Source organism: Pan paniscus, chromosome 3, assembly GCF_029289425.2.
Source record: "Pan paniscus chromosome 3, NHGRI_mPanPan1-v2.0_pri, whole genome shotgun sequence".
In the NCBI taxonomy this organism is placed as follows: Eukaryota; Metazoa; Chordata; class Mammalia; order Primates; family Hominidae; genus Pan; species Pan paniscus.
This window is the reverse complement of record NC_073252.2, coordinates 94,048,823-94,120,911: the sequence shown is the minus strand read 5'-3', so window position 1 is coordinate 94,120,911 and position 72,089 is coordinate 94,048,823.

Genomic DNA, 72,089 nt, shown 5'->3' with positions numbered 1-72,089 from the left:
TTAAAACCGCAGCCCTAAATCCTCTGTTTTATACTTCATGTCTCATTGCTCCTTCTCAACTTTTCTATGGACTCAGCTTCATCTACTTAATCTCTATATATATGAATTCCCACAATTTTTGTTCTTGGCCTTATTTATTTCCTCAATCCCACCAACAACTTCAGCTACAATCTAGTCACAAATGACTTCAAATGTATTTCTTCTGTTCAAGAATCTTCTCTAAGTTCCAACTGCTGAGATTCTCACAGACATTTTAAACCACTTTACTGAGATATAATCACATAAATTCAATGGATTTTAGTATATTCAAGATATAGTTGTCCCTGGGTATCTGTGGGAAATAGATTCCAGGATCTTCCATAGATACCAAAATCTGTGGGTGCTCAAGTCTTTTATATAAAATGGTGTAACATTTGCATATAACCTATACACATCCTCTTCTATAGTTTAACTAATCTGTAGATGACCTACAATACCTATATGTTGCCTACACTTCACTTAATTTATTTGGATTCAACATAGTACTCAGCATGCAGCAAATTTAAATCTTGCTTTTTGGAACGTTGTGAATTTTATTTTTTTAATGTTTTTGATTCACAGTCGGTTGAATCCACAAGGTGCTGAACCCACATACGCCGAAGGCCAACTATATGTGCAACCATCACTACAAACTAATTTTAGAGTATTTTACATCTTCTCAGAAAATAATATATACCTTTTATCTATCATCTCTCAATTCTCCCAACCACCTTTCCAGGCTTACAAAACTACTAATCTACTTTCTGTCTATAGATTTCACTGTTCTGGACCTTCGTATGATATGGAATCATGCTTTGTTGTCTTCTGTGACTGTTTTTTTCCCAGTTATGTTATGCTGGAATAATTTTCATTGTATGAATATATCACATTTTATTTATCATTTGTTACTTAATAGACACTTAGGTTATTTCCATCATTTGGCTGCCATCACATTGAGCACAGGTTTTTATATGGCATATGCTTTCTTTTATTTTGGGTATATGCTTGGTAGTAGAATTGCTGGGTCATATGGTAACTCTACATGAAATCACTTGGGGAAGTGCCAGACCATTTCCTGAATTGGCTGCACCATTTTGCCTTCCCACTAGCTGTGTTTGAGGGTTCTGATTTCTCCATATTCTCACCATCACTTGTTATTATCTAATTTTTAAAATTCTAGCCATCCTAGTGGATGTGGAGAGATCCTTCAAATTTAACATGCCTCAGTCTTAACTCATTATCTTTTCCAATCATTTAAGTTTGGTCTTCCTTCAGGGCTTCAAATTTCAGACAATGGTACTTAAGCTAGGAAAAAATATTGCTTGTTCCATCCCTGTCATCCCCTATATTTTCATCAATCACAGAGTCCTGCCCAATGCACTCCTTAAATATCTATGGGATTTATTTTTCTTTTCTCAAGTGTGTCTACCCTTAGTTAAGCTACAACCGTGGCTCACCTAGACCAGTAAAGATCCTCTTAACAGTCTTCTCAGATCTCTTCTCTTTCAATCCATTTTCTGCTCCAAAGGCACACATTTTTCAAAGAAAATGTATGTTACTCTGATGCTTAAACGTCCTCATTAACTCTCCATTGTTACTTATGTAAGGAATAAGGGCCTTAAATTAACCTTCAAGTTGTCAGCATGATCTGGACTGCCTCATAGCCACTGACTGTCCTGCATTCATTTTTCTTCATCGCACCGTGTTCCTCTCTCAGGACTTTTTAATAATCACTTTCCTATGACTTGCAGATTTTTCATCCACTTCTCTCTGTGGATTTATTTCTTATTCTTCCTTAAAAGTTCAATTGGTTATTTCCTCAAGAATAGCTCCCTATGATAAACTTTAATAGCAATATTTTTATATCTGTACCATTCATCATAATTAAAATTACATGCTAATTGCATAATGAATGCTAGCTTATTTTGCCACTAGAATGTAAGTCCTGTGAAGGCAGGGGAAAATAGAATGTTTGACTTCTTATCTGCTCTAATTCTAGTCATTAACGATATAGAGAGATAGATAAAATATGTGTTGAATGATCAAGTTAATAACATTTTTATCTTAAGCAAACTGATATAATTTGAGGAGTTTGCAAAGTTTGCATATTTCATACTTAAAACTTTACCTTCAAAATATTATCAAATGGTTTATTGTGATGCTGAATTATAATGATGACTAATAATTATAAAGAGATACAATCTTGCCTCTTCCTAATTCTTTAAATCTTTGGACTCAAATGTGCTTTATAGGAACAAGAAGCAATGTTGGACCCTTAACAGAATACTCAGTAATATTCCAAGTAAGGAAAACAAAGATATCTAAGTAATTCAATATAATTGCCTATGTTAAATATCACTATGCATGTAGATAATATTTCTGTGACTTTTTTATTTCATTCATATAAAACTAAAAACGTATAAAACAATTCAGTATTTATTCAATACATATATACTTATCTCTGCACTGTACAATGAATTGTAATTACACACTCATAAATATTTTGTTACCAATGGTTTTAAGCCCAATTCATTCCAGAGGCAACCATACTGAATTATGAGAATGGCTGGAGAGATTATTTAATGTATTTAACCTGAACACATTTTCATTTTAGCTATTTTAATAGCAATTATTCATTTAAATTACAAAGATACCATTTTAATAAAAAAAAGTCCAATATGTTATCTCTTCCCTCAAGGGTCATTATATAAAATTTCCCAATTAATTTAGACTTGCATCTTGACTGAGCCTTTCAAACTACTCTGATTTTGAATGTCAAAGCTTTCTGGGTCAAACCAGTACATAGTTCATGATTTCAAGCTTTTTATTAGAAATCATGCTGTGAAGAGTGGAAAGACTATCTTAAGAAGATGAAAATATAGGGCAACATTGTGCAAAGATTTTAATAAGGAATCCTAGAAATAGATAATACACATTTACAGCGCAAAATAGATTCTATAGCTATTTATCTGAACATGAATATATATAAAGATTTTCCATCTACTCAAGTTTTGCCAATACAATGCTGATCCCATTCTCTCTCTTTCTCTCACTCATTAGATGCTATGGAAAATATTATAAAATAATAAACAAAATAATCATAATATTTCCCTTTTATATTCAAAACAGAGGCACAATATTCATTTTTTACATAGAGCATCAGATATTTAATAAAAATTTCTAAAATACAGTGTTTTTGACCAATAATTTGTATTGAATCAAGTGACTACTTAGTCAAATAACATTCCAGCCATTCAGGTATTTTCACACGAAGCAAAGTAATATTTTAGCACCAAAATTGTAAAGTAAAGAAGTTACTTTTCTTCTAGATAAATAATTTTCATTTGTATGATGTGTAGTTTTAGAGAATAAAACAATGATTAACTGAGATTGATATTTTAAGACACTTTTCATTAATTAGGCATTTTAGCTACTATATACATAATAGGTATAACAGTAGAAAAAAATTGCCAGGGAGAAAATACCATAACTTAAAAAATAATAACTAATAAATGTATAAGAAACAATAGTGAAATGTAAAAATATCTACAGTTGATTTACAGAATGTAAAAATACCTACAAAAATATCTACAGTTGTCTGCCTTTGTTACCTACAAAACCTTACTAAACAAACTTCTGAGGCATGTGCTTTAGAAAGAAGAAAATTATTCTATAAAGCAAATATGACATTCTTTTAAAAATAGAAGTATTAGTAACCAAAAAATTTACTCTTTCAAAATATCCTGTGTATTCTATTTTACAAAATGACTTTGTCTTTTCCCCTTATTTGCCATGACTTATAATGCTATGAAGACCTGGAGAAATTAACAGCACTAATTAAACAACATATGTGTGCTAAAATACAATTTGTCAGTGATATGGTTTGGCTGTGTGTCCCCACCCAAATCTCAACTTAAATTGTGATAATTCCCATGTATTGCAGGAGGGACCTGCTGGGAGGTAAATGAATCACGGGGGCAGGTTTTTGCCATGCCGTTCTTGTGATAGTGGATAAGTCTCATGAGATCTGAAGGTTTTATAAAGGGGAATTACCCTACACATGCTCTCTTGCCTGCTGCCATGTAAGGCATGTCTTGCTTCCCCTTCACCTTCCACCATGATTGTGAGGCCTCCCCAGCCATCTGGAACTGTGAGTCCATTAAACCTCTTTTCTTTATAAATTTCCCAATTAGCAGCATGAGAACAGACTATAAAGTAAATTGGTACTGGTAGAGTGGGGTGCTGCTGTAAAGATACCCGAAAATGTGGAATCAACTTTGGAACGAGGTAACAGCCAGAGGTTGCAACAGTTTGGAGGGCTCAGAAGAAGACAGGAAGATGTGGGAATGTTTGGGGCTTCCCAGAGGCTTGTTGAATGGCTTTAACCAAATTCTGCACATCTCAGATGGAGATGAGCAACTTGTTGGCAACTGAAATAAAGTTGACTATTACTATGTTTTAGCAAAGACACTGGCAATATTTGCCCCTGCCCTAGATGTCTGTGGGGCTTTGAACTTGAGAGAGATGATTTAGGGTATCTGACAGAAGAAATTTCTAAGGAGCAAGTCTTTTGAGAGGTGATTTGGGTGCTGTTAAAAGCAGTCAGCTTTACATATTCAAAAAGATAGGGTTTGGAATTGGAACTTATGTTTAAAAGGTAAGCAGAGCAAAAAAGTTCAGAAAATTTGCAGCCTGATGATGAAGTAGAAAAGAAAACCCCATTTTCTGAGGAAAATTCAAGCCAGCTGCAGAAATTGCATAAGTAATAAGGAGCCAAATGTTAATCCCCAAGAAAATGGGTAAAATGTCTTCAGGGCTTGTCAGAGACCTTTGCAGCAGCCCCTCCCATTACAGACCCAGAGGTCTAGGAGGAAAAATTGGTTTCTTGTGCTGGGTCCACGTCCCCTTTGCTGTGTGCAGCCTAGGGACTTGATGCCCTGCATCCCAGCTGCTGCAGCGTGGCTAAAAGGGACCAAGTTACTGCTTGGGCCATGGATTTGGAGGATGCAAGCCCCAATCCTTGGCAGCTTACAAATGGTATTAAGTCTGTTGGTGCACAAAAGTCAAGAATTGGGGTTTGGGAAACTCCACCAAGATTTCAGAGAATGTATGGAAAAACCTGGATGTCCGGGCAAAAGTTGGCAGCAGGGGCAGAGCCCTCATGGAGGACCTCTGCTAGGACCATGTGGAAGGGAAATGTGGGGTTGGATCCCCCACACAGAGTCCCCACTGGGGCACTGCCTAGTGGAATTGTGAGAAGAAGGCCACTGTCCTCCAGACCTCAGAATGGTAGATCCACCGACAGCTTGCTCCGTGCACCTAGAAAACCCACAGACACTCAATGGCAGGCCATGAAAGCAGCCAGTAGGGGAGGCTGTACCCTGCAAAGCCACAAGGGTGGACCTGCCCAAGACCATGGGAACCCACCTTTTGCATTAGTGTGACCTAGGTATGAGACACGGAGTCAAAAGAGGTCACTTTGGAGATTTAAGTTTTGACCACCTTCCTGGATTTTGGACTTGCATGGAGCCTGTAGCCCCTTCATTTTGGCCAATTTCTCCCATTTGGAATGTGTATATCTACGCAATGCCGGTACCCTCATTGTATCTAGAAAGTAACTAACTTTCTTTTGATTTTACAGGCTCATAGGCAGAAGTGACTTGCCCTGTCTCAGATGAGTCTTTGGACTGTGGACTTTTGAGTTAATGCTGGAATGAGTTAAGACTGAGTGACTGTTGGAAAGGCATTATTGGTTTTGAAATGTGATGACATGAGATTTTGGAGGGACCAGGGCAGAATTATATGGTTTGGCTCTGTGTCCCCACCCAAATCTCACCTTGAATTGTATAATCCCCATTTCTCATGGGAGGAGCTGATTGGGAGGTAATTCAAACATGGGAGCATGTTTTTCCCATGCTGTTCTCATAATAGTGAGTAAGTCTCATGAGATCTGATGGTTTTATAAAGGGGAGTTCCCCTGCACATGCTCTCTTGCCTGCTGCCATGTAAGACGTGTCTTGCTTCCCCTTCACCTTCCACTATGATTGTGAAGCCTCCCCAGCCATGTGGAACTAACTATGAGTCAGTTAAACCTCTTTTCTTTATAAATTACCCAGTCTCGGGTATGTATTTATTAGCTGCATGAGAACAGACTAATACAGTCAGCCTCACTCTACAACCTTCATCACTATTTGGCTTACTTACTATAGCAGCTAAGGTCTTATTAAATCCATACCCATTCCATTTTTATCCTTAGTTACCTCTTCCTTCATGTCAGTATCTTTCACTATGCATTTGTCCAATCTGCGTCATCACATTAAGGGAAAGCTTGTGTGCCTCTTGCATTCATTTTTTTCTTCTTCTAAGAGTGTCATACACCAAAGTTCACTTTCATTCCTAGTACTAAACATTTTTCACTTATGCTTTATTATGCAAGCCTTCTCTTCTCATTTTTTTCAAAACCCTTAAAACAATCTTTATTTTGTTCTTTGACTCTTTTTATTACCTTCTTCTATTCTTTTTGCAGTCAAATTTCTGACATGGTTTGTGCCCCTTACCCCAATGTTCTATGCACAAACATCTTCAACCCCTGTGCAATATCTTCTGCTCCTACCCACTAAAGTGGAACTGTTCAAGGTCATCACCCAAGTTGGTTCACAAAATCTAATAACACTTTAAATGGCGTATTTCTTTCCTTTTGTTCTGTATTTCATTCAGTTGGTGACCTTTCTCTGTCACAAGAAAAAGAAAACAAAACACCTTTATTACAATTTCCTCAATGGGTTCTCTTCCTAGTGTCCTATCCTGTATCTTTTCATCTTCTCAACAATCTGTTTATGACAAGGATTTCATAGTAGTGCCTTCAACTCAAGGAAAGTGGAACCAGCTGATTCTTTTACTTCTGTACAAATCTTCAAGTCCTGGATCCTCTATTTTTGTGTTCATCTGGATGTCCGTGAGATTAAGAAATACTTTCTAATAACATGTACTGCAGAGGCTTGTTGTCTGCATTCAGAGAGATAGTCTGCATACAAAATTCCTGACACATATTAAGCATTCAATAAATGCTAGATAAGATTGCTACTAGTCGCTGGGCACAGTGGCTCATGCCTGTAATCCCAGCACTTTGGGAGGCTGAGGCAGGTGGATCACGAGGTCAAAGATCAAGATCATCCTGTCCAACATGGTGAAACCTTATCTCTACTAAAAATACAAAAATTAGCTGGGCATGGTGGCATGCGCCTGTAGCCCCAGCTATTTGGGAGGCTGAGGAAGGGGAATTGCTTGAACCCAGGAGGCGGAGGTTGCAGTGAGCCAAGATCACACCAATGCACTCCAGCCTGGCAACAGAGTGAGACTTCATCTCAAAAAAAAGATTGCTACTGGTATTGCTTGTTAAATACACAAATATATAAAAACTAGTTTCTTCTTTTGTTGTCTATCACTTCTACCATGACAAAATATTATATCACCTCTTTTCAACACAGTAATTGTCTACATCCACTTATTGTTATCCAATAGGCTTAATGAATTTTTCTGTCTTCCAATTTTATAATGGAAAGACTTTTTGAAATAAAACATAGTACCAACGTAAAATATCCATATGTATTTATGTCAATGGTGGTATTTAGTATTGGTAGGGCAGGTGTTGTTTCCCATTTACTTTCTATTTTATTCACGCCATATTTATATTTTGGCATTAATTGCATATGATTCCATGTATTCTATAGCTCCAGACATATTGAGCTATTAATAGCAATATTCTGAGTGCCTCTGATTGACTAAATTGACCAGATGCTGATCCACTTAACAGCAATGAGGCCTTCAGCACACTTTTCCCCATTTCTTGATTAATACTTTGTACAAGACTGAATCAAATTCTTTCTGAAGTCAAGATAAATTATATCTAATGCTTCTCCCTGATTTACTATCCCATTATTCTGTCAATAGAAAGATATCTGCTACCACTGTGACAGAATTTATTCTTCATAAAGCCCCGTGTGTTTCCCAGTATATCATTTCAGCCTAGGTGTTTAAAAATAGGATTTTAGCTCTTTTTTTGAAGATTATTTTATAGCTGTAATTTTAAGGGTGGGACCTCTACTTTTTTTTTTAAAAAAAAAAGTCTTTATTTTAACCCCAAGAGCTCTCAAAGTAGCTAAAGACTAAAATTATACTAGACATTCCTTCAGATTTTAGCAGCTTAATTAAACAATCTTTATATATTCTTCCTTTACTTGCATTTTTCATTTTCATTCATAAATTCTGTATTGCTCCCCATAGTTTTCAGATAACAATTGACTGTTTCTGTAAATATTCAAAGAAAGCACTAATTTTTTATTTTTAAGTAAGCATAGTCATACTTTAAATAAAGACCAATGCTTTTTTTACTTTTTGTGCGTGACTAATATGTTTACAGAATGTCTGTCATACATTGCATCCCTTTCCTTATGTGAGTTTGCTGTATTTTATCTATGGAATGATATTGCTATTTTGTATATCTTGACTTATTTTATACTTTGTATGATAACTTCACTTTGGCCCTGATTTATTAAACAGGTTTTCATTTTTGCATGGCATTCATTTTTGGCAAATATTTGTTCACTATATTCAATTGAGTATTAGTAATAGAAGATGATGAAAGAAGAAAGATTTTAATGGGAAATACCAGTTAAGGTATTCAACTATCTGTTCAATCTATACAATGTTAATTCCTACTTACTATTAATTTTCTTCATTTTTATTTACATGTGATTTATATTTGATATTTATATCTTCTGCATTTTGCTGCAGATAAATTCAAGGTGATACACATAAATATATAGATTAGCAAGAAGAATGAAAAGCATTTAAAATTGGGACAAAGGGAAAATAAAGTTTGGAAAGAAACAGAACCAAAATGACCTTAGAATAAAATACCTGTTCAGACATGAGCCTCAGATTTAAGTATAAGCTTCTGGCAGCCAACACAGAGAAGGAGACCAATCAGTTACAAAATGTAAAAGCACATATTAATTCTTCAAGACAATGCTAATATTGCTAAACTGATATAGGAGAATCTCCATTGTGCAATGTCCACCCCAGGGCCTGGCTCCTAAAAATTCTTCAAAGATTAGAAATTTTAAAAATGAATGAATGGATAAATATGTTAATTATTATTATCACATTTTTATAATGCTTACAACAAGTGCAGCAATGAGCTTCAAAGAGCAATTTCTTGTGAGAGATTTCAACATGGGCTGATGCCATCACTCCAAACCATATTGTTTGAGAGCAAGTCCAGAATGAGGTGAGAAGGATTCATTCTTTGTAGTGGCTTTCTAAGGGATAGATGTTAGAATAGCTGAGGAAGCAAGGCACATCTTTCAGGCAGTGAGTTTAAGATCTCTGCTCACATTCAGGCCAGTATGGGCCTTGCATTAAACAGCCAGATAAGAGTGAGAAAACTGATCTCCTGAAAAATTTCAAAGAATCTGCCACAAACACAAATGGACAGAAAGATTGTTTGATTCAAAAGATAGTCTTAGTCTGCTCAGACGGCCATAACAGAACACCACAGACTGGATGGCTTAAACCACAGACGTTTATGTCTCAGAGTTCTGGAGGCCAGAAAATCCAAGATCAAGGTAAAGGCAGATTTGGTTTCTGGTGAGGGCTCTCTTCCTAGCTTACAGACAGCCCTGTTCTCACTGTGCCTTCATATGGTGGAAAGAGAGAGCAACCTCTGGCCTCTCTTCCCTTTTCTATAAATACTCCAGTTCACCCTCAAAACCTCATCTAAACCTAATTACCTCCCAAGTCCCTATCTCTAAATACCATCACATTGGTAGTTAGGGCTTCAACATAAGAATTTATGGGGAGGAAGGGAGCACATAAACATTCAGTCCATAACATACAGAAAGAGTATTCCTTTCTGCACAGTTTGACAAAAGTGATTAAATAATGTTTACTACATTGAAATATCATTGGTTGGATATTTTCTCTGCTTATTTCAGCCCCCAAGTTATCAATCTTATTCTTGGTATCATGATTATGACAAAGAGGGCAGGCATTTAATTGATATGTAGTATTAAAACACCTTTTTTTTTTTTTTTTTGAGATAGAGTCTCGCTCTGTCATCCAAGCTGAAGCCCAGTGGAGCTATCATAGCTCACTGCAGCCTGCAGCCTCGAACTCCTGGGCTCAAGCAATCCTCCTATCCTGGCCTCCCAAAGTGCAAGGATTACAGGCGTGAGCCACTGTGTCTGGCCCTATTGTTAAAAACAGTGAACCTGGAGCAGTGGCATGCTCCCGTAGTTTCGTCTACTCAAGAGGCTGAAGTGGGAGGAATGTTTGAGCCCAGGAGTTTGAGGCCAGCCTGGGCAACATATTGAGACCCCGTCTTTAAAAAATTGATGGAAATTTTATGATTCTTGCTCCCCTGACATTCCCTAAAGTTTTTCCACCCTTAGACTACCAGAAACCATTGTGTGACCATCAGGAACTAAATGGTAAGCACTTGACCAAACAGTTCGGTGGTCCAGAATTGTTTCATACAGTACTTCATAAATGATTGTTATTATCCTCAATTGTCAGGAAGGATTAAATTAAAAATACTTCCAAACAAAACAAGAATCAATAAATTGGGCCTTAGCTTACAGGTTAAATAATATTGATTCTTCTTCATAATGTCAGTCATCATCATCATCATCATCACTGTCATTATTGTTTAAGTCCTTATTTTGTATCAGATCTTTTTCTAGGATTTTCATATTTGATTATCTCATCTAATAGTTACAAAATATATCTGAAGTGGATATTATTATGCCAATTTTACAGATAGAAAAACTGAAACACAGATACTAATTATTTGCTAATATGTGACAGAGATTGGGTTAGAACTCACAGCTTCCAAAGAAGAAATGGTTATCTTGAGTAATCTCAAATGAGAATCAAATGAAAAAGAGACAATCTACCCCCTTTTCTGTATTTACACTTTAGTGAAAAACACCTACAAGTCTAATTAGGTTAGGGTTTGAGATTACAAGAAACTAGCCTGCTCTTCCTCTAATATTCTGAAAAGCTTAGCAAAATTTTTAAAAGTGGATTTTGTTCAGCATAACTGAACAAATGAAATGATCAACTGAATGATCTGACATTTTATCCCATGTAGACATATACATGAGAGTGATGGGTACAGACAGCCACTTGCTGGCAGATTTTAGAGATAATAGTAGTATAGTACAGGGCACTTTTGGAAAATAATTCCATGCTATCAACAAAGAGTGGGAGTTACTGTTAAACTTGTATTATTTCTGGGCATAACCAAGTGACTCAGGTACCAGAGCTATAAATCTGGCCTTTGTCAAGTACAATAAATTTATCTGCAAATATCATTTCAATGGGGAAAAATTTGAGCTTATGGTGCTGGATACTAAATGTAAAATCTTTATCTCAAAAGACGACAAATTGAGAATCAACACTGAAAATGCTTGTCCTGGAGACAGTCATAAATTTTAGAAAAATTCCATAAGTTAAAATGTAGACCCAGTAATAGTGTTTTGTGGCTCTCACATAGTTTCTGATAGCAGCTTTTAACCCAAATATCAAGCCTTTTATGATCATTACAAATCTCTGACTTTCTATTTTCCTGGCTAAGGCTTTAATCTTGTCAACTTCCTATCCTTCATCCACAGAGAAAAATTTTACTTTTGAGCATGTTTGAATTATAGATGTATTGAACCGGATGTTGACACAAAGAAGAATGTTCTAGTGGCCTCGTTCTGAGTTCAGAAAAACTCATTCATTCATTCATCATTCAGCAATATTAATTGAGCATCTAAAGATTCTACTATTCTTTGGAAGGGCTCCATAAATAAAAAGGGAAACACTTGAGTATATAACTTGCTTCTCCTTTGTATCTTTTTTGTTCGCATCCTCTTGTTTTGATTCTGTCCATGGGGATTCATAACTTGGAAATTAAGCAAATCTTAGCCTTCTATGACCCAACTTCTCGTTTCCCCCATTGTTACCAAAATTCTAACAAACAAGTAACAGTCTAATGATTTCCAAAGGAGAAAGATGCTATTGGTAAAATGGTTAATCAAATTTCCAGGACTCAGAGAGAGAAAAAGCAAATAGCTTAGCTTAAATATAAACTGAATAGGCATCGTATATTAAAATATGTTTTTAAATATCCTGAATATTCATGAAATTTTCTAGAATTATATTTTTAAAATAACCTATAAATTATAGTTCCCTCTGGGTAGAGCCATTGAGGGGCTAGGGTTCAAGAGTAGGAGAAAAACTTTTTTGTGCTATTTGAAATTTTACCCTGAACTTAATTTACTATTCTAAAAATACAAGAGACAATTAATGTATTATTTATTTTCTATGTAAATTTACCAAAATATTTTCCTCAAATCTCCCACAAACTAAACAGCTTTTTGCATAATCCAAATGCAAAATTATATAAATTCTAGTAGTATATAGTCAAAATAAGATAACTAATAACAACCCCAATACATACACAAGTAAATATTCCTTAAAATGCCACTTACAACAAGAGGCAATTATTCATTTCAATACTTCAAATTTTAATTTGATTTATAAAATTTGGTATTATTTTTTATTTCAAAAAAGTATGTGTTAATTTTATATTTATGGTAAAGACATTGGACATATTATAGACAACTTCCCTATTGCTTGAAAACAAAGTTGACATGTCTATATAAAGACTAAAAAAGTAATATATATTTCTCAGAATTATCTTAAATGCATACATTTTACAGGTCAGGTGAATAATTTAAAGATAAGGAAAAGGAAAAACTTTATTTTGCACAAGGTCAAAATAAGTAAAATGATTTACATGTTAAAATTGTTCAGTGGCTCACGCCTGTAATCCCAGCACTTTGGGAGACCAAGGAAGGAGGGTGGATCACTTGAGGTCAGGAGTTCAAGATAAACCTGGCCAACATGGGAAAACCCCATCTCTACAAAAAATACAAAAATTAGCCGGGTGTGGTGGCACATGCCTGTGGTCTCAGCTACTTGGGAGGCTGAGGCAGGAGAATTGCTTGAACCCGGGAGGCAGAGGTTGCACTGGGCCACGATTGTACTACTACACTCCAGCCTAGGCAACAGAGTGAGACTCTGTCTCAAAAAAAAATTTTTTTTTGTTAATATAGAAATAAATTAGAAATAACATATCTTCATATATGTAAACTGTTAATAAAGTTGCATTTGGATGTATTTCATATTATTTGATTAACTGTGGACCTCTAGTCTGAGGAATGTATCCAGTATTCAAATGACACACTAACAAGTATTTTCCAGTCTCTAAATTGCTCTATAAAGAAACAACTGATGGCCACAGTGCTTCAAATATCAAAAACAAGAGAATATCCAGTTTCACTATTTTTTCTTCAAATAACGTAAGAAGAGAGTTTGAGTGAATAATCAGTTTGCTTCATTTGCTGAGGTTGCATTCACTAGATTACACATGTCAAAATATGCAGAATGTGAGCACATGAATACTTCTTATGAAAAGAAAAATGAAAGCCCCTCTCTCATAAATGCTTTTCTCACCAGCAACAGATTTTATATGAAAGGGATAGTACTTTCTCTACCAACTTTTTCTATTGCTTTTCAGGTAGCAAATAGAGACTTACTAAAGTTAATAATAGATATTATACAGTATTTGCTTTACTCTAACTGAAATAATGTGATATGCTTCAGCCCCTTCCCCCGCCAGATTGTTTTTTTAAAATTCTGAGTAATGTCTGTTCAGTCACCATAAAGACGCTACTAATATGGGCTGTGGCCAAAGACCCTATGTGCCTATGGTGTTCAGGACAGTTTCATACTGTGAGGGCTACTATTTAGGTGGGTCACTTTGGTGCAGCTGTATTGGTTCTTAAAACATTGAAATGCTCTCTTACAGGTAGACATATAAAAGCTGTTCCGCTAGGTGCAGGCCTCTACCAGGTGACCGTGGCCTGCCAGCATGTAACCATCTGGCTACTTAATGCTATAGTCTGGCTATAATCAGATAATAGTCTGGCCTCACGGAAGTCTCTTGTATTCAGTTCCAGTAATAACAGTGCTCTCAATCCTGATTGGATAGAATGGTAAATATTTTGAATATCCACTCATTGAACAATGAAAACTATTTTCATGTCCTATAATGACTTTGAAGTGTCCAGACAGTCAGACACCAGAGCTTTTACTTGGGTTCTCTGTGATATATTTTACTGCAATCACATCATAACATAACACAATTTTAAATGATACTACACATACAAATACAGCCTGGCACATTTGCATGAATACAGTACCTCATTTTTTTCTTCACTTCAAGTAATGTATCTTGGAGTGTAAATTCTACTTCAATTGGTGTTATATTCTGCTTTCTTCTCCAAGAAGTATGTCATTACTCATTATAACACTAATTTTATTTCAATATTCTATGCCACTGCACTTTTTCTTTTTCTGTATTCTTTAATGTAAAAGGTTCTGACCTTTTTTAAATTTAAATTTACTCATTATAAGCAAACAAAAACATCAGACTACATTTTGTCTTCTAGTGTATTCATGCCTGATTATGTTTATATCAAAATTTATATTAATTTATCATAAATTATTTCTCTTTTATATTTATATTTTACATAGGCCACTATAACATTTTTCTATAATGATTTTAATGTAGATTATGTTATTTGTGTACTTTAAGTTAGTAGATGAGTCATTAAAATTGCCTTTTAAAAAGAAGACAATGAGTTTAATAGGGTTAATAACTATTAGGATAAGTTAATTTATTACAAATTAACTTTTCAAATTAGTATATGAAATGAAAGATTACACAAATAATCTGATTTCCTGTGCTCTGAAGTTGTCTTCAATTATAATAGCTAACACTTATTACCCCATCCCTTACTGTCACCAAGTACCACTGTAAGCATTTTACATATATTAACTCATCCAATCCTCACAATACTTTTATGAGACAGTATTCTGATTAGCCTTATTTAATGGATATGAAACTGAGGCATAGAGAAAGTCAAAGCACTTAGCTAAAATACCTATCTGAAGTTTTTTTAAAAATTCAATCTAGTGGGTTGGTTAGAATAGGTAGGCGAACACTCTGAGAACAACTAGAGGGAAAATATATGTATATATGGTACCTATTAGCCCCTATGCTCACTATCTGGGTGCAATATACCGATGTAGCAAACCTGCACATGTACTCCATAGACCGAAAATAAAAGTTGAAATAAGTTAATAAAGCAGTACCAGCTGTAGAAACAAAGAAGAGACAGAGTACAATTTCAGAGAGGTGAGTTGAGGGCTCAACTTTTTCCAGGGGACACATTTTAATTCTAAACCCAGCTAGAAACTGAGATTCAGGGGGCTAGGCAGACCAAAATGGACATGGAAAACAGCAGAGCTTTAGGTGGCCCCACTCGCTGGAGTGGACAAAATGGGGAAATTGAGGACATTCAGCTACATGGCTGGGTTCCCCCTCAAGATATTTGATAAATTATGCAAGTTCATAAAGCAGGAAATTAGGAAGCTAAGCCAAAACCTCAGAAAAGCAGAGTGGTATTTCCTAAAGTACTTGAAAAACAGTTCTGTCGGAAAGACCCAAGAATGCTGAGTAAAACAGCTGGGAAGGAAGTGGTGATTAGGGTCTGCAGTGGCTCTTCACCTGGGCATACTTGCCAATTGGCCAAGCTAGTAACTAAGAGTCCAGGCTTGACACCTGGTAGAGAGTCACTGCTTCAGGAAAGTAATACTTTGAAATAAAAACAGTATTACAACAAGAATCTATGCCTTTTTGGTCCCATTGAATTATTGTTTTTTCTGCTGAAGCTTTCTGTTCACTTTCTGCTGCTCTTTTTCCCTTTTCATCATCCATCCTTTGCTTCTCTCACATATGCCATATGCAGTCAAAACTAGTATTTAGTTATTTTTGGATAAGAAAAAATAGCTTAGATTTGTTTATTTTTCCCTATGCTATGGCAATATTCTACACACTTTAAATGTAGAAACTAAGCACAAAACAACACCATGAAGGAGTGCATTATTATTCTTTTTACGTAGAGGTAGACATTGAGGCACAGAAAGGTGAAACAGCTTGCCCAAAGTCAAAAGCTAATATGTAGCAAAATTGGGATTCAAGTCAGGAAATCGTGCTCCATAGTCCATGCTCATAACTAAGAGTCTCTACATTCCAACTCAACAAAAATCTGAAAAGAGATGTACGGAAAGGGAAAGTTTCAATAAGTACGGTAAATAAGGAAATACATAGTATTACAACCATATCAACGACAGAATCAGAGCACTCATCCTGTACTAAAATAAAGATTTTTCACTCCCAGGTTATAGTTGGTCTATTAACCAAAGTTCAGTTTATTAATGTGTCTTTTAAGATAGCGTTTGTGCTGGACATTCAGTCAACAGTTTTTTTTAGTGAAGTACAGAGTTGCTTTTGAAGGCATGTGAATCAGACATACTTCATTTGGAAACCTTACTATTGTATTTGTCCACGTGACAATGGGCTAAACTCAGCCTCTCTGAGCTTTGGTTTTCGTATTCAAGCAGGATATTTCCCGGACCACTTCATGGGACGCATGACAGGGGTGCTCCATTTACTCAGCCCCCAGCTCTCAACTCCTCCCATGAAGGAGCACAGGCGCTAACAAGGCGGGAACTGGAGTACATGAGCACTGGAGTCAGCCAGCCACTCTGGTACCAGCAGGAGCAAGCTCTGCTCACTCAGACCTGTGTGTTTTATCCCTCACGGGAGGGGGCACACAGATGAGTGGATGCAGGGGCTGGTACATGTGCCTTTGGGCGCCAACAGGAGCCAACTCCATGCCAGCCCTGCCACAGCATCTAGCGGGTTTCTCTTGACCCCTGAAGCCCCAAAGGGAGTGCTGCAGTGCTCTTTTAGCTCAGCCATCCATGGACGGCCTAAGTGTTAACAGCTCAGTGGACCCTTTGTCTTTTCACATGAGGCAGCTTTCTTCCACCAGCGAGGGGAAAGGGTCAGTGTGACAGCTTTTGCATCTGCACTCATGGCTTCTGAGCTCTTGTCTGGTGGCCAGGGGAGATTAGGTTGCATGAATGAATTGAACAATGGTAAATGTGGGGGATTTTATTGCTGATGAAGGTGACTCTCAGCAGGAAGGGGAGCTAAAAAGAGGACAGGGCAGGAAGGTAATCTTCCCCTGAAGTCCGACCACCTCCGTCTGGATTCTTCTCTGCAGTCAAGCTGCTTCTCTCCAATATCCAGCCATAGTCTCCAATGTTCAGCTGCTACTTCTCTCTGCCAGCTGAGTTCTGGAGTTTTTATAAGCATAGGATCGGGGGGTGGGCAGGGCCATGGGTGGTTTTGGAAAAGGCAACATTTGAGCAGGAAAACAGAAATGTAAGTTTTCACTTTGGGCCATGGTCTCAAGCCTTTCAACTTGAGGGTGGGCCTTCGCCAGGGACCTGCACTTTTCTACCTAGAATTTCTCCGCCTCCTGTCCCTATCATTAGTTATAAAATTAGAAAAAGAATAATTCTACCTAATAAATTTGTTTTGAGGATTTGACAAAATTATATAAAAGACCCTTTTAGTGCAGTGCCTATCAAACGTGCTTAATATGAAGCAGTTATTTTATTATATGTGTGTGTAGGTAGATACATGGCTAAGAAAACAATAATTTCTTAGAAGAAATGCCAATAAAACAATAAAACACCTCATAAATAAAATGCATTTTAGCATGCTTTTCCTCTGGAGAAATAAATAAAAATCTTTAGATCTACGATTCATAGCAATCCTCATATAGACAGCATAGTAATTGGAACTGTGATATTCTTGTATCATGAAAATCATACTTTCCAAGAATGTGTGAGAATCCTTTTATGTTGGCTAATAGAGCTTCAACTAACAAATTATGAACTTGGAAGAAGTAAAGCTGCAAGATAGAAATATGACTGTGAAAGCATAATTTCTTAAATAATAAATTTAGAACTCTCTCCTAAATAACTTTTGCTTCATTTTAACATAATTGCCTCTCTTTTTGCCTCTTTATTTTTCTGAAAAAGCTGAAAAATGCAATGCAAGAGGTTATATGAATATTTTGAGAGAATGCCAATGACTGAAAATAAAATTTATTCCATGCTTGTTGTATTTCAATATTGCTTTCACATTTTTATTGTATTTGTTTTTCAGATGGAGAGACTGAGGTGTAGAGGGGCTTGCTTTGTGTCAGATTTTGTGCTAGGAAACAAAGACGGAAATTTGAATTAGTCATGATCTCAGCCTTCAAGGAACTCTTACTCTAGCAATGAATATAGACACATACTTGAAATGATTATAAAACTGGGTGGGTGTATAATGGGAATGGAAGAGCCAAGCAGGATGGGTCTCAGGCATTCCAAAGAAAAGGCACCAAAGGCATCATGGAGAATCAGAAAAGGCAAGTTAGCAGACAGGGAGACCAGTTTTACTTTAAATCCTCTCCTGTTAAGAGATTTTCAGAAGCCATTAAACCTGAGTATCTATACATCCAGTATTGCTACCATGAGGACTCACTCTTTGTTATTTAATTCAGGCATTTTGGCTCAGAAGAGTGATGTGAAGGATCTTTTGAGCTATTCATTCCTTCTTGGTTCTCAAAGAGAAAAGGAAGAGATCTCAAAGAGATCTCAAGGAAGTTAGTAATGAACTTTGTTCACTTGTCTGGCGTATCCTTTTTACTGCCTTCTTTTTACTCAATACATATGTCTGGTTATAATTCTAGGATATTTGGTATATATAAAAGCATAGTTCCTGATTAAGCACATTTTGTAGAAAATAGTCAGTTCCCGCTCCTAATCTATTTATTTTCTAATTGGAGAACTTACATGAGTACAGTAAATAGGAAACAAAAACTATTTCATTTCTGTTGGAATGGCTTATTAAATTTGACTATTTGGTGTGCAGAAGGAAATTTTTACATAATAGATTTCATTATATAAAATACTATATCTTGGCCAGGCACAGTGGCTCACACCTGTAATCCCCGCACTTTGGGAGGCCGAGGTGGGCGGATCATGAGGTCAGGAGATCAAGACCATCCGGGCTAACACGCAGAAGCCAAAAATACAAAAAATTAGACGGGCGTAGTGGCGGGTGCCTGTAGTCCCAGCTACTACAGGCTGGGAGGCTGAGGCAGGAGAATGGCGTGAACCCTGGAGGCAGAGCTTGCAGTGAGCAGAGATCGCACCACCGCACTCCAGCCTGGGAGACAGAGTGAGACTCTGTCTCAAAAAAAAAAAAAAAAAAAAACCTAAATCTTTCATATTCCAACTAAAAGTATAAACAAAATAAACTAACAGTCTTTCATATTCCAACTAAAAGTATAAACAAAATAAACTAACAATGGCAGATACCCAGTTGACAGTCCTCTGCTCTACCAGCGGATCTATTAAAGGTAGTAAGGAAGAGAAGAGAAGGGATGAACAGAGGGAGTATAGGGGATTTTTCAGGCAGTGAAATTCTTCTGTATGGTACTAAAATGGTGGACAGGTAACATTACACATTTGATTAAACTCAAAGAACCTTAACATAAACTGTAGACTTGACTTAATAATGTTCCAATATTGGTCCATCAATTGTAACAAATGTACTACATTAATGCAAGATGGTAAAAATAAGGGAAGCTGTGGTGAGAGGAGAGGGAGTATAAGGGAATTCTCTATACTGTCTGCTCAGTTTTTCTATAAACTGAAAACTACTCTAAAAAATGAAGTCTATTTAAAAATTAAAATGACAAACTGAGGGAAGCTTTGTAATGAATTGATAAAGAATGAGTAATATTCTTGACAAATAGAGATCTAATAAATCGAAGATGATTTCAAACATACTAAGGACATAAGCAGATAAATCAATAATAAACATATGAAAAATATTGATATTATTAATGAAAATTAATGAAAAATTACACATTTTTCACTTATTAAACATTTTATAAAAATATGAATTATATAATTTAAAAATGTTTAAGTGAGTATAAAGGTGCAGGTAAATGGGCACTTTCAAATCTGCAAGAAAAGCATAAATTAAGTTTGTAAAAGTTTAGAAAGCAATTTGGTAATATATATCCAGAACATTTATTCACTCTTCTCTACATACTTTTTTTATTCATTTATCCAACAACTATTCTGAAATACCCAATGAGTCTATAGAACTAGAACCGCAGCAGTAAGCATGGCAAAAATTTTCCCCCAATGTCATGAAGCTTAAAATTTAGTGGAAAAGACACTAAAAAATTTCAAAAAATTAATTCTTCATTATGATTGCTGTGAAGAAGGTGTACAAAAGGGTTTAACTTTATCTGGATTGTTAAAGAGAAGGAAATCAAGTTCAAGGTGAGACTAGAAAGATAAGCAGGAGTTAACTAGATGAAGGGAGTGTGACTCACTATATGAAAAGGAAGAGCATAATTGAAACCCTATGTCATGGAAGAGCGTGGTAAGCTCAGGGGAACAAAAGGGCAGTACAACTGAAGGGAGGCAGCTGCAAGGAGGATTTGGCCACTGTGAAAGTCTCAGATATTAAGACCAAACAAGGCATGTGGAGACCTGAAGTCTCATGGCAAGTGTGCCCAAGAGCCTTGATAGAGGAAATTGGTACATGTGGTGAGGGTTGGGGCATGTGAGGAATGCTATAAGGGCACCATAGTGGAACACAGACACATAAAGAATAATTTCCAGCCTACACTCCACTATTCAGAGGCTCGCTGTGTCTTAATTGAAATTTTCTGGGCAAGCAAGTGCCTATGACTGAAGTAGGTGATCCTGTGACAAAAGAGGATAGGCCACAGCTCCATAGAGATTATATTTAAGACGCTGGGATGAGAGAATATGAGATGAAACTATGGAGTATGGTGTTTAGCAGGATTAAAACTGTGTGTGCAGTTTGTGGGTGGGGAAAGAAAATGAGACACTGAAGTTTATTTCAGAGAAATTTTAGAAAGTTAGGCTTTAAGTTGTAAATACCACTGACTAGGAACTTGGTATGTGTACATTGATGGGAAATATGCCAGTCACAGGCAGTTTGTAAAATATAATTAAAGGGGAGGGATTCTAGATGGGTGGAAACCAGAGTTCTCTAGAAAGTGGTATAACAGTTGGGAGTAAATGGTACTGTGTTCCCAGCACATCATGCTGGAGGATATTTTTTTTCTTATGCTGGAATCTGCATCTTGGTTCTTTAAATGATTTGGTGGGAAAATTTTACTGTAGGAAATGCTTGATGCCTGTATGGAACAGACTAAAATTTAACTGGGTCAAGGGCTCCTAAAATGGGAAATGGGAGAGGGTGGTGAAATGTTTATATGCTACAAACTGTTCTATTTTTGAGCTTGGATATTGTACTTTCTCCTAATATATTATTATTGAAAGTAAAATATTCTGAACACTTTACTTATTTTTGTCCATTGGCCCTTTATCTGATATTTATCAGCTACAAGCAATGCCTAAATCACAAGTGGTATCTTGTGATCATTTGTAGATTGTAGACATTTGTATATAAGCCCAGATCCACATTACCATTTTTACATTCCTTACTACTCTTTATCCCCGCCCAGGAGCATCCAATTTCTGGGTTCTAAAGAAACTTAGCTGTAAGTTAGGGACCACCCATAGCTGACTGCTTTACTCAGCTAGCAGAAAAAAGAAACGAAAAGAAAAGAAAAAGAAAGAAACAAATGAAAAGAAAGTGAAAGAAAGAAAGAAAGACAGAAAGGAAGGAAAGAAAGAAAGAGGGAAAAGTACAAAGAATAAGTCAAAGTAGTACAGAAAAACACGTTTTTAAGATCAGATATTAAGAAAATGTTTAAAAATAGAAAAATTAACACTGTACAGTCCATCATGATGTACTACCTGTTATTTCAAAAATGTAGCTGCATGCCTTTCACAAAAGTATAGCATTATTTCTTTAGGAGTTTGCTCTAAAATTATTCAGAGAAAGAGTGGTCCATAGACTTCTGAGTGCAGCTCAGTTTGCAATATGAGCAAATGATTTCTCTATTCAATGTCAGAAACGAAAGACTGGATATTTTCCATAAGATGGTTGTCTAGTACATTTGTTTTGAATTAAGGGTTTTTTTTTTTTCTTTTAGTATCTATGCATGTGTGTGTGTGTGTGTGTGTGTACTTTTTATACCTATTTTTGTCAATGTGTTTTCTTTGTAATTATACATAGAAATCTAGAACTGTGGGAGTTTAAGGGAAATCTTAAACTAAGGGAAATCTAGTATTTATGCGTTAGGCAAGTTCAATGCCAAATGTCACAGCGCAATTAACTCCCTCCTTCCATCTTTGACTGTTTCTGGTGTAATAGTGGGCCACCAGCATTCTCCACAGAAGAATGCCAAAATGGATTTAAGACAATTATTTCTTTCAAGCAAAGTCAACCCCCAGATCATCCTGAACTGAAATCACAAAATACATATTGGATTTCCAGACCCACTCCCCATTGTATTGCTTAAGGGACACAGCTGAGTTCTCTCAATCCATTGTATTCACAATTTCTCTTTGCATTCAGACTGAGAAAACTGGGGATATGAAGGTGTGACAATTCCTTCATTCAAATCGTAGCCCTGAAAGTAACATTTTCAACAAAGTATTCAGACATTGCCTTAGGAAATCATTGAAAAGGCAAAACATTAGAGGTTTTAAGGTTAACAGTACAATCTAAATAGAAGTTGGTACTGAATACAGGAGCTTTTACTTGAAAGGAGTCGATGGCTCAGAAATATGATCTGCATGCAGCCTAAGTGACAACTTAAACAAAGAAAGCTGCTAGGCTTAATTCGAATGGATTCCATGAATGTGTTGTGGTATTATGAACTTGTTTATAGTAATAACACTAATGCATCTGCTCCATCTTTGTGCAGTTACCTAGACTACATTGTTTGACACTACCATTTTGTATTAACCTCCATCTGCTGTGCTATGTCTGTCATTTCTTTCACTATAACATAATGTGACAGAAGCTTCATTTACCTAAACTTATCTTGGCAACTTGTACTTCATTAAAGAGAATCTTGCAAGCATCAGTTAAGGCTTTCTTATCTGGCCATGCATAGCCAGGCTTCATAAATCATTCTTTCACTTTCCATTTTGCAGCTTCTCAAAAGGTAACATTATTGAATTCAGATCACTGGAAAAGAGCAGTACTAAAATGTTTATTGAGCAGCTTTTAGACATTAAACTCAGCTTTAAACATAGATGGTAATATTAACCAAAGCTTTTGGATGTAAAACTCAAGTCACTAGTTTACACAGTGCTATAAATACTCTTGATAGCAGCCACTTTAGCAAGTTGGTATCAACCTAGTGAAGAAAAGAATATTGTTAGCCCTTGGTTGCCCATTTCTTACTGCCTGAACTTCTTTAATATATTTATGTTAATTTAAGAAGATAGTGTTATCATTTACCTACGACCATCCACTTTGACTACTCTATTGGTTGGATAGTAAAATCCACATATATTTTTTAGTTTCTCCATGTACGTGATATCATGCTGTATTTATTCTTCAGTGCTTGGCTTATTTCACTTAACATAGTGTCCTCTAGGTTCATCCATGTTGTGGCAAATGACAGGACTTTATTCATTTTATGACTTAATATTATTCCACTGTGTATATATCACATTTTGAAATTTATTCATCTGTTGATGAACACTTGGGTTGATTTCCTATCTTGGCTATTGTGAATAGTGCGACAATAAACATGAGAGTGGAAGATATCTATTTGACACACTGATTTTCCTTTGGATATATACCCAGTAATGGGATTGTTGGATCATATAATAGTTGTATTTTTAATTCTTTGAGGAATCTCCATATTGTTGTCCATAATGGTTGTACTAATTTACATTCCCACCAACAGCATGTAAGAGTTCTCCTTTCTCCACATCCTCCTCAGCATTTGTTATTTTTTGTCTCTTTGAAAATTGCCATTCTAACTGGGGTGAGATGATATATCATCATGGTTTGATTAGCATTTCCCTGCTGATTACTGATGTTGAGAATTTTTGCATATACTTTGACCAATTGCATATCTTATTTTGTGAACTGTCTATTCAGATCTTTTTCCCATTTTTTAATCTGAAATTTTTTTTTGGTTTTTTTTTGCTATTGGGTTGTTTGGGTTCCTTACATGTTCTAAATATTAACCCCTTGTCAAATGCATAGTTGGTGAATATTTTCTCCCATTCTGTAGGTTGTCTCTTTACTCTGTTTATTGTTTCCTTTGCTGTAATAAGCTTTTTAATTTGGATGTAACCTCGTTTGTCTATTTTGCTCTTGTTGCCTGTGTTTTTCAGGCCTTATCCAAAGAATTCTTGCCCAGACCAATGTCATGAAGCATTCCTCTATGTTTTATTCTAGTAGTTTCGTAGTTGTTTCAGGTCTTCCATGTAGGTCTTTAATCCATTTCGAGTTGATTTTTATAAGAGGTAAACTAAAATAATGATTATCAGAGACTGGGGAGAAAAGCGGGGAAATGGGAGAGGTTGGCCAATATACAAATTACAGTTAAATAGGAAGAACAAGTCCTGATGTTCTATTGCACAACAGGGAATACGGTTAACAATAATATATATTTCAAAATAGCTAGAAGAGAGGATTTTGAATATTCTTATCACAAAGAAATGACAAGCATTTCAGGTAATGGATAAGCTAATTACCCTGATTTGATCATTACCTAATTTATACATATATCAAAACATCTCACTGTACCTCATGAATATGCACGATTATGTGTCCACTAAAGGTAAAATAAAACTTGAAAAAAAAACACATATGAAGTCCCTTTTATGTCCATTTCCTGGTAAACTTTGCACTCTGCTTTACAAAAGTTTGTGTATCTGGTTTGTTCAACTGAGAATCAACATCTGAGACTTCTTCAGCAGCACATTCTGGCTGGCCTTTTACTAAAAGGCACCAAGGACAAATCTCATCCCATAGGCTTGTATACATACCTGTAGAAGCATTATCATGTTTATGCTTGAAAATGTATGGTCTTTGAGAGCATTGAAGATTTGTCATCATAGAAAAAGGAAAGAACCTTGAGAGCCAGAAATTGTATGAAGTTTGCTTTTATGGGGAAATAATTATTTTCATGTATTTAATATATTAGTCTGGTCAAACAAGAAGTACTATCTTGCTCCCTTCATCTTCATCCCTGTGTCTCTTGATATAAAGTACTTAAATGAGTACATGCCAAGTAATTAAGGTTTATTTACTTTGGGTCATGTAGGTGAAACTCTATTTTCTGCTGCATATATGTCTAGTCACCTGCAATAGACTTGTGTTTTTACTGACAAAATGAAAGGAATTGTGATTTTTACACTGTTCATTGTTTTAAAAGCAAACAATTATATTATGATTTTAAAGGAAATCCCTAAAATGGTAGATTACAATCACTAAAAAAATTTATCTAAATAATGTAACTTTGAAATCATAGGACTTTAGATCTGGAAGTAAACTTATGGAAGATCTGGCTCAGTTGAGTCATTTTAACTATGAGGAAAAGGCTTTTAGGTTTTTTGTTTGTTCGTTCATTTAGAAACAGGGTCCCATTCTGCCACCCAGGGTAGAGTGCAGTGGTGCTAGCATAGGTCACTGTATCCTCGAATTCCTGGGCTGAAATAATCCTCTCACTTCAGCTTCCTAAGTTGCTGGGACTACAGGCACACCCAGCAATACCCAGTTAATTGTTTTTTTGTAATGATGTGGTCTCACTATATTGTCCAGGCTGATCTGGAACTCCTGGCTTCAAGAGGTCCTCCTCAGCCTTGCAAAGTGCTGGGATTTCAGGTGTGAGCCACCACACCTGGCCTCAGGCTCTTAATTTTAAATGATTTGCCCAGTCTCATAGAGCAAGCAGAAGGCAAAGGTGGAACTTATAAGATTCTGACAACAATTACAGAGTTCTGATCCAGAATATTTTTAGGTGCTAAGTCATATCAAGATGATAATTTAATCTCTTAAAAATGAGCCTTTGATAAGGAATATCAACTACAAATATGTATATTTGTAACATAAAGGTTATTTCTATTGATGGATTTGCAATTATCATAGGCAAAAGAAAATCAGAACTGCATACAGAAAGTTACTTTTTTCCTTATGCTACATCTGTAGACATTTGATTTTTATCACGATAGAGAAGGTTTGAGTTCTTATATTGCTTAGCATAGTAGAAATAGCAAAAATAAATAAGTGTAGCAAAAGGTAATTTCTCAATGATTTCTATGTATGTTTTCTACTGACAGTAAAAACAGCACTTGGGTAAATCAGACAACAGTAGACTTAGAAATAATATTGGAAGCTATCTAGCCCAACACCCACCATTTACAGAAGAGAAAATAGAGGTCTGGTTAAATGACTCATGCAATGCTAGTGTTCTCGCCATTATAACACACTATCCCTTTAATCCGCATAAATGAGAGATATTTATCACCCATTTATTAACCCACTGACTGTGAGCAACAACTGTGAAGGGCACTGAGGAGTTCCTCAAGGAACTCAAAATCCAATTGGGAAAATGAACATTTAAATAATGAACAATAACATAACAAATTTCTAATAGATACAAACTGCAAAGAAAACACAATAGGAGCAATGAATTATTCAAAGGATTAAAAGAAAGAGTGCAGAAACGAAAAAGAAGAGTGGGAGTTTATCAGGCAGAGAAGGGGAGAAAGGCTTTCTAGATAAGAAAATACAAAGGCAAAGGTACTGCATGGGAAACCTTGATTGTGTTACCAAATAACCAATGACCCCAAGGGACACTTTAGACTACTAGATCATTATCTTTTAAAAAGTCTGATTTCCAACACTAAATAAATATAAAACCACTATTTGCTTAGTTTCAACTTCCTATGCTACCTCCAATATATTAAATGGATGGTAATATCTTCTTATATCTTCCTTTTTTTTTTTTAATGTGGCAGATTGGGAAAGGATTGTGGAGTGAGACAGACCTGGAGTTCCATCCCTGCTCTGTTTAATATTTGTATGGAGTTTGATGATTAAATTTTAGTTCCCCATTTCTCTGAGATTTAAAGTTGAACTAAATAGTACTTAATCCCTAGGGTTATTTGTGCCTAGTTTTTGCTACAGTGCCTACCTAAGAATGGGTTCTCAAAACATGGTAGCTTCAAACATTCACTTTAATGACATTTTAATCTACAATTAGAGGTAGGGTATTTTTAATATAGAGTATAGCCGGATACTAGAAAAACCATCTGCTCCTAAAATCAACATTGAAAGATAAAGCATAGAATGTCCAGATACATGAGAGAACCTCTGTATCTGTTCCCTGCAGAGTAATTATTATGCAATTAATATTAACAAATACTTTGAATATCTGAAATGAAATCTTTATGTAAGTTCTAAGTATAATTTTTATTTCCTCTAATTATACAATGAAAACATTATTGCTAGTATTTCTAATTATAGCAGTCTGGATTACTAAAATTTTAAAATGAACTGTTTCCCTTAACTAGTGTAGCCTTACACAGATATGTATAAAGTGAGTTTCTGTGCACAATATCTAAAATTAATATGGACCCTAGGTGCAGAGCAATTCACAAACACCCTCATATTTCCTCACAAGCATTCCTGAATTTTTAACAGTAACCTCAGGTATATTTTAGTACACTCAATGAAAATCAAAACCTTGTCCATTCTGTAGCAAAGTCTTTTACAACCAAAAGACAGCAAATACTAGGGAATATGTATTTTCTTTTCACATATTCTGCAAGAAGATGGTTCTCACGCTGCCTGTGAGACCAAAGTTTTTCATACAGCATTACTCAAATAACATTTATTGTATATAATGTTCCCATATTCTGATTCCCACTCAATAGAAAATTTAAAACAATATTTATTCCTGCTTTGCTGAGATTACAAAAGTCTAGAAAACTATTTAACAAAATGACCTTCCCTTTCATCTGGATCCTAACCCTCTGAAAAAAGGAAACATATATGAATTTGTCCCTTAAATTAGTATTCTCTTCCTGAGTCAAAGGGCCCTTTGTAGCAGACAATGAGATTTACTTATAATAAAAATGAAATTACTTCAATAAATAAAAGTTTATTCTTCACATACTCAGGTTATCAGGGAGCTATGGAGTTGAGAGAGAAGGAATGTTTCTCTACGTAGTCAAAAGCAATAAGCTAATAATTCACCATTTGATAAATCATTTTAACTTCTTAAACACAAAGTGTTAAGAGGTTTTGTTGACTTTTCTAGAGTTAATGACCAATGACCTCTCTGTCTCTATTAAGGGACTTACTTTCTATGAAGTCAGAAGGAAGTGTAGTGAGATATTTTGCTTAACGAATTAGAGTTCATTTAATCTGTGAATAATTACCAAAAGTCTGTTTACCGCTTTTTCCTAGGCACACGGTTAGTGAACCGTGTGCCTAGGAAATGTTTCTCAACCCCTCTTGCAGTCAGATGTGGCAGAATGACTGCATTTTTGTCAATGAAATATAAATGGAAGAGATGTCATCACTTTCAGACCTGGGCCATAGGATTTTCCTATGTGTAAACCTTATGCTTTCTCTCAATCCAGCAGCTGCATGAAGACTCTGGAGTGGGATAGAGTCAAAAAATACAAGAGAACTGGGTCTCCAAATGATGATGTGGAACAGATCACTGGAGAAACACAGCTGTGTGCATATATCTACACACACGTGGATGTGTACACATGTGCATGCATGTGCAGGCACACAGTGACAGGAGCAATGCATTTGTGTGTGTGAAGTCACTGAAATTTTTGGTTGTTTTGGAGAAGGCCTTACTGCTGCTCACAAATATTTCTTTTCTTATGTTTCTATGTTCATGAGAAAATATTCTCCCCGACTTTGAAGTTAATTGTGGTCATGCGAACTGTTTTGGCCAATGACATGGGTGTAGAAATGATGAGGGTCACTCATTTTAATGCATTTAATTGGTGAGATAATGGTCTCCAGAGAAATAAATCAGTGTTTCTTTAAGTCTCTGAATTGTGTAGGTTTCATATTTCTGTAGAATAAGCTAGTGTATCTGACATTTTTAAATTTTAATTTTAGATTCAAGGGGTACATGTACAGTTTTGTTACCAGTGTATATTGCATGATGCTGAGGTTTGGGCTTCTGTTGATCCCATCACCTAGTGCCCAGAGGAAGTTTTTCAGCCCTTTCTCTTCTTCCCTTTCTTCCTCCTTTTGGAGCCCCCAGTGTGTATTTTTCCTATCTTTATGTCCGACTGTAACCAATGTTTAGCCTCCACTTATAAGTGAGAACATACGTCATTTAGTTTTCTGTTTCTTCATTAATTTTCTGAAGATAATTTCCTCCAACTGCATCAATATTGCTTCAAATGACACATGATTTTGTTCTTTTTATGGTTGTATAGTATTCCATGGGGTATATATACCACATTTTCTTTATCTAATCCACCACTGATTAGCACTTAGTATGATTCTATATCTTTGCTACTGTAAATGGTGCTGTGACAAATACACAAGTTAATGTGTCTTTTTGGTAGAACAATTTCTTTTCCAGTAATGGGATTTCTGGATCAAATGATAGTACTGTTTTAAGTTCTTTGAGCAGGGGACATTATTCTTGTATCAGATAAGACAGACTTTAAACAAACAACAATAAAAACAGACAAAGAAGGTAACTACATAATGATACAGGGTTCAATTCAGTAAGAAGACTTACCTATCCTTAATACATATGACTTTCGAAGTTTGTTTCAGGAGTAGCCTGTCTTGACTATTTAAGGGCCCAAGGCTCACTTCTGAAACTTGATTTCCCATCTAATAAATTGCTGAATACACCTTGCAAAAGTGAATATCCTACTCTGAGAAAGGTAGTATTCTGATTCTGAAATTTAGAATCTCACTTTTAAGAGGACTCTTCTTTGGTTAGTAATTTTAAAATCTAAGACTAAAGTAAGAAAAAATTAAAATATGTGGAAAATTAAGCTATACATTTGTCACTTCTTTCTAAATTCCTCTCTCACTGTGTAGGTGCCTCAAATCTGTGGAAACATACAACATATCATGCATGTTACCTGCTAGGTAGTATCTAAGGAGCACCTTTAAAATATCCTTGCACATAGATTCTAATTCATGAATTCTCGTCATGCTAGTGCATTTCTTCTCTTAAAGCACCTTTCTCTTTACTTTGGAATTCCATTCTCAGTCCTAAGGCTTGTTGAAGAGGCCTTACCCCTTATTCCAATGATGTCAACCACATCCCAAAATAGAAGCCTCTCCAGCGTGCATCATCACACTGTTCTCTTCCCAACACTGCCCTGTTCTGCTTCTGTAGTGTCTCAAGGTCCCACTATTGCCTGAATCTGACTCTTTCTGGATGCAATATAGCAGAGTGGAGAACAGGCTCTGGAATCAGATACAACTTCAAATTTCAGTCATGCCATTGATCAATTGCACAAATGTGAATAAACTGCCTAAACACTGCAATCTCATTTGTAGAACGACAGGCTCCTTTTCCATATATACAACAACTGATTTGTCAATAACTTGATCATTTAGTTATAGCAAGAGCTACCAAATTTGCTACCCATTTCCCAGCTTAACACCATACTTTTATTCAATCCAATCTACAGACTATAACAAAATAAATTTCCTTCATGTTAAAATGTCTTATACTTCCCTACTTTAAATCCTTCATTTCAAATCTTTAGCATGCTATACCAAATATTCTTTTTTTTTTTTTAATTTCAGCTTGTTCTGTCTTGGCCTCTTGTCTTTCCAAATACTCTTCCTATAACATCCCTAAGCCAAACCTAGGTCGAATAACCTGCTTAAAATTTCCAAAAGGAACTACAACTTCCTATACCACCTTGGTTTTATAATCCACCCTATCTAGACTACAGACTTTTTGTTTTCTATCTTGCTCATTCCTATTTTAAGACTCAGCTCTGAGGTCCTGACTTCCCTGGTTCCCTAGCTGAGTTAGTCTGTTCCTCTTCTGTGCATCTAAAATGTCCTGGACATCCCTCTGCTCAGCATATGTCACAATGATGGCACTTGTTTATATTCTTGCTCTTTACTCTTTACTGGAAACTTCAGAGCATTATATGTTTTCTTATCTGTCTCTTGACCACCTAGAATATTATCTGTCACTTGATAGGTTTCTGTATTAGTTTTCTAGGACTGCCTTAACAAACTACCACAAACTGGTGGTTTAAACAACACAAATTTACTGTATTTCAGGTCAGCTGTCTAGAAGTTGGAAATTAAGGTGTTCTAGGGTTGGTTTCTTCTAAGGGCCGTGAAAAACAGATCTGTTCCAGGCTTCTCTTGCTTGCAGATGACTATTCATGTTCACATGGAATTCTCCCTCCAAGCATGTCTCATGTTCATATAACATTCTCCCTCTAAATGAGTCTGTCTTCAGATTTCCTGTTTTTATAAGTATACTAATGATATTGGATTAAGGCCCATCCTAATGACCTCATTTTACTTGATTACTCTATGTCCAAATATGATCACATTCTGAGATACTGGGCATTAGGACTTCAATACTGGACATTTTAGGAGACACGATTCCTCCCATAACAGTGACCAATACTTATTGAATTCATAGATGTATGGAAGTTAAGGGAAGGCATTAGTAAATTTGTTACAAACAACTTTACCTACTTAGATCATATACGTATTAGTTACATGGCTACATATGACAAAGGTAACATAAGAACTATCTTATACCACAATATAAGATCCTCAGATAGAGAAGGAAAAAAAACCTTTAACAGGTGTCTTTAGCCCTTGGATGTAACCTCTTTTGCTGCACTGATTCAAAGTTTATGAAGCCATTTATTTCTCCCTCAGCTGGGGCTTCTCTGCTCTGTTAATTTTCATCCTGTTCCTCCTTTATTCAATTTTTAAGTCTTTAGAACTACAGTGGATCCCAAGAATACCACAGAGAAGAAAATTCAATACTCTGTCCACTCAGCAAACCCATCATATGGAATAATGGCATTCATATAAGAAAATAACGCTTATACAAATTATAGTTTGTCATAGGTTTGCAAAACCTGTAAAGCCTCTGGGAATCAAGATATATTGAAAAATCGATTCTGCTAGCTGCATAAAAACAGTTAAAAGCACCAAGATTCTTTGTGCCAAGTGGAGAAATTGCAAGGAAAGGTGAAAGGATATTACTACATAGTAAGGCATTTGCCTTTAACAGGTTTTCCTTTATTTTTATTAAATGTCCATGGTTCTGGCATAGTGATTTCACTTTGTATAAAAGCCTAATGTGTCACAGCATAATATATATCTAAAAATCATTACTGGATTTTTAGATAGGATCCAATTTTGTTACACATTTCCCTTCTCATCTAATCATCACAAGTAACCTAAAATAGATCATGCATTAAAAATGTATATACGTAAGATTGGTACCTAGAGCTTCACGCTGTATGTAATGGTTCTTCAAGAGTTCAGAATAGATATTTGAGACACATAATAATCATGTGTTTCCTCTGATGTAGATTATGGGGAAAATAGCAACACTTGTGTACTATGTGTACATTACAGTGATCCTGTTTCATTGCCAAAAATGTAAGTGGCATGTTAGATCTAATTATTTAATGTGTGAGTACATCTATCACACATAAACATGTTTTATTTGATATGAATTCATAAGCACACACATATTTTTTAATATATTAGCCAATGATAAAATCATCTAGACTCCTTTTGAGAATGTTCCTTATGAGAGTAAATCACCCTAACTGTTCTAGATTGGAATCTCAAGGAGGCAAGGAGAACATTTACCCAAGGATGAAGAGGGGTGGGCACAGAACCAGCCCCTGAGCTCTTACTGCTGTCTCAATGCCACCATGACACTCAGCAGATGTATTTGTAAACAGAAAAAACTGTCTTATGAGAACCTAGGTGAAAGGCAGCCATACTCAGCCACCTTGAGCCATGGGAGAATTAGACTGTGCCACACACTGTGCAGCAGCAAGAAGCTATGACAGTGATAAGCTGATCCTGGATTTTCTCAGCATTTGATTTGGGAAGCTAAAATGAACCCCCTGTTAAACTGTGTAATTGCTTGAAGTACTGGGAGAGGGTTTCCTCAAGAAGATAATAATAGACTTCTTACTAATAAGAAGTAGGGGTGCTCAAGCATTTAAGAAGAAATGTAGAAGAGATGCAAGAGCATTTGCAGTTAGAAATTGCAGAGTTCAGGACAATTGTACATATCTTCAGGCATTGCATGCATGTACACATTCACACACATTTCCAGGATCTGGCATTTTCATCCCAGCTACTCAATCAACCAAACCTGAAGTAATAAAAATTTCAAGAATGAACAAGAATTACAAATAGCCATAATATAATTAGCATCAGATGGTTCTACCCAATGTAAAAGATTAGAGAAGATCTCCTGCATCAGCAGTATAGTCTCTGCTTGCACTTTAGTTGGAGAGACAGGTGGATATTTTGAGCTCTGTTAAGCAGTAAAGTTTTTATGTGTCTCTCTGGAAATGAATTTGGATTGACAACTAGTCTGTCATCAGCTGCTTGGAAATACTGAAGCATTTGGTAAATAATGCAGACAGATTCCCATCAACCTTCTCTATATTTCTGTCTTCGTTGCTTATCTAACACAAAGATTTGTTTGTAATTAAACTGGAGTTTTGAAAGAAGACAAGTTGAGGAGTGGATACAAATTAATTTGATCATGGAGTGGAAATACTAGATAAATAAAAAAGCTTCCAATGTCAGGAGACAAAGAACAGAGCATGAGAAATAACAGAAAGGATTGCCCTGTGTTGTGCCATAGTAATTCAGGAAACAGAAGATAAAGCTTTATTCTGGAGCTATTTCTAAAACAAAATGGAACATAGCCTAGTGTTTAAAAGAGGCTTCACTTTCTTCTACAAAGTCCTATTTGGCAAATCCAGATGGAATCATTTGAATCTGAGCTGACCGAATAGTTACAATTAATTCAAGAGTTGCTTTTAGCAAAATTTGAGCATTTTGCAAGCTAAGGGGTTGGACTGACTCACCAGAGTAATGTGCTGTCATTAATGCACTGACCTTGAAATAGAGGACACGTCTTGGTAAAGGGGGCTCTCTGAGGAAACGAAAATATATTGATACTAGTTGCAGTGTGATTTATTTTAGTGGACAGTAGCAAAATAGAGACTGGGAATATTATAAAATGCCACTTCCTCATTCTAACCAACAAACAGGATTTAATCTAAATATTAACAAAAGTGCCTATACTTATGTCTATATATTTATGTATAAATAATAAAGAGATTGACCATTTTTGCTTGTGAATTTAACAAATTCTGTCAATCTTCTAGCAAATTTTTGTCAAACTGAGAAAAGTAACGCTACTTGTTTAGTGCTGTTTATTATCATTATGCTAACTTTCTGACAATTCTGGAAGGTAATAAAGAGAGCACCAATTAAAAAAAATTTAATTCTAAAATCTCATTATTAATTCCAAAATGTGGTTTGGACAACCAGTGACAATGAAATTTTTCTATGTCCATGTAAAATCATTTAGGTGTGTATAGGTTTGATTTAAATTATTTCCTCCTATTTGTGTATCAGTATAAACAGATGTGGAGGATGAGATATAGGATATATTTTAAGTGGAAATATTGTATTGCTTTGGGAAAATTCAAGACATTTAGTGCCTGAAGACCTCCAGATCTTGAAATTTAAGAAAATGGGATCCCACAGCAGTAATGGCTGAGCCAGAATCCTCAGTATTCTTGTGGGTGTTCCTGCCCCTACATTGTCAACTTCAATTTCTGCCATGAGAAGCACCTAGGACAGAGTTTGGAGACAGCAAGAAATATGGCAATATTGGCCAGTCTGCTGACTTACTTTAGAAATTTGGCTACTTTTCATGTCTTTCTTTTGAAACGGAGGAAGAAATTTACCTAGAGTTTAAGATCTCTTATTTAGTACAGGAGCTTCCAATTTTTAATAGCATAAACTTAATGATGAAAAATTATAGGCCCCTTACGTTGTAGTAGTTGTTCTCTTAGAATCTACTGATTAAGACAATTCATAATGATATAAAACTCTCTATTAGATCACTATGCACTTAAAGAATATAGATTTTATTAAAATCCATGCATCCATATTCATTATTCATGCTGCATATTTTATTAGAGCTAAATTAAGACCAAACTGACAGTGCTATGTGTACATATGAATTGTTGGATGCTCTTCTTCGAGTACCTGGTACCCCACTGATTCTGAACTCTTCCTCTAGTCCATTCACTTTGCAGTAAGTTATTTTTCTCACTCAGAATTGCTCTGAATCACTTACCCTATTCTCTTCTCACCATAGTCTATACTTAAGCATAGTGATTCTCTTAAATTGTCAGTCTGATCCTGGCATTCCTCTTCTCATAACCTCCTATCTCAGAATAGAAACGATACCATTGCCATGGCCTATAAGATATACACGATGGTGTTTCACCCCTTGGCATCATCGCCAAGTGCTCTCTCACTCTGTCACCCAGGTCCAGACACATTCTCCTCATTGCTCTTTCCTGGATAACTGACCTTAACCACTCCCACCACAAAGCTTGAATGGGAAATGACCATTGTCTGAAATATTCTTTCACTTCCTTATGATATGAAACAATGTAAAGGTGATTCATCTATAGTTTATTGTCTGAGTTTAGCTATTTTATTGAATGTATTAGACAATGAGAAATATTTTATTGAAGGCTTTACAGGGCAGGGAGGCATACATGTATGTGTTTTTATTCACCACTCTATCTCTCCTGGTTAGAACAGTGTCTGGCACATAGTAAGTACTCAACAAATATTTGTGAATAAATGAATAAATAAATGAATCAGTGAAAAAATGTATAATATGTCTGTCAAAGGTTTTGGAGAGCCTGAAACACTTTGAGGATGTGAAAGGGCATTTTTCTAAAAACATTGATTTTTCTGCTAATTTAAAGTACAATTCTTGATTAAGAATATTTTTAAATCTTTTTTTTAAATCGGGTGGAGAGAAAAGTATTAAAAATACAAAATACAGTTCTTCATTTAAAAATAATAATAATACCTAACATGTATATAGGATTTATTATTTCCAGACACTCTTATAACTGCTTTACACCTGTTTACTCACTTGAACCATAAAAGTATCCTATAGGGTATGAATTGTTATGTAATCTAAATTTTACAAAAAAAGGAAACTGAGGTATAGAGAAGCTATATGACTTTCCTAAATTCAGTGAGTGTAAGGGCTAAAGATGAGACTAACATGTGGACAGTCTGGCTTCTGTGTTTTCACTCTTGTATTACTTGGGATTCTCCAGAGAATCAAAAGGAGATATAAATACGTATTAGAGAAGAGTTATTGTGGGAATTGGCTCACGTGATTATGAAGGCTGGAAATTCCCACAATATACCATGTGCAAGCTGGAGATCCAGGAAAGCCAGTGGTGTACTTTGTTCCTAGTCCAACAGCCTAAAAACTGGAGTGATCGGGTACGGGGGTGGAGGAGGAGCCACTGGTGTAAGTACTGGAGTCCAAAGGCCAGAGAACCAGGAGATCTGATGTCTGAGGGCAGGAGATGAAGGTTCCAGCTCAAGAAGAGAATTTGCCCTTCCTCCATGTTGGAGCCCTCTCATATTGGACGACACCCACCCACATTGGTGAGGAATGATTTTCTTTACTCAGTCTACTGATTTAACTACTAATCTCTTCCATAAACATCATAACTGTTAACCACCATATTGCAACACTGATTATTTAGCTTTTGTTCTCTGTCTCTCTTTCTCCCTCTTTCTTTCCTCTAAGCCCCACTGCATATATTAGGCAAAGGTAAAATGTATTTGAACTACATGTCTCTGTATACCTGGCTACCTAAAGTACAGTCTGGAAATTGTCATTTTAGTTCAGTTAATATTATATTACATTACAATCCTAAGTCACTCACAACTTTAATTCTAAAACCAAATCTGATGAGAAAGAGAAAAAAAACCTTATATATCACGCATGGTTCTTCTACAATCAGATTGTTACATTAAAAGTATCAATAATCATCCCTTTTAAATTTCCTATTATAATAGCTTATAACTTTTTAAATATAAGTGAATACGTGTGAATGCTCTCATTTGAATGACTATTACATTTAATTTGATATTTACCTATAGATAAGTGCTATGTTTCCTAATTACTTCTAAATAGGATAAATATTAAAATATATCTGCCATCTATTAAACCAGCCAAAAAGTCTATAAAAAATAAGAATTCAATATTCAATAAAATTAAAATGGAAAGCAAGACTGTTATCTCATTACAAGAGAACACAAAAAGTCAAATTAGCTGGAACTGAGATAAAATCTGAGACAGCACTTAAGATAGGAAGTCTTTATACAATGGTCAAGTTCATCTGAGTCAGAAACTCTTGAATGGTCCATTAACTATGGGCCTTTCTACCCTAATCACTATAGGAAGGTATCCTAGGATATAAGAAAGGAATTTACTTACCTTAACCAAGTCCACAATAAGCAGATGGGCTCCTTATTATACGCAACTCACAGAATGGTTACAACCCATAGGGGGCAGCATAATGTTTTAAACTGTACTGAGCCCTCAATAACTATTGTTCCTTATTCTATCCTAAGATGCTATCATTCTGCCATTCTTCATTTTTCAATACACTAACATTTACCTACTCCTATCATGTGAATCATATTTTCCTTTGTATTTTTTTATTTATTCCATCCATAAACCTTGTTTTATTGCAAAGAAAGAAATGTGATGTTCTTTCAGGAACTCATAGCTTAGTTGGGGAGGCTGATATGACTGTTTTTGTGTCTTGGTGATAAATGCAAAAATAAGCACATATACATTTTACAGAGGTAAGGTAGAGGATATATGGATTGGCCTGTGGAGGTATTATCTGCAAAGATTTTCTAAGCAATGCAATGCCTAAGTTGGAGTGTGAACGTACTTTAAAAAAAAAAAATCCTTAAGTAGGAAGAATAGAAAAACATTCCAGAAAGAAGTAACAAATAGTGTGAAAATTGTGAAAGTGTAAAAGGAATATAATGTATAGGAAACTTGAAAAAACTCAGATTTCCTGAAGTGCAAGTGAAATATAAAGCATTAGACCTGTGGAAAATGGTTGTTGGGAGATAGTAGTTAAATATAAAAACACTTCAGATGTCATGGTGGTAGGCGATGTCGTCTTCTCCAGCACTCAGAAGGTAAAGACTAGACTTGAGTTTTAGAGCGGTCTCTTTGGCAGCAGGATGAATTATGGATGATTTCTCAGTAAGAAAGTAGCAGTGGAAATAGTAAGTAACAGAAAGCATTTGAAGGTAAAAGAGATTTGCTAAATAGTTAGCTATTGGGTAGGAAGGATTTATATAAGATGGTTCTCAATTTTCTTGTATGTGAATTGGAATGAATCTACATTATTGTTTGCTGAGACAGTGAATATGAGATAAAATAGTTGGGAGAAAAAAGAGATTTTCTTATTTTAGACATTTTATTTTATTTTATTTTATTATTATTATACTTTAACTTTTAGGGTATATGTACACAACGTGCAGGTTTGTTACATATGTATACGTGTACCATGTTGGTGTGCTGCACCCATTAACTCGTCATTTAGCATTAGGTATATCTCCTAATGCTATCCCTCCCCCCTCCCCCCACCCTACAACAGTCCCTGGTGTATGATGTTCCCCTTCCTGTGTCCATGTGTTCTCATTGTTCAATTCCCACCTATGAGTGAGAATATGCGGTGTTTGGTTTTTTGTCCTTGCGATAGTTTGCTGAGAATGATGGTTTCCAGTTTCATCCATGTCCCTACAAAGGACATGAACTCATCATTTTTTATAGCTGCATAGTATTCCATGGTGTATATGTGCCACATTTTCTTAATCCTGTCTATCGTGGTTGGACATTTAGGTTGGTTCCAAGTCTTTGCTATTGTGAATAGTGCCGCTATAAACACACGTGTGCATGTGTCTTTATAGCAGCATGATTTATAATCCTTTGGGTATATACCTAGTAATGGGATGGCTGGGTCAAATGGTATTTCTAGTTCTAGATCCCTGAGGAATCGCCACACCGACTTCTACAATGGTTGAACTAGTTTACAGTCCCACCAACAGTGTGAAACTGTTCCTATTTCTCCACATCCTCTCCAGCACCTGTTGTTTCCTGACTTTTTAATGATCGACATTCTAACTGGTGTGAGAGGGTATCTCATTGTGGTTTTGATTTGCATTTCTCTGATGGCCAGTGATGATGAGCATTTTTTCATGTGTTTTTTGGCTACATAAATGTCTTCTTTTGAGAAGTGTCTGTTCATATCCTTCACCCACTTTTTGATGGGGTTGTTTGTTTTTTTCTTGTAAATTTGTTTGAGTTCATTGTAGATTCTGGATATTAGGCCTTTGTCAGATGAGTAGGTTGCAAAAATTTTCTCCCATTCTGTAGGTTGCCTGTTCACTCTGATGGTAGTTTCTTTTGCTGTGCAGAAGCTCTTTAGTTTAATTAGATCCCACTTGTCAATTTTGTCTTTTGTTGCCATTGCTTTTTGTGTTTTAGACATGAAGTCCTTGCCCATGCCTATGTCCTGAATGGTATTGCCTAGGTTTTCTTCTAGGGTTTTTATGGTTTTAGGTCTAACACGTAAGTCTTTAATCCATCTTGAATTACTGTTTGTATAAGGTGTAAGGAAGGGACCCAGTTTCAAGCTTTCTACATATGGCTAGCCAGTTTTCCCAGCACCATTTATTAAACACGGAATCCTTTCCCCATTTCTTGTTTTTCTCAGGTTTGTCAAAGATCAGATAGTTGTAGCTATGTGGCATTATTTCTGAGGGCTCTGTTCTGTTCCATTGGTCTATATCTCTGTTTTGGTACCAGTACCATGCTGTTTTGGTTACTGTAGCCTTGTAGTATAGTTTGAAGTCAGGTAGTGTGATGCCTCCAGCTTTGTTCTTTTGGCTTAGGATTGACTTGGCGATGTGGGCTCTTTTTTGGTTCCATATGAACTTTAAAGTAGTATTATCCAATTCTGTGAAGAAAGTCATTGGTAGCTTGATGGGGATGGCATTGAATCTATAAATTACCTTGGGCAGTATATTTTAAATGTGTAGGCCATCCGTATTAAAATCTATTTGGATATGAAGCTTATGTATTTTTGTTTTAAAAACCTTAATTTCCAGGATAAATGAATAATTAAAGCTAAAGAGTTTTAAGTCTTGAAAGTAACATTACATTTATGTAGGAATTTTAAATATAAAAAGTTCTTGTTTGCTTTTTCTCAGAATTGTTATTGCTTAATAATGATTATAATGCAGCCATAGAAAAGAATGAGTTCATGTCCTTCGCAGGGACATGGAGGAAGCTGGACACCATCATTCTCAGCAAACTAACACAGGAACAAAAAACCAAACACCGCATGTTCTAATTCATAAGTGGGAGTTGAACAATGGGGACGCATGGACACAGGGAGAGGAACATCCCAAACAGGGGCCTGTCGGGGGATGGGGGGCAAAGGAAGGGAGAGCATTAGGACAAATACCTAATGCAAGCAGGGCTTAAAACCTAGATGACAGCTTGATGGGTACAGCAAACCACCATGGCACATGTATACCTATGTAACAAACATGCACGTTCAGCACATGTATCCCAGAACTTAAAATAAAATTAATAATAGCAATAATGATTATAAGTATGTAGCTATGAAATAGAAACCCTGTGCAACCGGCTTTTAGAGACATTTAACTTTGCAAAATCTTTTTTTCCTGTCGCTCTAGGACCAGGATGAATAGCACAGTTTCTCTTAGGTTCTTCACCTTTGTTCATGATTATCATAAAAAACGAAGTCTCTCAAATAACTCAGCTGAATGTCAGCACAAATGCATTTTTATTTTTAGGAAAAGTGCTAGTTTCTAAACTTGTGACAACAATTTTAAAAAGTAAAGTAACCTGTAGGCTTTTCTAGATACCTAATTTATCCGTCTGAATAGCTATATAATAGCAATGCTTGAACGGAGCTGAAATCTGGAAGGGAAGTATGGATTTGGGATATGGATTAGGGTGGGATCAGATTCACAAAACGTTTTGCAAGTAGAAGGAGGGAATAATGAATATTGAATTAGGCAAAGGCAAGTCAGCAAGAAAAAAGCAGGAGCATGATGAGAAAAGCCCAGAATAATAACGTGATGGTATTATTACATGTTTCTTAAAGAAATAAGAAAATGACAAAAAGTACAAAAGCTAATTCAAAAGTCTTTGTACTTTGACAAAAAGTACAAAAGACACACTATGTGTGTCTCTGGGTTTTATGAATATCTACATTGTTTATGAATAAAATAAGAAAATTCTTTGCTTTCATTGAACCCTTTTGGTGTGACCTGCTGTTCTTTCATAAGTTTGGGTTCAGTTTTCTTTTGTATTTTAATATCCCTCTTTCCTATGGATGTATGATTCCGAATTTGATATGTGGAAGAAAGAATCACGCAGATGTCTAGAATTCTTATCTCTTCTCCCAGTAGGTTTGTTTTTAATTCACTCTCCCACACTTGTACTTGTAACCTCCTTAATAAAAATGAAATCCCTTTTTATTCATTAGCATTTTAATAGAAAAAGAAGACTACAATAATAGTATAGTCTATGTCCATATGCTATGTTAAATAGGACAGAGCATTCCATAATTCCCAGAAGAAAAGTTTCATGCAGACTAAATACAGCATTTTGATTGTATCAGCACTGGATATGATACTACTTTCTATCCACAAAGCAATTATGGTTAAGACACCTAAATTTCTAAAATTAACATTTGATTATTTTCCCTATGTTGTAAGACTATATGGCATTTCCAAAATTCTTTGAACTATTATGAGGCATAATTGAAATATAACTATTTTAGATCTAATGAAATCTTAAAGTAAAACAGCCATTGCAGTTCTCCCTCAGGCTATACAGGGCTGTGTCAGCCAACCCAACAACGCTCCAAATGTATTACCTTGGAAAAGCTAATATATTAACGTGCTTCAAAATCTGTCTTTCTCTTTGAAAAGCATATGTATGGAAAGCTTCTTGTCAAACACATTGTACTTTACAATGGCCATGATGAGTCAAATAAATTGTTCAACTATGATCCATTCAATGATCCTCTAAGTACAAGATTGTGACACATGTACTCTGTTGGCTTGGGGATGGAGGTATCATCAAGGAAAAAATATATAAAGGACTAATAAATAATTTGCCATAATGTATAGACTTTTTAAATATAAAATAGATAAGTAAATAGAAAAAGCAAAACCTAGGTCTACCGGACTATTTTTATTTGATATTTTAATTTATTCTTTTAAAGCGTGTTTGGGATTACAATAGTTTTCAGTTTCTTGTCAATTTGATAGCTGCCTTATGATTAATATTTGAAGCAGCCAGGCATGTATTCCCAATTTAGAAATAGTGCTACCTCTCCAGCTTTGAAATATCATCATCTTACATGTCCAGTGGGCCTCTATGAAAAGGCTTTACAAAAATGAAGGATTTAACACAGATCTGCATGAGAATAACAAGCATCTCATTACCTTAGACCTTTTTGCTTTCAAGATATCTTTATTTGGTTGCCTTATAGCTCCTATTTACCTATTAACAACAATACAAACAATCAAAAATAATAATTATCTTTGGAGTGATATGTTTTATACATAATAATGACACAAATAAATTTTCTTATTTTGATTTCTGACAAATAAATGGCACAGGTTGAATTATTACCATATTATAGATAATTAAACTCAGACTCGATTATCTATCCACAGTCACTCAGCAATTAATGGCAAAGATTAAACATGAATCCAAATCTTCAAATTCCTGATTCCAATCTCTTCTTTGTATATGTATCAAATATTTAATGTCAAAGAACTTAGAATGAACCAATTGAAAGCTTACTAGTTGAATAGAGTTGCTCTTCTGGCAACATAAAATTTCCACCTCATTCCTCTTTCTCTTTCTAGGTCACTTTTAGTCATAATTCTTCTCAAGACTGCCTTGCTTTTATATGGATCTCTCGTTCACATAATTAGTGTATTACTCAGGGTTCTCTAGAGGGACAGAACTAATAGGATATATATATATAGAGAGAGATAGATTTATATAGATACATATTTATCTCTTCATATACGTGTGTGTGTATATATATACATATATCTCCTATTTTTACAACGAGTTTTCTCTTTGTTTTTGTTTACCACATGATATCTGGTCTGGACTCCTAGATAACATGTGGTAAGGGAAAACTGCCCAGTCAGAGTCATTACTGTCTAATGGATGTTAGCCACAGACCAGTGAATGTAGATTGGGAAGAGAAGAAAGTGTTCCTTTCCTTGCAGTTCCCACCATCCAAACTTCTCTTTTTGGCCATAAAGAACCCTGACATTCAACCTCCCTCTTCTTCCCAGTTCTCTACTCACTTATTCCCACTCTTTATATCATATATATATATATATATATATATACACACACACATACACACACACACATATACACACTATATACATATACACACTACATGTATACATAGTTTGAAAATATAAAGATATATATATATATAGAGAGAGAGAGAGGGAAAGACTCATTCTGTCACCTGGACTGGAGTGCAGTGGCACAATCATGGCTCACTGCAGCCTCAATCTCCTTGGCTCAAGTGATACTCTCATCTCAGCCTCCTGAGTAGTTGGGACCACAGACACACAACATCATGACTAATTGATTTTTATACTTTGTAGAGATAGGGTCTCTCTATGTTGCCCAGGCTGATCTCAAACTTCTGGGCTTAAGTAATCCTCTCACCTCAGCTCCCCAAAATTCTAGAGTACAGGCATAGGCCACCACACTCAGCTGAGGCTCATTTATAAAAGCTTTGTGAAGTTTTTTTCTTTGAATCAGGCTTGAAAAGTGTTCTTTGAGGGAGACCAGATATCTTGCGGTAAACAACGAGAAACTGAAAGTGAAGACTGCCCAGCCAGAGTCCTTACTGTGTAATGGATGTTAGCCACAGATCAGCAAATGTAGATCGGGAAGAGAAGAAATTGTTGCAGATGGGACACTGAGATACCAGAAGAGTGGAGAAATGCCCAAAGATGTTGGCTAAGATTTGTGATGCTTTGGTTAAAGTCTTAAAGAGATCTGGAACACCAGGAATTAAAGAGTAAAGCCAAATGCTGATCTTTAATTCCTAGTCATCCTGGGCCAACTCTGGGCCTGGCATTGCAAAGCCCCATCAGGCCTCTAGGGCACACATATCCTCATTCCTCCCTGACCCCAAATCTTCCTCATCCAAAACCTAATAATCATTGATATGGTTTGGTTCTGTGTTCCCACCCAAATCTCATATTGAATTGTGATCCTGAATGTTGGATGTGGAGCCTGGTGGGAGGTGAATGGATCATGGGAATGGTTTCTAATGGTTTAGCACCATCCTCCTAATACTGTTTTGTGATAGAGTTCTCACAAGATCTGGTTGTTTGAAAGTGTGTGGTACTTCCCCTTTGCTCTCTCTGCCTCCTGCTCCAGCCATGTAGGACATGCCGGCTTCCCCTTTACCTTCGGTCATTATTGTAAATTTTCTAAGGCCTCCCCAGCCATGCTCCCTGTACAGCTTCTGGAACTGTGAGCAAATTGAACCTCTTTTCTTTATAAATTACCCAGTTTCAGGTAGTTCTTTATAGCAGTGTGAGAATAGACTAATACAGTCACCTTGCTGTGGAAACTGCCCCTGCATCCTCTGGAATAGCCAGCTTCTTGACCAAGGAGCCCTCAGCAACCTTGCAGTTCCCACCATCCAAACTTCTGTTTTTGACCATAAAGAACCCTGCCATTCAACCTCCCTGTTCTTCCCAGTTCTTCCCAGTTCTCTACTCACTTATTCCCACTCTTTATATCTCCAAACTCTATTTGTTTCTTCCCATCAGCACTAAAACATACTTAATCTTTTCACCTGAAGATAATACTTTTGGACTACAAATTTCCATTCAACCCCCATTCTTTTCCCATTCACAGCCAGACTTGTGAAATAATCGCCTTCACTCTGTCTTGCCTCCCACTCATCATGCAACTGGCAATGATTAATCTGCACTCAGTCACTATAGATTAGTTTGCCTTTTCCAAAATTTTACATAAATAGAATAATACAGTATGTTCTCATTTTCATCTGACTACCTGCAAACAACATAATTAACTTGACATTCATCCATATTGTTGCATGTATCAATAATTCATTCTTCTTTTAAGGACAATTTGTTTATCATTTTTACCTGTTGAATGGCATTTTTTTAATTTTTGAGCTATTGCAAATAAAGCTGTTAAGAATATTTGTGTATAAATCTTTGTATGAATGTATGTTTTATTTTATTGACACATGTGGATTATGGGGATTATGAGGATTATAATTCAAGATGAAATTTGGGTGGGGACACAAAGCCTAACCATATCAATCTTAATGTAGTTTTAGTTTGTATTTTCTTAATGACTGATAATGTTAAACCAACTTTTCACGTATTGACATCTATATATCATCTTGTGTAAATATCAAGATTTGAAATGGTTGTATCATATGTTTGTTGTAAGTTTAACTTTTCAAACTAGTTACTAAACTGTTTTCTCAAAGTTGTTAAATTTCCACCAGGTGTGTATCAGCATTCCTTTGCTTCACACCAACGCCAAAACTAGGTATGGTCAGACTTTTTAATTGTAGACATTATAGTTAGTATATATAGGAATATCTTTGTATTAGTCCATTTTCATACTGCTATAAAGAACTACCCAAGACTGGGTAGTTTATTAATACGAAGGAAAGAGGTTTAATTGACTCACAGTTCAGCATAGCTGGGTAGGCCTCACGAAACTTACACTCATGGAGGAAGGCAAAGGGGAAGTAAGTCACCTCTTCACAAGGCAGCAGAAAGAAGAAATGCTGAGTAAAGGGGGAAGAGCCCGGTATGAAACTGTCAGATCTCATGAGCACTCACTTCCTGTGATGAGAATAGCATGGGTGGAACCGCCCCCATGATTTAATTACCTCCACCTCATCTCTCCCTTGACACGTGAGGATTATGGGGATTATGAGGATTATAATTCAAGACGAAATTTGGGTGGGGACACAAAGCCTAACCATATCAATCTTAATGAAGTTGTAGTTTGTATTTTCTTAATGACTGATAATGTTAAACCAACTTTTCATGTATTGACACATATTTAGTCCATTTTATATTAGGTTCTAGGTACAGATTTTAACCCATTTTATGTTAGCTAGTATGTTTTGTAATTATTTATTTGTGAGAAATCTTTACATATTTAGAGTACAAGTCCTTTGTCAGATATTTGATTTGCAAATATTTTCTCTGTGCCAATGTTTTGTGTTTCTATTCTCCAGTGTCTTTTAAAGAGTAGCAGTTTTCAGTTTTGATGAAATCCAATTCAATTCATCAATCCTTTGTCTCGTGAATCATGGCTTTGGTGCTATATATAAGAAATCTTTGACCCTATGTCACAAAAAATTCTCCTGTGTTTTCTTCTACAAGTTATACCAGTATTATATTAGGTTTTACCATTAAGTTAATGATTCACCTTAAGTTATGTTTTCTATATGGTGTTAGGTGTAAATTAAATAATAATTTATTTTGTAGTGGTGGTATTGTCATTTTCTTTCCATGGTTTTACTGTTGTGCCAGCAACACTTATTGAATAAACAATCTGTCCATTTATTTGGGATTTTTTTTTTCTCTCAACAGTGTTTTATAGTTCCCAGTGTGCAGCTCTTGAACATTTTTTGTCAGATACATCCTTAAGTATTTCATACATTTTGATACTATTTTAAATGATATTCTTTTTAAAAATTATGTTCTCTAATTGTTCATTGCTACTATATAGAAATATAGTTGAGTTTTATATATTGATTTTGTATTATACAACCTTGTAAAACTCACCTATTGATTCTAGTAGCTATTTTTGCAGATTCATAAGATTTTTCACATAGATGATTGTGTCATCTGCAAGTAAAGCCAGTTTTATTTCTTTCTGCACAGGATATCTGTCTGTTTATCTGATCTGTCTATTTATCTGTGTATCTCACCTTATTGCACTGACTAGAACGTTAAATTCAGTATTGAATAAAAGTCATGAGATCAGAGATCTATTCTTTGTTTTTAATATATGGTAAAAGCATTTAGTCTTTCAATATTAACTAGAATGTTGTGTAGAATGCCCTATCAGGTTGAAGAAGTTTCACTATTCCTAATTCAATAATTTTTTTTTTTTTGGTCAGGAATTGATGTTGAATATTTTAAGTGCTTTTTCTAAATCTACTAAGATGATCATGTAGTTTTTCTTTTTTAATCTTTTAATATGGCTATAGCAGTCTGGGTCCAATCAGAAGACAGAAATCACAGAGTAGGTTAAATGTAGCAGAATTTTAAAAGAAATAATTATTAGCTATGATAAAAGAGTAACTAAAAAGTGCAAAGAAACTAGACATTGTAACCTAGGGCTATGGGAGAGTACTGAAGGAAGAAAAAATTTGGAAGCAATTTAGAACAGGGTGGAGGAGGTATAGTTTAGCACATCAAAAAGAAGAGAAGTTTGCTGCTTTGGCCAAGTTCCTGGAGATGACCTTTTGTAACAGGACAAACAACAGGAAAGTCTCCAGAATATAGGTGGAGAGCAGAAAATCAGTAACAGGGTATGAGCACTCAGTGGGCACACAGAGGGAATGAGATCCTTCCAAACACCAGTTGAGCTGTGCAGGGGCTTGCAGAAAGAGCAGTAGTTTGGCTAGTGTAAAACTTCTGAGCTGCAAACAGACTGCACTAGGACCATACAGGAACTAGAAGAGAGAGTGAATGTACAGGTGTAGGATGGACGTCTTTGGTTGTCAGTTTCCATGCTGAAAGTGTTATGGAAATATTATTTTCAGGTTGAGGCTGCACGGGTCCAGAGGGACCTGGTTCTAGGCTCATGGCTCAATAAGGTAAACCAGATATACTCACACCCACACTTGCAACTCCTGTGCTGCAGCCAGAAACTGCAGGAGAGCTTCTTCCTTCTGCAATGTCCCCCCAGTGCCTTTTACCAAGAAAAATTGATATTGCGTTCACTTTAATTGAGTAAATGCTAAATATAATTCCTTTGTTTATCACAGGGCAAATATTAGAAGTTGCACTGAGCTGAGGGGCAAATTGATAACTGAAGTACTCCACCCCTTTGGCTGTTTAGCTTGGATGTGCTCTTCCACACATATTTTAAGTCTCTTCCAACAGTAAAACAATATAACCAGTTATTCTCACTTAACAAGAAGGATATATCTCTTTTTTTTTTTTTAAGGTGAAGAAGTTCTCACTCTACTCTAAGTTGAAAACACACAAAATCCCAACAGGTTTGTTTTCCATTGAAGACAATATTGATTACTCCTTGAATTTAGTCATGGTCCTACAGAATATTCTGTTACCTAAAGACTAAATTGTAAATTTCATCTCTAATAATTCATGCAGAAAATAAATTTTGAAAAAGAAATGGGAAGGAGAGAGAAAATAACCCACATAGAAAAAATATGCAAAGCAAATACATTCCCTGTTGCAACTACATTGGCCACAAGGTTGTAGGTGATATCCAGGGCTTTCTTCTTTAACTGTCCATTCAATATTTTCTTTGACTTCAGCCAGAACATATGCTTCTCTTGTTTCTTTTACCTGGTGGAGCAACCCAAATATTTATTTCCAAATGTTGTGAATCGTCAGTCACCATGCTTTTACTTAGGTTGCTTTAGTTTTTCATTTACCTTTACTGTTAGATGTGGCAATGCTAAGAGGCACCCTAGATAATCTCATTGGTTCCAGACTTGGTTCTCTCGTGCAAGCAGCAACCACAATTTCCCCTTGGTAATTAGGATCAGTCATTTCATCTAGTAGATTATCTCCCTTTTTCTTTTTTAAAGAGATGGGAGTCTTATTCTGTCGCTCACACAAGAGTGCAGTAGTGGGATCCTAGCTTACTGTAACCTCAAACTCCTGGGCTCAAGCAATCCTCCTACCTCAGCCTCTCAAGTAGCTGGGATTACAGGAATATACCACCATGCCCAGCTAATTTTTTAAAATTTTTTGTAGAGACGGGCTCTTGCTCTGTTGCCCAGAGCTGGTCTAAAACTCCTGGCCTCAACAATCCTCCAACCTTGGCCTCCCAAAGTACTGGGATTACAGGCATGAGCCACTGCAAATGGCCTATCTCTCTTTTTGCCTTTTTGGTTCAATGACATAAGAAGCCCAAAATGGTCCGATGGAAATCTCAACTTCTGATTCAGTGAAACTTTTATTGTTTCTCTGTTGAAAGCATTTTCTTTTGGGGGACTAAAATCTTCAAGCCAGCAGAATGTATAGCTGCCAGGGTAAGAAAATCCTGCAAGTATAATTAGTTGTAATTGTGAGAGTCACCATTCCCACTTCTATCACTTAATTCCTGGACTCATGTATTCTGCCTGTGGCAAAAGTAGCACCATAAAAAAATCTCTGATTCAAAGCATAAACAATATTCTCTAAAAGATAACTCCATCCTTTCAGGGTGTTATTTCTCAAGTGGAGCCATAACTGTGTCTTCACTAAACCATTCTACCATTCAATAAGGGTAGCTACTTCTGGATGATGGCATACATGAGAAGTTAGTTGATTCCACAGATATGAGCTCATCACTTCACTTTCTTTGCAAGGAATGACTTTCTTGTTTGCCACAATGCTGTATGAAACATCATAATGGTATATAAGACATTCCATGACTCTACAGACAATGGTGCTTGTAGAAACATTATGAGATGTGAAGGAAAATCCACATCCAGAATATATGTCTTCTCCACTGAGGTAAAATCTTTGTATATTCTGTTCATCATGGATGAATTAAAATGTAATTAATCTGCCACCAGATGGTAGGCTTATCTTCTGATCACCCCATGAAATGGTGTTGTATGGGAGATTTAAGTTTTAGCCCAGTGTGGACAGATTAGTCACTTGGCAGTAGTGATAACCAGGTCAGAGTTTGTCTAAGAAAGTTCTGGATGTTTAGCCTATGCATAGCTTCTGTCCATACAATTGTGACCACTTTGTTCACGAACCCATTGAGTAAGAGCTAATATAGTGGGGCAAACAAGCTGACTGACATCCACACACTTGTCATTTTGTCTACCAATTTATTTATTTACTCATTCTTGTTGTTGTTTGTCAACTCTGACTATTAAGAGTTTACTCTGTGATGGATGCCCTTTGTGGTGGGCACTCACATAGGACACAAAATTTTTATAGTCTCTATCTATTCTGAGAGATATATCTACATACTTCTTTGTCACACTTTCTTTTCATCGATCTTCAAAGTTTTTTCCTTCAAATCCATGACGATCCATCCAAACTGTTACCAACTTCCCATAAAGGATTATAGTTTTGTCCATGTAACAATTTTCACTCAATACATAGCAGTAAACACCTGATTAAAGTTTTGATAGTTCAATCATTCATCTGATTTCTGCATAGGTCAAACTGGTGAATTAAGTGGGGATGTGATAGGCATTGCTACCCATGCCTCTTTTAAGTCTTCAGGGTGGCGCTAATTTCTGCATTCTCCCAGGTCTGTGGAATTGCTTCTAATTTCAAATTCTATATTGTCAGGGAGAGGAAGTTCAAAGGGCTTCTATGTAGCCCTTCCCACATCATGGCTCACCACATAAGTCAAGTAGCCAATGTGGGTATTCTAACAGTTGTCAAGTTAGTTTATTCTAGTTATATATTCAGGATCTGGGAAAATAACAAAAGGATTTGTATGCAGACCTACTGGGATAACTATGATTCATACATAAGACTCCATTTGGTGATTATAGGCCCCTTGTTGACATGTGGACCACAGTAGCATTGCAAGTCACCAGGATTAAGCTTCAATTCAGAGCCAGTGTCTAGTAATCCCTGAAAAGTCCTTTCCCCAGTGCACAGTCACTTTAGTAAATGGCTGCAGGTCCCTTTGGGAAGGCCTACAGAAAGATGTTAATATGTACTTGCAGCAATAGTGCAGTGTCCTTCTTCAAGGAGACTAGGACTCCCCTGCAGTCAAGAGGCTCTGGATCTGTGAACAGACTTAGATTTGGAAACTGGATGAGAAGCTACATTTTTCACTTTAGCAACCCAAGTCAGGTTTCTTGCTGCCAGACTTAAAGTTTTTCCTGTTATGCAAATCAAGCAATATGCTACCAAGCTGTCTATCTCATTCCTAGGGACACTGCGATCAATTAGCCATCACTAAAATTCTCTGCAGGTCAAAGCATGCTAATTACTGCCACGTCCCTGTTTCCGTTGTTGGATGATGTGTCCACCTTGACTTTGATGATTAAGTGTGGCTGTTTTCCCTCTGCTCTTCTGTAATCTTTTTTTGAAATCAAGTAGACTATCTCAATGGTGGCATTTCCTACAGCCATTCATGGCTTACAATGGAGTCAATCACAGAGCCTTTTAGAGCTGCTTCTGTCACTGATGTATTTATCAATACCTTAGTGAAAAGAGTGTTTTCTAGATCTCCTTATGGAATGTAGTTGTGAGATACCCATCTCCCATGTGGATCATACATGATAAATTCAGCCCAACATTTCTATCTCCCCAAGCCTTAGGATTCTCTTCTCATATAATGTCAGAAAAGCTCTGGCATCTCAATTTCACTAAATGGATGCTCCAGTGAGTTCACAGTCACTCAAACGTCTAAGTGTTTAAAAACACATCTAACTGCACAAGCCAATACATTAAACCTGGAGTCTCTATTAAATACATCCATATCAATGAATTTAGCCCAATCTAGTTTATATTCTGCCTTACTTGGTCTAACAACTTTAAAATCCATTACCACTCATGCTTCCTATATTTCCGCAAGTATATATTATTTAGGTTGGTGCAAAAGTAATTGCAGCCTTGAACCGTGAATTTTAAATCATTATAACTAGGCTCAAACACATCTTTATTAATCAACATAGGAACCATTACAACCAACACATTTTTGCCAACGAGAAATATTTGTTTATTCCTGTAGCATAAAATATGCGCTTCAGAATTCAATGAACATTTGGAAAGCATTTTCTGCATCCTGCTGACTGTGGAAGCATTTTCCCTGCAAAAAGTTGTCAAGATGCTTGAAGAAGTGGTAGTCAGTTGGCAAGAGATCAGATGAACATGGCAGATGAGGCAAAACTTTGTAGCCCAATTTGTTCAACTTTTAAAGTGTTCGTTGTGCAACGTGCGGTGGGCATTTTCATGGAGAAATGGGCCCTTTCTGTTGACCAATGCCAGCTGAAGGAGTTGCAGTTTTCAGTGCATCTCATCCATTTGCTGAGCATACTTCTCAGATGTAATGATTTCACCAGGATTCAGAAAGCTGTAGTGGATCAGACTGGCAGCAGACTACCAAATAGTGACCATGATCTTTTTTTGGTGCAAGTTTGGCTTTGACAAGTACTTTAGAGCTTCTCCTAGGTCCAACCACTCAGCTAGTCGTCACCTGTTGTATAAAACCACTTTCATTGCACATCACAATCTGATCGAGAAATGGTTCATTGTTGTTGCATAGAATAAGAGAAGATGACAGTTCCAAATGACAATTTTTTTTTAAATTTTCACTCAGCTCATGAGGCAGCCACTTATCAAGCTTTTTCACCTTTCTCATTTGTTTCAAATTCAATTTGCTTCCAATATCAAACAGTAAATTCCAACAATCCCGAAAATGCAAGTACTTTTGCACTCAACTAATAGCATGGTCTTGCAACCTTTTGACGTACAAGCTATTTCCATTTCTTCTTGAAATATGGAAGATACATGTCCTCCTGAAGCATAATGAGATTTGACCCTTAGTGTGGGTTTATAGCAATGACGTGGTTACAGTGGCTTGAGGAAAATGAGCAAGGCCTTTCATGGTTATCACAGCTTTCCACATGAGGAAGGCTGGTCTTTTTAGCCATTGGAGCGCTAGCTTCTTGTACTTCTAAGGGAGTATAAGAAAGACAAGAAGATTCAAGATTGTCAGTTTCATCTGAATCCAATAGGAGATCCCCATTTAGAGTTTTGGTATTTAATTCTTTCCTGATTCATGGCTTAACTCTCATATGAGAAACTAGGAGAGATTGAATTCAACTATTATTGTGATAAAGAAACTCACACGATTAAAAATCGAATTTGATTTTCAGCAATATCAGCCCCGTGGCTACTAGAAATAGGAGGTTCTCTTTGGGTTGTTGTGGAAGCTATCTGGTTATTACAGTCATAATTCCAGTGACATTATATCAATTCCAGTATAAAATAAGAATCTCACAACATTATACTTTCATTTCTCCTCTCCTACCCTACATGCTATTTTTGCTATACAGTTTATTTCTACCGAGATTATAAAGTAGATATTGTTGTCTACAGTATGGTGCTAGTTTCACTTGAAAGAATAAATTATCCTTTCAAAAATTTAAAACAAAAAAGAGTGTTTATATTTATGCATATAGAAGTTAGGTCCAGTAATCGTTTGTTTATGTAGAACCACATTTTTATCTGATATCGTTTGCCTTCTCCTTGAAGGACTTCATGAAATATTTGGTAGTACTTGTTGGCTATTGGTAAATTCTTTAAACTTTCGTATGTCTGACAAACCTCTTTATTTTTCTTGCATATTTTGAAAAATATTTTCCATGGGTATACAATCATAGGTTATCAGATTTTTTTGTTTTATCTTGTTTTTATTTTCTCTTAGCATTTTAAATGCCTTATGCCTTTTGATTTACGTCATTTCTGATTACAAATCTGCTATACATCATCTTTGTCATTTGTCATCTGACATTCCTAATGTAATAAGTAATTTTGTTCAGGATACTTTTAGGGCATTTTTCTTGTCACTGGTTTTAATGCACTTCAGTTATAATGTCCAATAGTATATTGCTGTGCTTGGGGTTTGTTGAGATTCTTATGTCTGTAGCTTCATAGTTTTCAGGAAATTCCTCATCATTTCTTCTTTAAAACTTGCTCTGCTTTCCTTAGAGGATTCCAGTTATACTAGGTCACTTGAACTTTTGCCACAGCTCACTAATGCTCTACTCATTTTTTCTTGGTGTGCTTTATTTGGAATCTTTTCTATTGTTGTGTCTTTAAGTTCACTGATCTTTTCTTCAGAAATGTCTTATCTGCCATTAATCTCATCTAGTATATTTTTCATCTCAGACATTTTAATTTTCACATCTAAAATTCCAATTTGGACTTTTATATCCTCTTATGGTTCTACTTAGTATGTTCAATATTTCCACCACTTCTTCAAAGCATATGTGAGACTACTGCATAATTTCCTCACAACATGCATTATGACTTCTTCTCCAATCATGTTTCTTTTTGTTCATCTAGTAATACTTGGGATATACTTTTACTAAAATAATTATGTGTGGCTTTTTAATTAAAATCCAAATATAATTAAATATCTCATATTTCATCTGCCATTCCTAATAGCAAACCTCATCTCATGGCATTTATTAACTTCTTTACTGACTTTATTCATCTACTTAGCACTGATCATCAATAGATCTCCTATATACTTTACTTATTTATTTGCTAATCATCTGTCTTCTCCCACTAGAGGTTAAGCTCTGAGAAGGTATTTTTATTTGTTTCACCATCTACTGAATTCCACTGTCTATAACCATGCCAACACATATTTGCTGGCTGAATAAATGGGGGAATAAACACACATTTAATTAATTGATTGATTGATTGATTAAACTTGTAGAAAAATTCTTCATGAACAGTAAAATGGAGGATGAGAGGAGATTGGAGAAAGAAAAACAGAGGCCATTATATGTCACAGTGCCTTTTATCATTATCTTCTACTTTCCTGATTACATTTCAGAAACTATTATTTAGAAGGAGACAGTGATATATTTTGTGGTTTCCTGAGCACTGTGTTTTAATCTAAATGTCCTATCAGAAACAGTCACCTAATGAAATGAACCATTTGCTTCACATTTCGTTTACTTTTATTCTTCAGGGTACACTTTTGCTGACTGCTTTTGTGAACCACATTTTTTGCCACATATCAGAAGAACTTTAAACCACTTGACTTCTTTGCCCTCTGATTCAGATTGAAGGGTGAAGGACAGTTTTGTACACAAAGGAATGGATGATGTTTTAATTTTCTTTCCCTTGTTCCTGAGAAAGTCAGCTCTGTAAATCCTGCTATCTAAGTAATGAGACTTTTCAGTTTAGATTACACTTAAGGATTCCACAAAAAGAATATTATATTACAGCTTCTTTCTCTAGTTTCTAAATGCTGGCACTGATATTACCAGGCAGTGTAAAGATATCAATCATCAGAAAGCTTATTGACTGTCCAAAATAGTTCTATCAATATCTAATTTGCTGTCTGATCTAATGCATAGTCAGTCGGTACAATGCCAACATACTACTCTGCCTTTCAGAATATGCTATCTTTCCTTTCAGACAATAAGAAAAGCTTTCACTTTATCCTTGGATCCTACACACATAGAAATCCTCATCATGTAACAAGAGGAAAAATGTTAAAGAAAAACAACTTCTCTGTTCTTGTTTCTCTATTATCTTGTTTATCTATTATCTAGTTTAGCTTTTAAAATAATAGTGTATCTTCACAAGCTTTACATTAATAGGCTTCTTTAAAACATCCTGTAAGATTATTATTGAATTCATTAATAGCAAACACCTGATTATCACTTATTAGGAATTCTTGCCCATTTGCCACTACATATCTAACTCTCTTGGCCACTGTGACTTTTATCTTGAAATGGCTTCTCAGAAGGACTATTTGGGCAAAAGTTGAGAGTAGCATATATATACTTCCCAGGATTCACATCTGATTCCAAATCCTTCTCTCATATAGTCTTCTGTTCATCCATGTGTATAGTCATGTTCTTGGCCAGGAAACCCTGGCCAAAGTATAATCAGTGGAACCTCCATTTTAGTGGAAATAGTCTTATTTTATCCATAAATAATCCATGGTAACTAAAGTACAACTCATATGTTCATTGGTTCTAATTCACCAAATATTTATTGATCACTGATACATGTTTCAAGCTCTATGCTAATGACTTTGGACAAAACATTAATCAACAAAGATCTGATCCTATCTACATAGGGTTTAGAGTGTAATGAAAGAAAACCCCAGAAGTTCAAAACCTAACAGTTAATCTGAACTTGCCACATCTGTTTTATGATATGCATCCTATTTTCTCCTACCGCTATGTATAATTTGGAAAGTGTTTAGTAATTTAAGACACCACATTTTAGAGCATGTTACAATTTTTAAAACTATTAAATTCTGTTTTCTCAACCTACTTTTTCACTTTTCATTCTTTTCATTTCCCTAAAGTGAAAGAATAGTTACAAATACATACAAAGTTATGTCTTATCAGTCTTCCTGAAAAATATGGTGAATTGGCCTCTGAATTAAACAGAAACTGATGATAAGGGGCTTTTTTTCCTCCACTGCAAAAGAGAAACTTTGCAAATTTTAAAATGTTCCTCAATTTCCAGTGCTTACCTCAGTGATAGCAAAGGAATTTGCTCCTCAGCTGGCACTAGTTCATTTCAGAAACTTTATCAGAAAGAATATATATAACATAGGCAGGCATCCAGGATATCAGCAGAGAGGATTAAGGTACAAAAATGTAAATGTCAATTTAAATACTGACTAAAATAGCAAACTTTATGCCAAAATCCCCCAAAAATATCTATGTCTAAGATCCTCAGGGGGTGTTGGAGGGCAGTTATGTTTAATAAAAGCCTGACCTTTCTACAGTAGGAAAGTAAGAAAACTTCGCAGACTGTCAGTCTGGAGGAAAGATTGTTGGTGAGAAGAACTGAGCTTTAGCAGCTTCCAGATTTAGGCCTCCAAGTAAAACGTTGGTCATTATCGCATGACAGTTGCTATGATGCTTCGCTTTATCCCACAAAAAATATGAAACGAAGCAGAACAAAAAGTCTTAGATAGGAGCTATGTGAATTTGCTATTGCAGCATAACAAAGAACACCAAAACTCAGTATCTTAAAACAACAAACCCTTATTTATTCTCACATGTTTGAGAGTCAGCTTTGTTTGGCTGATCTGGGCTAAGCTTGGATCAGGCAATTTTCCCCTTTGCTATGTGACACTCACCCTCTTGCAGGGACCAGCAGATTAGATGGGACACACCTTTCTCATAGTGATGTCAGAGTGCAAAAAGAAAACTCCAAGGTCTCTTGAGGCCTGGTCTGACTCAGCATCCTCTCACTTCTGCTTCATCGTCTCAGCTAAAGCAAATCACATGATGAAATCCAAAGGCAGAGATTCATAAAATATACTCAGCTTCTTGTGGGAAAGGAACTACCTAAATAGAAAGAGGGGTGAAAATATGCCAATTTGTGTAATATTCCCAGGCACCAACAAGAATTCATGTGTTCTGTCTCCTTTGTAAAGGCCTTCAAACTGTCACGAACTGAATTTCTAGTCAAACCACATAAAGATGTTACTAGTTTTCTATTGGTGCTGTGAAAAACGGTGACAAATTTAGGGGCTTAAAACCACACAAATTTATTGTTTTAGTGTTCTCTAGGTCAGAATATCAACCAATATCCCATAAGGCTAAAATCAAGGTGCAGGCAGGGCTGTGTTCTATCTGCAGGCTCCAGGGTGGAGTTGGCTGTCTTACCTTTTCCAACTTCTAAAAGCTGATTGCAAACCTTGGCTCTGGTCCCTTTCTCCATCTTCAAAGCCAGCAAATTCAAGCTGAGTCTTTTTCATATTGCCACCTCTCTGGTTATCACCTGCCTGCCTCCCTCTTTCTCTCTTAATGGCCCTTGTGATAACATTGGTATTGCCTGGATAATCCAGGATCACCTCCCAGTATTAAGGTCAGCTGATGAACATCCTTGATTTCACCTGCCAGCTTATTCCTCTTTTCCCTTGTAAACTAACATATACACTGTTTCTGATAAATAGAATATGAAAATTTGGGGAGGGTGGGAGACATTAATCTGCTAACTATAGGGATCATATTATTTTATATTACTAATAGCTTCTAAGAAACAAGAGATTATATGTTGATATGGTTTGGATATTTGTCTCCTCCAAATCTCATGGTGAAATGTGATACCCAGTGTTGGCGGTGGGGCCTCGTGGGAGGTGATTGGATCATGGAGGTGGATCCCTCATGAATGAATTAGAACCATTCTCTTGTTGATAAGTGAGTTCTCCCTCAGTTCATGCAAGATCTGGTTGTTTAAAAGAGTCTAGAAGCTCCCCTTTATCCTCTCTTGCTTCTGCTCTCACCATGTAACGGGCTTGCTCCCAGTTCACTTTCTGCCATGACTGTAAGCTTCCTGATGCCCTCCCCAGAAGCCAAGCAGATATGGCTGCCATGCTTGTGCAGCCTGCAGAATCGTGAGCCAATTATATCTCCTTTTATAAATTGCCCAGTTTCAGGCATTCCTTTATGGAAACACAAAAATGGACAAACTCACATGTTCTTGGAGGATGGTGAAGTGTGCTCCCCTTGTGGCCTATATTTTTTAACAACATTTATAGTTATTCTGATTATATAAGTAATTTGGGTTCTCAGTGAATATTTTTGTGAATAAAAAAATGAGAAACAAACATTGTCTTACCAATTTGGCAGCTACTTTTGATATTTTTGAGAATATACTTTCTATACAAAATATATATTTATGTTTATGTATTTTTATTTAAATATCATACTAATATACAGTCAGTTAATTAACTTATGTGATTGACTAATAGAATTGTTCTTGGCACGATTAGGGGAAATAATTAAAAACAAGCAAACATAGGGCCAAACTGGATGTAAAAAGTGGATATCTTTGAATAATCTGGAGAAAGCAGTGGTTGCCACTTATTGCGGCCATGTTCCAAACTTTAAACTCTTGCCTTTCTTTGCCCCTTCAACTGTGTTCAAACAAACAAAATTCCTAGATGGGTGTAGAAATGAGAGAAGTCAGTGCGGGACAGACTGTTTTAGGACCCTCATAACAGCATAATCTATTAGGAACTTCACTAGCCTTATTTCATATGCTAATAATGTTTTACAGTATTTAAGAAAAATACATTTTTAATTTTTCTTGTTTTTGTAATTTAGGAATCTCCTTCCTCCAAGGAGTATGAACCAACTTCAGAAATATAATGGAAGTGCTGTGATTAATTAGACCAATTATATCATTAATGTAGTATGGAAAAAACAAGGTACATTTTTCTAGCAACCAGTTATTATCTCTGGGAGCTTGAGCCTACAATTCAAGATAACAGAACACAAATTGAAATAATATATTCAGCTTTTTGGCGAGGAAGCCAAACATGATAACTGAAATCTGGCATAAATCATAGCCCAGACATTAGAAAGCATTGAATAGAAGAGTGGGAATTCAGTAACCACATAGTAGCAAATCTCATTTTTTTTTCTTTTTCTTTTTGAAATAGAGTCCTGCTCTGTCACCCAGGATGGCATACAGTGGCACGATCTCAGATCACTGCAACCTCCGCCTCCCAGGTTCAAGTGATTCTCCTGCCTCAGCCTCCTGAGTAGCTGAGATTACAGGTGCCTGCCACCACACCGGACTAAATTTTTGTATCTTTAATAGAGACGGGGTTTCACCATGTTGGTAAGGCTGGTCTCGAACTCCTGACCTCAGGTAATCTCCCCACCTCAGCCTCCCAAAGTGCTGGGATTACAGGCGTGAGCCAACGTACCTGGCCAGCAAATCTCATTTTTATATTTGCATGTATGCTTTTCAGTTTGTTAAGTTTTTTTTTAGAAACAGTTCTTGCCTTTAAGAAATTCATAATCAAATGTGGGAGATTCACATATACATAAACTTAACATAATAGAGATATGAACAAGGTACTCTGAAAGAAGAGAAGAAGGTAGTTAATTGTCCCTGAAGGTGGTCAAATCCAAATGGCTCTATAAAACTGCTATTGTCAGGACAGTGGTAGGAGTACAAATTTCCCAATTCCCAACACATACTCACTACTTTCATAGTACTGCTTTTAAAACACAAAATGTAAACGAAGTGCATGTATGAATTAACGTCAATCATATACATACATGTGTCACCTAGTTATGATTCTTTTTGGAGCAAGCTATGAAGAATAGACTCAGGATTCCTACTCATTCTCTATGTGGCCTTGGGCAAGCCAGTTGTTCTCTCCCATCCATTTCTCACGTCCCTAAAATGACGGAACAGAATCAGTGGCTTCTAAAATCTACCAATTGCTCCCGCATTGCATGTTTCTATCATTTGCTATTTAGTGATCTAAGCTGGAATCTAACACATATTGAGAGATAGTCCTCTATAGCATTTCTGTGTACCTCATATCAGATTTTGTTCCAGACTATCTTTTTAAGGATGTTTATATAGCAAACAGCTTTGGAAGGGAGAAATAGTGTCACTCTCTGGGGCAGAGGCAGATTTATTTCTGAATAGAATTATACAGACAATACTTCCATGCTGGGGCAAAGTCGGGCAGTTTGCTGGCAGTCCTCTTTTAGAAGACTGAATGGTCCTAGATTCAGGGTTCCTCAGCTTTGGCAAAAATTGTGTGCACGGGCAGAATTCACCTGGGCCCACATCTACTATCACCCCTATGGGAAGTAGGGGTAAGGCAATTGGAGGTAGTACTACCTGCTGTGCTGTGAATAAAAAAGTCCCTTCCTCTCACCAGGAGTCCGGTGACTTCTGCCAGCCTTTATAAAATTGTGGCAGGCTAACTTGTCAGCTTGCAAGTAAGGCAAAAATCTCAGACCCTTTACAATCTTGGCAAACTATTACACATTCACAGAAACCTATGAGAGGAGAGACAGGCTTTGCGTAGGGCTGTCCACTCCTTGATATTGATCTTAATGTTTCAGAAACGCTCAGGTCACTAAGTAATTTACATTCTCTGGGTTCAGGTAATAATTTTATGTTAGCTGCCAAAATACACAAACCATAAATTCTCAGTGGTTTACACAATTGAAAACTACTTTTTGCACATTTAAATTTCAAAGTGAGTGTGCCTATAATCTGTGAGAGACTGGGTAAGCATTCCAGGACCCAGGCTGCTTTCATCTGGTGTCTCCACTATGTTCTAGGTCAGTGTAGTCCTCTGCATTTTGTGATGATATGAAAACACCGAGGGTCATGAGTGACATGTTGCTATGGGTGATGCCTAGTATGGTGTACATCTTTTCTTTTTATCTTCAGTTGGTCAGCACTCAGATTTATGACCATACTTACTGCAACGGAGGCTACAAAATGTGATCTGGCTATACATCAGAGAGAAACAAAAATGGCATTGATGACCAATAAGTCATCCTCTGCCAGAGCTAGGCAAAACCAACGCTCTCCCCCCCTCCCTCCCTTTCTCTTTCTTTCTTTCTTTCTTTTTCTTCTTTCTTTCTTTCTTTCTTTTCTTCTTTCTTTCTTTCTTTCTTTCTTTCTCTTTCTCCCTTTCTTTTTCTTTTCTCCCTTCCCTTCCCTTCCCTTCTTTTCTTTTATTTCCTCTTCTCTCTCTCTCTTTTTTTTAATTCCAAGAAAGGTCTTGCTCTGTCACCCAGGCTGGAGTGCAGTGGCACTCTCACGGCTCACTGAAGCCTTAACATCCCAGGCTTAAGTAGTCCTCCCACCTCAGCCTCCCAAGTAGCTGAAACTACAGGTGTGTGCCACCATGACTGGCTAATTTCTTAAATTATTTTTGTAAAGACGGAGTTTCCCTATGTTGCTCAGGCTGGTCTTGAACTCCTCGGCTCAAGAAATCCTCCCATCTCAGCCACTCAAAATGCTGGGATTATAGTTGTGAGGCACAGAACCTGGCCCCAACCCCGTTACTTATGAAATTCAGATCTGTTGGCATGTAATAGTTCCCTAATTGATTATTCATAAGCCAAACTATTCAAACCATTTGCCTCCATTTGTAAAAATCATCATTATTATAACTTTAAATGTATCTCAATAATCGTTTTATGTTTACATAGCAAATAGTTTTTTCCTTTATGGAAATTTTAAAATATTATTCAAGTTTCTCTTCACCTACATGAGGAAAACAATTTGATTTTGACAAAACGAGAGGAGCTACAGCATGTGAGTCACAGCCTTGTCTTACCACCAGGCCCCATGGTGGTAGGAGAGTCAATTGCTCAGAGTTACCTAAATGTTGTACAAGAAATATTCAGGTCCAGAAACCACCAGCTTCTCCAGGACTTAACAAGGGACTTGGTGTGCCTGCGGTCCTGGAGATTGTAATCTATTGAACTTTGAGATGCTGCCAGAGAAGCGTGTTGTCTCACATACATCATGCAATGAAGGTATCTCTGTGTTCTGGGAAGCTGTTTGTTTGTTTGTTTGTTTGTTTGTTTGAGACGGAGTCTGGCTCTGTCGCCCAGGCTGGAGTCCAGTGGCGCAATGTCGGCTCACTGCAAGCTCTGCCTCCCGGGTTCACGCCATTCTCCTGCCTCAGCCTCCCTAGTAGCTGGGACTACAGGCGCCTGCCACCACGCCTGGCTAATCTGGGAAGCTTCTTATTGTGAAACATTTCAATAATTTAGATTAAAAACATTACTGCAAAGATATTCTGGGATGATTTTGGGATCCCTCATACTTGAAAGCATGATTCCCTAGCTCCTTTGGTAGATCCCATTTATATTTGCATGGAAACTTTAGAATCATTCTTACCTCCTTCCTCTGCCTTTTTTCTCCTGGGCTCAACAGTTCTCATCCCAACAACCAAGTTTCATGCCTCATAATGCTAACCAAATGATTTCGCTCTAAAATGCAAATAGTATGTCACTCTCTTAATTTAAAGTGATTAATGCAGTCAAAGGTAGTGTTTAAATTTCTTAGCTCTGACAGGCATGGGGCTCACACCTGTAATCCCAGCACTTTGGGAAGCCGAGGTAGGCAGATCACTTGAGGTCAAGAGTTTGAGACCAGCCTGGCCAACATGGTGAAACCATGTCTCTACTTAAAATACAAAAATTAGCTGGATGTGGTGGCGGGCACCTGTAATCTCAGCTACTCAGGAGGCTGAGGCAGGAGAATCCCTTGAACCTGGGAAATGGAGGTTACTGTGAGCTGAGACCACACCACTGCACTCCAGCCTGGGCAACAGAGTGAAACTCTGTCTAAAAAAAAAATAAGATAAATTAAATGAATAAATAAATTTTTTAGCTAATTAGAAGAAGCCCCCTAGAATATGATTCCTGTTTATTGTTTTACCCGATCTCTTGCCACTCGAGAGTTGCAAGCATTCTCCACTCTAGCCGTGTTATAGTGTTTATAACTTGAAAACAATCATGCTGTTTCAAATGGCTATGCTTCTCTCCAGCCTGTTCTGTCTCCCTGAAAAGACCACTCTGCCTTCTTCCATCTAATCATTCTCTATCATCTTTTAAATCTTAGTTTAAGCATCTTTCCTTCTAAGAAAAATTCTATAATCTCAAGCCCTTTTAAAATTTCTTTTTGGATTTTCTGTAAAACTCTGTGAAAAAATAAATACAATACCACTTATCAGGTACTATTACTGTTGGTTTTTGTTTTTTCTTTCACAAAGCTCTAATATTGTGAAAAGACACCATGTCTTATTCTACTTAAATTGAAAGTTCACATAATTCTTAAAGTAGAAATAATCTCTCATCCAAAAATGTATTAGTCATTGTTTGACACTCAAAACTTATTCCCCATAGAATCAATTTTACATACTTCAAAGATGTTCTTTCTAAAAGGTACTTTCCTGAATAAATTAAAGACTTTAAGGAAGATATTCTATGTGAAGCACATTTTTAAATAAAAACTATAGGCTTCTGGAGTTGAAGAGTTAATTCTTTGAATGTGACATCAAACAGAGATTGAACCACAATAGAACCTATGGTTATTTTAGAATCACATTTGAGAGATTTCCAAATTATAGTTGGAAATTATAGTTGTACCATAGGTACAAATTAGCAGGGCATCACAGATTAAACTCATCAGTTTAAGACTGAATTAGGATATATATTTATCATGACTTCCTAAGGGTTGGACAATAGTATTAAAGCACATACATTCCTAAGACATGAGTCATGTGGCTCTTAGTACTTAACCAAAGATTCAAGAACTATCCTGGTTCCAATGCTAAATTAAGAACTGCAATTTAAGGAGAGAATGAGACTGAAAAAAATGATTTATATGGTATTAAATATTCAATGTAAATTTGCAAATTGGGAAGTTTTATTTTTACTCAAGTTATTATCTATACTTTTTTTGGATGGAGAAAAGAGATAAATCTCAGATCTGCTCATATTTGTTCATAGCTTCTGCTTAGATCAGACAGCTGGCCTCAGATATCCTAAGGATTTTTCAATGCTCTGGGACATGCAATCAAGCAGAGTTTAAAACTACTGCAGTTCAAGTGACTGAAAGAAGCCAGAGGAATTTCAGTAGGGTACTGTGACAAGAAGCAGAGAAAGAGACATTGATTTATCGTTAGAACACACCACTGCAGAGGTTTAGGAAGAGCAATTTTGGCAGAGGACAAGGGCTAACATCCAGTGAGCCTAGCACTAGGGTGATTCATGAATATCAAGCTGTGAAGACCATCAGATCTTCACCCACCAGATAGAATGACCGAGAGATCCCAGGGGGCTGTAATTCTTATGTCCAATTTCTAGCCTTGCATTATTGAAAAAAAGGAGGCTGGGCATGGTGGCTCACACCTGTAATCCCAACACTTTGGGAGGCTGAGTGGGGGGTGGGGAGTGGGTCACGGATCACTTGAAGCCAGGAGTTCAAGACCAGCCTGGCCAACATGATGAAACCCCATCTCTCTAAAAATACAAAAATTAGCTGGACTTGGTGGCACATGCCAGTAATCCCAGCTACTCAGGGGGCTGAGGCAGGAGAATCACTTGAACCCAGGAGGTGGAGGTTGCAGTGAGCCAAGATCGTACCACTGCACTCCACCCTGGGCAACAGAGTGAGACTCCATGTCAAAAAAAAAAAAAGAAACTGCTACTACTTTCTTTAAGGACAGGAATAACTACTTCTTGGGGATGCAGAACACAACTTGAAACCTTGGATTTTCTGTAGTTAGTTCATTTAGCACTAATTTATTGTATATAGGAAGCTTAAAACAAATAATATATTCCAAATAGCAGAGCAAAAACACAAATTACAATAATTATGCTGATGGTGAATTTCCCAATGGCAAACATGGAAGTCAGGATACACTGGAATAATTTCTTTAAAATCCTAGAGAAAGTTAGTGCTATTAGATTGTCGCAAAAGTAATTGCAGTTTTTGCCTTTGAAAGTAATGGCAAAAACTGCAATTGCTTTTGCACTTATCTAATAGCATTAACTTTGCATTGAAAGTAATGGCAAAAACCGCAATAACTTTTGCACCAACCTAATAACTTAAATTTTTTACCCAGTAAAAATAATTTTGGAAGATGAGGATGAAGTAAAGGTGGTTTAAGAAAAATGAACACTGACAGTGTTTAGCATAAATAGGCCCTTACCATAGGAAATCCTAAAAGATATATGTTAAGAAAATGAAAAATAATCTGAAGAGGAATGTGAAATGAAAGAAGGAATGGCAAGGGAAAAAAAGTACACATCAGTATAAGTCTAAAGAAATATTAACTGAAAATAAGAATAGTGATTTTTTTTTAGTGAGGTTAAAAAAACCCATATAATCAAAATGACAAAATGCACCAGCAAAAATCTGAGTGTGAGGTGATAATCCAAATTTAAACACTGTAGATTTCCTTTAAGTTCAGAAGAACAGTAAGCATATTATTCAAGCTCAGTCTTTGTTATGATAGATATGCACATAAATGTCTATGGTAATCACTAAAAAAAACCCACAGAATGCATAACTTTCAAAATAATATGGAGATAAGCAGTATGGGGGGAAAATCAACAAAATGAAATTAATTAAGAAGGCAGAAAAATAGGGAATAAAATATAATAAATAAAATAGTAAAAAAAATGCACATATGTGACATTACAATGAATGCTCTGTTTAGTTGGCAGAGTTTCAGCTGTATGGATAAAATGATGTGCTGTTTACAATAAACATACTTAACACTAAAAATTGAGAGAAAAACGATGAAAATAGAAATATCAGTCATTACTAAGAAAATCTTTTATCACTGTATTAAAACCAGATAAGTAGACTTTAAGGAAAAAATAATTGCTATTTTTTTAAGTTACCATCTAATGATAAACATTTACCTCACCAAGACGGTCCTTTCATCAGTCAATTAATATTTGTGACAAAGCTATTATACACATGGCATAGTTCTTAATACTGGACATATGACAATGAAAAAGTAAATGCAAAGCCCTACCCTTATAAGACTTAACTTTCTAGTGTAAAACTTCTTACAGTCTACTGGGAAAACAAATTAAAGTTCTAACCTGTATACAACTAATAAATACATTAAAAATTGTGACATAATTAAAGGAAACATTGATAAATCCATGCTCATGGTAGAAGACGTTAACACATCTCTTCCTCTAATTGTTATAACCAAATACACACAAAATCTGTAAGGAGGTAAGGTTATAGAATACTTGAACCACACAAATTATATGCTTAACATAATAGCCTTACATAAAACACTGCACCCAGTAATCCATCTCAAGCTCACATGAAACATTTATGTTAAATGACATGTAATAGAACATAGTTGTAGGACCAGTGTCAGCAAATTTCAAAGCATTGGCTTTATACAGAGAACATTAACTGACTAAAATATAATAAAAAGAGGCATTAATAATTTAAAAATACACAAAACTATAAAAACCTATATATCTAATAGCTTGTGTGTTAATGGAGTCAACATAGCAGAAATTAGAGAACACATGAAACAGAATGATAATGAATATTACATATCAAAACATGTGACATGCAGCTAAAAGTCCTTAGAGGACTTAAGGGCTTTTATTTAAAACAAATAAACCTACAAATTAAGGAATTAACCACTTAAGCCACTTAAGATGTGAATTAAAAAATGTGAAAAAAATAATATGTGAAAAAAATAAAATGAGGAAATAATAAGGAATACAATTGTATGATGTATACCTTAAAATGAGCAATAAGCACAAGAAACTGTAGAAATTGAGTATAACTTCCAAAATGAGAGAAAAACTATAAATTTGGAGAGCTAAATTTTAAAAAAAGAAAATGAAAAAGTGTTGACCTAGGAATATAAGATGTAATAATCACTACAAATATATTGCAAATATTTAACAAAATAAGAGACTATCATAAATAATTCTGTGTAAATACAGTTTAAAATGTCAAAAATGTAGATAAATTTATAGAAAAACTAAATATAATAAAACTGGTTCTAGAAGAAACTGAAACAATAAATGGTATTATACCCATAAATTAGCTTAAAATCTTTCCACAAAGAAAAAAGTTTTAACTCATACAATTTTAAAGGTATTCAGGAATAGATCATTCAAAATTTTAACTTATTCCAGAGGAAAAAAAAGCCACACCATACTCAGAACATACCTCAAACATTTTAAGATAGTATTATAACCTCAATACTATAATCAAGCAAAAACTATCCATTAGAGAAAAAGTATGGATAAATTTTAGCAATGATTGTATATGCCAAAATATTACATAAAGTATTAGCAAATTAAATGTAGCTATATATATATATTAAATATATATATCATGTATAGTAATAACATGATGAAATTGGGTTTATCCCAGTAATACAAGGATATTTGTCTTTGTAAAAGCTAGCATTATGCTTCACCATATTAACAAATTCAAGGGAAAAAAACCACAGGAACTCTTTAAAAGATTCAAGTAAAATGCACTTTTAAAAATCAATATCTATTCTTGATAAAAAACTCTTAATAAACCAAGAGTATGTCTAAATCATACAGAAGAATTCACAATGACTCAATGGCTGAACTAATAAAGAGCACCAACAGTCAGGTGCTGATATTAATATTGTGTCTTGAATTTGTATTTCTATTGTAAAAAGATATAAGATTAATTTTAAGTATAGTTTCAATTTATACGACTTGAGTAAATTCAATTGCTATAAATAGATATGTAAAAGGCTTCTGCTAATTTTAAATCTATATCTATTCAGGAATTGTTTACGAAGAAATAGTAGAACTATAATATGTGTTGATAGATTATATTTAAAAGCAAACAGCATCTCCCATTTTTCTTCATGCTTGTTAAGTCTTAACGTAGCCCTTTATATATTTAAAATCCCTAACAACCATTTTTACTTGCTATTTATTGCAACATCGCCTACAGAGACACAAGAGAAGTGACGTAACTTGTCTAACGTATCGTAGTATATTGGTGTTGGTGATCACTGTACATATCACTTAAAATGAATGCCTTTGTTGAGTCCCTTTTTTCCTACCAAATGTGGTATGTTTATGGCAGTCTTAGATGATTTATTTCCTTAGTAGGTTAATATAAATTTATTGTTTAGAAAAGTCTTTCATTTCTCATTTCTATTTGAATCCCAATTTATTTGATTTATTTACGAATGAGATATATATTATTATATTTAAGTTTAAATATATATAAAAATTTACCACATCCTATTAAATAGAAATATTTAAAGAGAAAAGAGAAAAGGAACTATGAAATTTAAATTGTAAATAGTTTAAATACTGTTTTTAGCTAATGGCTTCAGATATTTGTAAACATATTGATTACATCTGTATTGCCCTTCAAATTTATATCTGCATTTATATATTTTATATTTACATGCCAAGCTAAGATATTTGGTACTGGAGTGTCCATTGAGACAAGAGTCAATTTCCATTTTTCCTATAATGCCAGAATAATACTAACACATAATGTTTTATATTTTTTCTCTGGGGAATGATCGTAGAAAGGATTACAGTAATTATCTACTGTGAGGAATATAAGGTGTGTTTCAGCTGAAATCTTGCCATTTGTTTAAAAATTTTGCCATTTTAATTGACAGACATCAATGTAATTGTTGATTAAAACATGTAAACATCACTAAACCACAAGTGAAGACATTATAGAGCAAGATAAGTGCAATTGTATGATGTATCCCTTAACTTTTTGGCCATAAGTAAAATATAACTGTTATAAGCATACATTGCTATACTGTGAAAAGTCAATCATTAATTAATTAATTGGTTATTATGTATCATTGATCAAGGGGCACACATATGTTTTAAGTGCTGTGTATTGCCAAAATGCTTTTTTAAAGGAGTCATAATCCAGCTTCAAGTATGAGAGTGGCTATCCCACAATTCTCACACCCGCAAAACATTCCTGGAATTTTCTTTTTTTTTTAATAGTAGGTTATTTGACCAGTAAAAATATCTTCTAATGTTGTTTTAGTGCTATTCATTAAAAGATAGTCATTGTATGCCTATCGAGAGTAAGGCCTTGTTATGGTTCCTTCATACACACTAGTGAGCGAGACAGACAAGGCACTGTTCTCCACAGCTGGTCTTCCAATAGAAAGAGAAAGATCCCCGTCTAGTGGAACAACAGATAAGGAGATAAGACTCTTTCAAATACCAAGAAGACAAATAAATAGGAAAATGTAGTTGAAATAGAAGGATCTTATGGATAAATGGTTGGCAAAGTCCTCCCTGATGATATTTTAACTTTAGACCTAAAGTACAGAAAAAAAAAACAAAAAGATCCTTTTGAGGATCTGGGAATAAAAGATTTCCTGGACAGCTAGTGCAAAAGCCCTGAGAAAGATCAAATATTGTCATTTCTGAGAAACCAAAATAACAGCATGTGGCTAGTGTGAAAAACAAGGCTACAGGCAGTGGAGACAGGCAGGAGATACAGCTGTTTCACGTAGAAAAATAGTTTTCAACCCTGACTGTGCGTCAGGACAAAGCCCTGCAGCGTGACAGGGTTTAGACATTCAGCAGAAGAGAGGAAACCTGAAAATCAGACAAAGATAAAATAACCAGTGAGGCTGGAGCAAAACCAAGGGAAATAATCAATGAAGCAAGGAAAAGAGAGGGTGAAGAAAAAAGAGGGAGTGGTTAGCTGTGCCAAACATTGGTGATAAAAGAACAGAGAAAGGATGCCAAAGTGATTTTTAAAATGGAATCCAAGCTGAAAAGACGAATGCAAGGACCAAAGGGGGAAACAGTGAAAGAGATAGAATCAACAGATTAGAACTCTCAATGTACTTTTTCAAAGAATGATAAAATAAGTCCTGAGTAATTACTGGAAGGAAATTGAGATTTTAGAGGCATCTCAGCGACGATGGATAATTCTTTTGAGAATGTTCACCCTAAAAGGGAGAAACCATGACAGATAGGAAGAATGAGGGCTCACTGGATTTGTTGTTGTTGTTTTGGTCTGCAGTTTAATTTATGTTTTAATGGAAGAAATTACAACACATTAAAGCACATAAGGGAAAGCTATTGTATTGGATATACACCCCTCCTCAGATTCCCTTATCACCGCTGTCTTCTGACCTCTCAACTATTGCTGTTGCTGACTATAATTTTTAAAATTTCTCACAGGGATTATGCATTCCATTTGTTTTTCCTTTTTGTCTTCTCTTGCTAATTTCATACTAAGAATAATCCTCCGTGTGACCAAAAGGGTAGATATATTTCTTCTAAGTTTTTAGAGTTTATATCATTCACTGAGCACTTCAATCCAGCTGAAACTTAATTTGATATGGTCTGATATGGGATCTAAATGTATTTGTTTAAAATAGAGTTAATAAAGTACTCTAATTATTTTTATTCCAAATCCATTGATTAATGTGTTTCTTTTATTATGTTTAAAATTTTATATAATTAAGTGTGTTTTAGGTTTTTCTCTCATTTAATAGTATTTATTCTGTTCAGTCTTCAGACTGAACCTAATCGCAGCATTTTAACATCTGATGGAATCTCTTCTAGATTGTTTTTATTTTTAAATTTTTCTCCAGTTTTTAGAATTTTGTTCTTATTCAATATGAACTTAAAAATAATTTTGTCAAATTATAAAAGAAAATTTGCTTCACTGAATAAATTCATTCTAAAAGAACATATTTCTTTATAATATTCTGCCTTTCTATGTAGGAACATACTACCCACTTCATTATTTAATCTTTGTGTCTCTCGGAAAATGTATTTAATGTTCTACATGCTATCCCTGTTACCTTTAGGTTACTCCTTGCTCCATCTATTTTGAATAGTTAATAGCTCAAAATTCAAATATACTTGAAAAATTAATACAAGAGGCTTTAGGTCAAAGCCGATGTTGCCCAGGATGACAACCATTTTCAAACTAATAAAAGATATAAATTCATGCTCGTGGGACAATAAACTGAAATAAAAATAGGAGATTCACTATTTCAGGTCGTAATAGCATTGCGTACATTATATAATTATCTTCCCTTAAAAAACAAAAAGAAGGAAAAGAACATCACAGCTGTTCCCAAATGACAAAGTCACAATGTGTTTTTCTGGTGTGGTTCTAATCAAAAGCAGTCTTCCTGAGGGAGGCAATCTCTTCTGGAACAAGCATGATTTTTAAAGTTGCATGTACACTGCTCCTTCATGATTTCATCATTGTGAATTGATGATGGTTTACTTTAATAAGTTTTGGCATCTGGAAGGAGTAAACAGTACACTTTGTATGAAGCAAGGTCCCTTTAGAATTTTCTGTTCACTCATTTCACCATAGGTAAATTAGCCATGACTGAGTTTTAGACGAGACAAAGGGGAAAAGATGTCCTCCTGGTCCTGTCAGCATTTCTGAAAGGTTTAATCCTAACAGCTGAAGGGAAGATGATGAATTAATTACATCATCATTTATGACCAATCAAGCAGAGGAAAGGGCCAAGACAGAAAAGAATGCTTTAGCCTTTTTTATGTTGTATTTAAAAAAAAAGTCACATTGCACTTATTTTGAAAAATGTCACTGGTTTCCTCTTGGGTTTATATCTCTAGGGACTACTTTG